Source organism: Ceratotherium simum, chromosome 7 (genome assembly GCF_057802395.1).
Source record: "Ceratotherium simum simum isolate JZ-2026a chromosome 7, ASM5780239v1, whole genome shotgun sequence".
Taxonomy (NCBI): Eukaryota; Metazoa; Chordata; class Mammalia; order Perissodactyla; family Rhinocerotidae; genus Ceratotherium; species Ceratotherium simum.
In genome coordinates, this window is record NC_141906.1 from 59,530,894 (window position 1) to 59,584,144 (window position 53,251).

The following is a 53,251-nucleotide window of genomic DNA, read 5'->3' on the forward strand; positions in this document are numbered from 1 at the left end:
CTCAGATTGGAGACGAATCTCTTTCTATCCTAATTGACACTGAAGCTACACTCTCAGTGTTCAACCCCACTACTATAAAGCGTCCTCTGCCTCAGAGTACTAGAATAGTTCAAATAGTGGGGATTTCTAATAAACCTCAAAAGGTTCCTGTCTCTGAACCTATTCCCTTTTGTTTAAGCTCTTTGAGAGACACACACCCTTTTCTCCTTCGTTCCTCCACCCACCCCTATTCATTTATTAGGCAGAGACTTCTTGGAAAAGTATCATGCCATAATTTCTGTCTCCCAAAAGAGGGAAATAATTCTAGAATTTGACAGTAGCCATAAAAACAGCCAACGAGGTGAATTAAATGACTCTTTGGCATCTTTTATTTGCTCCGTCTCTGATGGTACTAGAGCTGATTCTGGAAACACTCATTATTTGTGCCTATTGAGTCAGCTACTACCCTCCTTATGGGCAAAATCTCCAACTGATACTGGTAAAATTCACAGCACACTGCCCATTAAGATTCAAATAGATCCCTCAAAACATCTGTTTAGAATTAATCAATACCCCATAAGTAAAGAAGCCCTTCAAGGTATAAAGCCCATAATAGAAGATCACAAGGCTCAAGGCCTCATTATCCCTTGTACTAGTCCTGTAATACTCCTATTTTACTCCCACCCAGGGACCAAGGGTGGAGGTTTGCCCAGACCTCTGAGCAATAAACAACATTGTTATCCCTCAACACCATGTTGTTCCTAACCCTCATACGCTACTAACATCCATTCCCATTGGGAGCAAATTCTTTACAGTAATTGATTTATGGAGTGCATACTTCAGCATTCCAGCTGCTGAAGTTAGCCAATATTTTTTTGCCTTCACTTGGGAAGGAAAACAATTCACCTGGACAGTAATGCCTCAGGGTTTTACTGAAAGCCCTTCTTATTTCTAACAAATCCTAAAGGCTGATCTGGATGATATAAAGTTCCCTAGGAGTTCTAGTTAGTTGCAATATGTGGACAATTTGCTTCTTTGCTCTCCTCCCAAGTCTCCTCACAGGAAGACAGCATTCACTTCTTGAAGCTTTTAGCCTTAAAGGGACATAAGGTGACCAAGAAGAAATTGCAGTTTGCCCAAATCCAGGTTCAATATTTAGGGCATCTGATATCAGAACAAGGGCTACATCTAGATCCAGATAGGCTTAACGGTGTCCTAAGTTTCCCCAAACCCCAAACTAAGCACCAACTGCAAGGTTTTCTTGGGCTAGACGGTTATTGCTGAAATTGGATTCCAAATTTCTCTCTTATGGCCAAACCTCTGTATGTTTTACTAAAGAACAACAACCCCAACCCAGTTATATGGGAAGAAACAGACAGCATAGCCTTCAAAGCCTTAAAGGAGAGTTTGATAAACTCACTTGCCCTTGGATATCCCAATTATCAGATTCCTTTTTTTCTCTTTGTATATGAAAAGAAAGAGATTGTCTTTGGGTCATGTCACCCAAAACCACAGGGACTGCCATCGACCCCTGGGTATTACAGACAGCAACTGGACCTGTGGAACAGGGATACGCCCCCTCGCCTTAGAGCCATTACTGCCACTGCCCTTTTGGTTGAGGCCACTGAGAAAATCGCTGTGGGATCCTCTTTAACCATCTTTGTACCTCATGCAGTAGAAGCCCTCCTGAACTCTCATGACACTCAACGTGTTTCAGTTGGCTGCCTCCACCTCCTTTTGTTAACTGCTCCTCACATAACTCTTTTACATTGTAATAATCTTAACCCTGCTACTTTTCTCCCCTCTGTTACCGACAAAGTCCCTCACGACTGCTTAATGCTGATGAATCACCACCTAACTCCTCGTGGTGATCTGCAGGAAACTCCTTTGGGTAACAGCAACTTCTCATGGTTTACTGATGGTTCTTATTTAAAAGGTGACAATGGCAAACATTGTGCTGGGTCTGCCATTGCAACTCCTTTTGACATCATTAAGGCAGCAACTTTACCTGTGGCTATATCAGCCCAATAGGCTGAATTATATGCTCTTACATGGGCTTATACTTCAGCCAAGGGCAAAACTGCCAATATTTACACTGATAGTAGATATGCTTTTGGAGTAACTCATGATTTTGGAATGTTGTGGAAGCAACGTGGCTTCCTTATTTTCATCAGAAATAAAATTTAAAATGGCCCCTGTGTTTGGGAATTATTGGATGCTATACTTTTACCTGCTGCTTTAGCTATTACTAAGATCCCTGGGCTGGGCCGGCCCCGTGGCTTAGCGGTTAAGTGCGCGTGCTCCGCTGCTGGTGGCCCGAGTTCGGATCCCGGGCGCGCACCGACGCACCGCTTCTCTGGCCATGCTGAGGCTGTGTCCCACATACAGCAACTAGAAGGATGTGCAACTATGACATACAACTATCTACCGGGGCTTTGGGGGAAAAATAAATAAATAAAATTATTAAAAAAAAAAAAAAAAAGATCCTTGGGCATTCTAAACTTGACTCTCTGGAAGCTAAAGGAAATCACCTTGCTGATATTTCCACAAAGAATGCAGCCTTTAAAGGAAACAACAAAATCAAGCCTCTGATATGGTCCAGAGGAATATTTCCCCAAATGATAACTTAGAAAAACTGGCTACAGAAGACCAACAACTGGCCTCAGAAAAGAAAAAACAAGATTGGAAATTCAACGATTGTCAGTTTAGTGAAAAGAGAAGACTGTGGTTCAGACCAAATATTAACCCAGTCCTACCGGAGACTATAATTCTCACTTCTAACCACTGTACACACATTAAACCATTGGTCTACTGACAAAATGATAACATTTATGAATCAGTATTAGCAGGGAAATGTTAACAAACCTGCAAAAAGTGACTACCTCACTTGTCCCATTTGTCCGAAATACAATCCAGGGAAGCCTGTTCACACTGCTCCCAGACATTTTAAACTACCTAATGGACCATTCGAGGTTTAGCAAATGAAATTCATACAACTTCCCCCTTCTTATGGATATAAATATGTTTTAGGGAAAAAAAAGAAAAAAAAATAAATAAATATGTTTTAGTCATGGTTTGTATGTTTTCTCACTGGACTGAAGCCTGCCCTTGCAGAGAGGCTATTGCCTCTTCTGGGCAATAGTCCTTTTAGAAAGGATTATTCCCACCTAGGGAACTCCTCTTGAGCTTCATAGAGATCAACGAACTCATTTTACTGGTAAGGTACTTTGACAAGTCTGCACTGTTTGGCCAGTTTTATAACATTTCCACTGTGCTTACCACTCTCCATCCTCTGGTTTAGTCTAACGCACTAGTGGCGTTATTATTATTATTATTTATTTTTTGTGTGTGTGTGTGAGGAAGATCGGTCCTGAGCTAACACCCCTTGCCAATATTCCTCTTTTCACTGAGGAATATTAGCCCTGAGCTAACATCTGTACCAATCTTCCTCTATTTTGTATATGGGATGCTGCCACAGCATGGCTTGACAAACAGTGCGTAGGTCTGTGCCCAAGATCTGAACCCGCGAATCCCAGGCCGCTGGAGCGGGAGCATGCAAACTTAACCACTATGCCACCAGGCCAGCCCCACTAGTGGCATTATTAAGGCTCAATTGGCAAAATTTATAGAGACCCTCCAAATACCTTGGCCAAAAGCATTGCTATTGGTCCTTCTAAATCTCAGATACACCCTCTTTGGAACTCAAAAACTCTCATCCTTTGAGATAGTCACAGGATGCCCAATGCACTTGGCTCCTGCCTCTTTTAATCTACAGCTGATACAAAGAGATATACTCCAAAATTGCAAAGGCCTAATTGCTTCTATTAAAAATAACCATGTTTGGGGGGCCAGCATGGTGATGTAGTGGTTAAGTGCACGTGCTCTGCTTTGGCGACCCTGGGTTCATAGTTTCGAAGCCCGGACGTGGACCCAGGCACTGCTCATCAAGCCATGCTGCGGCAGCATCCCGCATACAAAGTAGAGGAAGATGGGCACAGATGTTAGCTCAGAGCCAATCTTCCTCAGCAAAAGAGGAAGATTGGCAATAGATGTTAACCAATCTCCTTCACCAAAATAAACCACCATGTTTGGTAGAGTAATCTTTTTACAGTGCACCCCAGGGAGACAAAGACCTTAACCATCACATCTTGCAGCCTGGAGATTTTGTCTATTGGAAACGACACCACCAGAAGGACTCTCTTCAACCTCACTGGAAAGGCCCCATCAGGTACTATTAACCAACCCTTGTGTTGCAAAACTCCAGGGATTAGACTCTTGGATTCATGTGACACACCTATAGAAAGCACCAAACCCTGACCGGACGTGCACATCATCTGGTGACCTGAAAGTAAAGATTTCCTGGAATTGAAGCAGATGACATCTGATGAGATAGCTTTCTCAAGATATCTGGACCAGATAAGGGGGAAGTTTGTCTACCAAACCTTTGATGATGACGTAATGCTTCAGATGATCTCCAATGCCTATGATCTCGACAACATATGGACCTTAGAAAGAAAAATGCCTGCAAGTTCTCCCTTCTACTCCTACTTATTACTCAAATGTGGCCTCAATAGGTTTCCAGTCTGCACAGTTTTCCTCCAGCATGGGACATGACACTGAGGAAAAGTCCTTCCTGGCATCAAGGGACAAGAAGCTGCTGAAATCAGAAAAACCTGACTCTTGATCAGCCATGCTTTCAGAGAAAGATCTTGATCAAAGGGGAAAATGCGGAAATTAATAAACAGAAACTTCATTAAGTTAGAGTCAGGAGGCTAAATCGGGGAGCTCTCACACCCTACATTCATACCAGAACCCAAGAGGAAGAAGAAAAACTTCCTCTTCTTGACCAGCAGGCAGCTTAGCTAATGAGAGGCTGTCACAACTCAGCCAATGAAAAGCCACTACACCTGAACTCTTTGTTTGCAATAGCCCTCCCAACTTCCTCTTCTCCTTTATAAAAGAGTTTCTCCTCCCTTGCTCCTCAGGGACTTGCACATGGCTTACCATGGTTGAGGACCACAAATCGCAATCCTTTGCTGATCCCGAATAAACCCATTTTTGCTGGAGAAATAACTGGCTGTCTATTTGTTTAAGCTCAACAGAGGCATTGGAATAGTCCAGGTAAAGATAATGAGAACCTGAGCTAAGGACGCAGAAGAGGGAACAGAATTTGAAGATATTTAGGAAGTAGAATCAACCAGGTTTAGTACTGGTTGGATGTCATAGGTAGAAGGGATGGAGGAGTCTAGGTAACTTCTGGCTTCTGACTAAGGCAACTGCATGAAAGTTTATTCCTCTTCAAGAATCTAGAGAGAGGAGTAGATCCAAAATGGAAAATAATGAATTTTACATTGGACTTTTTGTGTTTGGAGTGCTTCTAAGATATCCAGATGGAGACGTATAGCAAGATAGTAAAAAATATGTGTCTGTCACTCAGAAATGATTTCTTAATATCTAGTAATATCAAATTTATTTAGTTCTTCCAAATGTACAATATTCTTTTGTTAATTCAAAAAACATCCTTTTATATAGAGAGATACAAGGGTATAGATTCAATAACTTACACCAGTGAGCATAATCATACAACTAGTCAACAACAGATCCTGATGTGAATACCAGTCTGACTCCCAACCTTGAACTCTATCCACTAGGCTGTACTGCCTCCATGTGTATCCAAGTTGTAATAGCAGAAGGAAAGTTAAATCACCTGCAATGCTCCTATCCACGAGGGATACATTCCAAGACCCCCAGTGGATCCTGAAACCACAGATAGTACCAGACCCTATATATACTATATTTTTTCTATATATACATACCTATGGTGAAGTTTAATTTATAAATTAGGCACAGTAAGAGATTAACAACAATAATAGTAAAATAGAACAATTATAACAATATATTGTAATAAAAGTTATGCGAATGTGGTCTGTTTCTCTCAAGCTATCTTATTGTACTGTACGCACCCTTCTTGTGATGATGTGAGAGGATACAATGCCTACGTGATGAGATGAAGTGAGGTTAATGATGTAGACATAGTGTCATAGCGTTATGTTCGGATCCTAGTTGACCACGGGTAACTGAAACCAAAGGAAGTGAAATCGCAGGGAAGGGAGGACTACTACTGTACTTCATTGTTTTAGAAAACATTAAACATATTCAAACACTTGGAGGCCAAAAGTAATCCAGTGGGACAGACTCTTAGTCTATGTAACCTTTTGAGAAATCTTTTGAAAGCCCTGCTATAGTCTGGTATTCCCCAGAAAAAAAAACTCTAACAAAAATAATTTCTATATGGCCTAAAAAAATTATTCAGTAATCTGAAAGGACTTAATTCTTAGCTTTATTAAGTTACCTAGAAGCAATGGACCAATTAGAAATAAGGGCTAGGAGCTCAATGTAATTACTTGCTAAACTATCTTCCTATGGTCTTCAGCCCAAAAGCACTAAAGGTCTGAATTTCTGCCTAGTTTTATAAAAATAAAAGCATTGTTAAGCATTATAGTCTGTGTACTTTGAAGAGTTAGGGAAAAACACCAAGATAATAAAAAATGATTTTTCTAGCCTTAGGGGAGTAGACTCACACAAGTTCTACAAAATATAGTTAGCACTTACCCATGCAGACAGAGAAAGAAATACCTCCTTTCTTCAAAAACAGACACCATAGAACTCCAAAAGGAGAGAATGGTTATGAGAAGGGAAAAGGGAGAAATTGAGACCTGGGGCTCTAAAACCCAAATTCTCTTACCTTCTGAGATTTTTAAAAAGGAAGATGAAGTTGCACAGATTGTAAGTGAGGTAGCTGGTATTTGAACTCAAGTACCAAAACCTATCTCTGTCTTCACATTTCATGCTCTCAATCACCCTGTTTTCTGCCTTTTAATAAAGAACGCTAGATATTATCTTCCAAAACCCCAAGTCAAAGTGTCTGAAGGCCTCTCATCAGCCATCAACCTGGAGAACAGTTTATCTTTCCTAAAAGCATAAACCACAGTGAGGGGAAATCTAAGGTACAGGTCACCTATCTTTTCATTAATTTATTCAATAATTAAACACTGAGTTCTTATTCTGTGCCTGGCCCTGTTCTAGTATTGCATATATACAGCATGGAAATATGCGGTGGGGAAGCGATTTAATTAATTAATTAACAATACATAGGAAGAGTATCAGATAGATATAAGTGCTAATGGTAGGAGGGACGAAATGGGAAAATAGAAATTGGTAATAACCTTGAACCTGAAATCAAAAGAACTAAGTGCTAGCTTGGCTTCGCCACAGACTTGTGTTTGGTCCTTGCGCAAAGCACCTCACTCTTCTGGATCTTAGTTCCTCGCACATCACAGGAAAGTCATTTTAAAACATAATGTATTGAACATATATGTTTATCCTTGTTCCTTTCCAAAACCTCAGTGAGTGACAGAGTAACAGATTAACAACAACAAAAAAGACTTAAAACCACAAGGACAAAGAGAACAGAGGAAACGACAACAGCAGACTAGGGTGTCTGCTAAATTTTGAAAGATAAAAGTAGTTGAACAATGAGTACCTGACTTGGCAGAATTGAGGAAGCTGAAACCTCAGTGTGGAATGTCAGAGGCCAAAACAAACCACCAGGGAGAACAAAATGAAGTCAGAGGAAACAGACTAAGCAAAGACTTAAAAAAAAAGCTTTAAAAATAATAATCATCATCAGAGAAATAATATATGTATTACACGTAATTCATGTATCCATGAAACAAAAACAGTATACTGTAAAAAGAAAATAATCAGAGAGCAACAACAGCAACAAAAACCTCTTGGAAATTAAAATATGATAACAAAAATTAAAAATTGAACAGAAAGACTGAAAGATAAAGTTGAGGAAATCTACTTTATCTTCTATCTACTTTATATTCACTTTAAGAAGTGAAACCAAAATACAAAGAGATAGAAAAAGGGAGATAAACGGTAAGAAAGTCAGAAGATATATCCAAAAGATCTTGCATCCAACTTTTAGGCATTTCAGGAAGAGAACAAAGAAACGGAGAAAAGGAAATTCTCAAAGAAAAAATAAATTTAAAGAAAATCCTAGAATTGAAATTTAAGAATATCTAAAATGAAAGAGCCCACAGTGAAAGAAGGTCATATCATTGTAACATTTTACAAAACCAGACACAAAGTAAGGATCCAAAAAGTTTTCAGAGAGGAAAAAATCAAGTAGTTTCCACACAAAGATTTCCACACAAAGGAACGAAAATGGCATTACACTTTTCAACCACAACACTGGAATCTAGGAGACAAGGCAAAAATGTTTTCAAAATTCTGATGGAAAACGATTTCCAACCATAAAACACTATATCCAGGCAAACTATTGAGTAAATATGAGGGTAAAATAAAGACATTTTGAGACACGAAAGTTATCAAAAAAAATTCCTTGCTATGCAACCTTTTTTGGGAAGCTGTTGGAGAATGTCAAAACGTACATCAAGAAAGAAAGAGATGGTGTGGCAGATGCAAGGAATTGGCTCACTAAATAACTATTCTAACCTCCTCCTAGTGTGCCTCTCTGGTTGTGTAGAGACTGGAAAGCTAAAAACTACATTTACCCAATTCTCTCGAAGCTAAGACTTCAGTTTTGTTAATCAGGTGCATGCATGCTATACTCGAATTCAGAACTGAGTTAAGTGGAGAATGCATATATAACATGCATGGCATCTGTTTTTGCTGGTGTGGATACAGCAAGTGTGACTCGGCTCTGGAGCCCAGAGTTGCAGTGGCAGCATCCCGATTCCTGTATCAAAGCTAAGAGGGTATGTTCCCGTAGCGTGGCTTCCTGATTCCCCAGCATCTTGATTAGGGCAGATGGCAGCACTCCAGTAGCCAGTCTTGGTCTGTGAGTCATCCCTGGAGGCCCCACCTACAGCCTGCTCCTCCAGCCCTCTCGGCAATTATTTTCACCACTGAATTCCTATATTAAATCATTTTCTGCTTAAAATAGCTGCAGTGATTTCTGTTTCCTATCTGTACCCAAAAGGATTGTAGGCAATAGATATTCAAGGATAGGAATCTGGGATTACGTAACCTGGATTTATTTGAAAGTAGTGGGAATCTGTTACAATTAGAAGGTGGGATGCTGACAGTCCATGTCACCAGTGGCATGTTACTTACATTATCACCTGTGTGAACCGAAATTAAGGGCCTTTTGAAGGCACAGCTTTGGTGGAATGGGTAGCAAAAGCTATAGCACAATGTGATGTGCGTCAAGAACACAAGGACTGAGAGGTTCAGGTTATTTTTTGCTTCCCTGAGTCTCTTTAAATCCACTCTGTGGCACTAATTTCCCCCCACCTCTAGATAAAAACTCAGGCCAGTGCTTGGACTTTTCAGGCCATTCTTAGGTAACAGAAAGTCCTTTAGTCACCTCCGGTCACACAACACACAGTCAATTCAATAATAAGAATCTCCTGTCCCACAATTCAAAGTTGTGGCTTGTCCCTGACTCACTGTTGTAGTGAGAAGCCTGCAAATGGGGAAGAGGAGAAAGGCAGCATCTTCCCTCTGCCCCACCTCATGCTTCTCCTTCTCCTCCCTCATCTTGCCAACCCTGGTTTTTGGCAACTCTAGGGTACGAGTACATGGAAAAGGAAGAGAAAAGGGAAGCAGAAAAATTCATACGTAACTGGCACTGTCCTAGTGATGTGATATTATGCTTTCTGGTCTGAGAAGGTTTTAAACCAGCTCTTTTTTTTCCTGGGCACTTTGGTAGATTTTGTGGACTTTTAATAAATTCCACATCACTAGAAAGCATTCACTTGTAAGTCCCTTGCCATGGGTGCATGCATCTGTATTCTGGCTAGTTCTTTACTACTCCTTCTGCAGTCCACAGGCATCCAGTGGTACACCTCCAGGGAGTCCTCTCGGATGGGATCTGAGACACTTCCATGCTGGCTCTCTCACACGCATGATTTCCTTCTGGTCTATAGAAAACACTTACTCATCCCTTACCCCAGTGAAGTAGGGAAATGCAGGTTAGTCCCAAGATGTCAGCAACTTCTCCGTTGCTCCTACATTGGAATGGATAGCCAGCAAGGCCCTCACTCTTTAGATTTCTCAGGTGGAGTTAAACATATCCCCACGCTATTGGGGCACATATTGGACTCTCTGAGTGGTGCTGTTGAGGCTCTTTCCCTGCACTTGAGATGAGGGCCAGGCATCCTTGGGGAGGGGAGAAGGAACTCACAGAACACTACCAGCTCTCTCAAAAACTCTCCTCTCATCACCAGCAACCCAGGACTTTTTATATTCCTTATATACGTAGGGGTTTATGAGTTGAATGACCAGTTTTGGGCTGTCTCTTGAGATTTTTGTATCTTAGTTTGAAGACTTACTTTGGAATACATTCTCTGTTGTACAGAGGATTCCACTGAAACTACCATTATATTGTGTTACACTTCGGCAAAAATTAAAACTAAAATGATGGGCTGTCACTAGACTAGATAATTTTTAGTCTCTTCCAGCATTAAAACCTCTGGGGCTGGCCTGTTGGCATAGTGGTTATGTTCGTGTGCTCTGCTTTGACAGCCCAGGGTTCGTGAGTTTGGATCTCTGGCATGGACCTACACACCGCTCATCAAGCCACGCTGTGGTGGCATCCCACATACAAAATAGAGGAAGATGGGCACAGATGTTAGCTCAGCGACAATCTTCCTCAAGCAAAAAGAGGAGGATTGGCAACAGATGTTAGCTCAGGGCCAATCTTCCTCACCAAAAAAAATAAATAAATAACCAACCCTCTGTATTTATGTGGGTGGGGGGAGGTGTGTTTGAAGAGAAAACAAAATGCTAACAGTGATAGCACTGAGAAGGGCAGGAGAGGTGTGTGGTGTGATGTGGTCAGGGATGGGTGTAGCAGCCGGCCACACAGTGTTCACTGTTGACTCTGCCTGAAAGCCTTGGAGGATGAGGCTGAAAGCATGACCACACGAGGCTTCAAAGAAGTACTGGCCAGACACCATCATTTGGAGAGACTTGAAGAAGGTGGTTTAGAAAAAGAAAAACCTTTTTGCTTTTCCATTTCGAGATCTTGAGGATGTTAGGGAAATATCGTTCAATATATTTAACTCTAGGGAAGATCATAATAGTGATTGTTTTATAATATGCCAGATCTCTATGTTTTTAATAAAAATAAGTGGGCACTCTTTTGCAGCAACTCCGTGAATGCATTATTGAAGAATGCAGGCTACATTCAGGTTCCCTATTCCTAATGAAATGTTGCTTGATAGAAAGTGTAGTAAAAGCTAAATCATTTCTTAGGGAATAATCAGAGTCCAAGAATTTATCTCTATTGAGGTGAATAGGTCCTGAACACTCTTTGGTAGACTTCCAATTAGAAATATTTGACATCTGAGAAGGTTTAGAATTGGAAGAAAGCCGATTCTTTCTTTTTCCTCTTCCTCAATACTATTGATTTCTGAGCATCTTTGTAAAGCAAAATTTTCTAAATGTTTTAGGTTTGGGATTAGAGGAAAATTTGCTTCTACTTTCGCAGTTCAGAAATCCCGATAAGGACCAGCCCCGTGGCTTAGTGGTTAAGTCCGTGCGCTCCGCTGCTGGCGGCCCAGGTTCAGATCCCGGGTGTGCACCGTCGCACCGCTTGTCCAGCCATGCTGAGGCCGCATCCCACATACAGCAACTAGAAGGATGTGCAGCTATGACATACAACTATCTACTGGGGCTTTGGGGGTAAAAAATAAAATAAATAAGAAATCCCAATAAAATTTCTTTCTTTAATGATCTTGAAATTCATTGTGATGATTTATACCCTAACTTTTGAGTCATTTCATTTGCAGTGATGGGAAAAGTGAGATAAGGAAAAACTAGAGTGATCGATCATCAAGTTAGTCACCCTCAGCAAAACTGTCAATTTGATAGGTAAAAAATGCATATCATTGATTTAATTTGCATCTCTTTGATTACTAGTGAGGTTGGGCATTTTTTCAGTGCTTAATGGCCATTTATATTTCTTCGTTTGTGAATAACTTGTTCATTGGTAAAAATGGTCTCTTGATAAACCAGACAGCAATTTCCAGAGGAGAAAAGACAAACTATGTTCTGGCCCCTGTCTTTTTTAATTTGTACCTTACTAATACTGCTCTTGAATGAGTAGATTATCAGCCCCTACCCATAAAACAAAATAAAACAAACAAAAAAACTAGCCTTCATCTTAAAAGTGAATCACTTTTAAGTGTTTCTGCTATAACTCTTCTGCTCTCTATTTAGACAAGAAATGCTTCTAAAAAGTCAACTGTTCTAAAAATAAATTCTTACCCTTGAAAGACAGACACCAATGTTTAACTTGCTTATCAGTTATAAACTTATACAAGTTAACTCATTGGGTTACCTACATGTATTTTCACTTTGAATGGTTGAGATAGACACTTAGTTTCATCTGATTTAAAATTTTTCCAGGTTAAGTTCCTAAAGTCATGTTCCATTATATTGAACTTTTGGGTCTTGAAGATCCTTTCATCTATGTGCTAGAGTGAATTCCAAACTACTTCCTGAGGAGAACCTAGGCCCTACCCAAGAATATTCCCTTGGCCTACCTCCATGACCTTCCAAGACTTTTCTACCTTCAAAAGGGTTTGTCCAGATGTTAGCTGAGGGCTAATCTTCCTCAGCAAAAAAAAAAAAAAAAAAAGGATTGTCAATCCTATCTCCAGCCCACTTGACTATTAATATTTATGGCTCTACCTTTAACTACACTCCAGGTACCTGGCATTGAGAATAACACTGAATTCACAATACTTGTCCAAAGTGAGAAAAATAATACTTATGGAAGATTGACTGAATGGTCTATTCCCCTAGTTTATGCTAAGATCTACCCCTAGGAAGGATCAAACTTGAAGAGAGCTGAACCTCAGCTTCTCATCATCTGTTCTTGCTGAATTAAGCTCAGACATGATGCCATTGGCCTACACAGAGAGGCATTCACATGAAACAATCAAACTCAGTTCCTTGACCTCCTCATCTCCATGGACATTTTTCATCTACATTACCTGAGGTACTCACTTTCCAGAGTCACATCCTGGATGTCATCACCAGAAACTGTACCACTCCCAAAATCACAAATCTAACATCTCAACCTCTTTGCCATCCATCCAGCTTCCTTACTCAAGTAGCGCACTGCCACGTTCTTCTTCTCATTAAGAGCACCTCTCCACTGACACCCTCCCCCCACCACTTTCAATCTATCAAGGTTTTCTTGTCTTCGTTTTCTTCCTTATCCACCTTAGGTATCATGGCCTAAATTTATTATGACTCATGTAATTTAAAAATCAGAGAGTATGTCTTACGTTACCTATAGCTTGATGCCGGGGATCAGATGATGTCAAAAGAACTCAGTTTCTTTTCTGGGTTTAAAAGCTCTGCTTCCTCCAAGCTGGTTCCACTCTCAGGCAGACTCTCTCCTCATGATGACAAGGAGGCTGCACTCATTAGCCTCAAAACTCCAAATCCAACTGAAAGAGAGATTCTCTTTTTTAACAGCTTTCACTAAAATTCTGTGATTTACTAAGAATCACTAGGAGGATGCACACTTTACTCCTCCCTCTTCTGGCTTGCTAGAATGTGGATATGATGGCTGGTGCTTAAGCAGTGGTTTTGGAGGTGAAAGCCACATGTAGAGCATGGCAGAGCTGCAATAGAGACAGAGTCTGGGTCCTTCCCTTTGTAAAGCTGCCCTATTAGTCCTGGACAGCCCAACTTTATACTTCTTTTACATGAAAGAGAAATAAATTTCCATCTCATTTAAGCTATTGTTACTTTGTTATTTTTGTTTTTTCTGTCACTCATAGCCTAATCTAACGCTAACCAATGCAAAGTGTATGGTGTTGAGATAGACCATGGCATTTCAGGAGCCACATATAGTATAATAATGTAAGAGAAAATAGACAGAAGTAGAAAGTGAAGGAAAGTCCAATGGTGACCAAAGCATGTCTTTTATGCCATCTTAATAAATTTAAATTTTATTCTTTAAGCAGTGTGTGTATGTATATACAGGGAAATAGTTTGAGCTAGGCGTAATATGGTTAGATTATTTTATGTTAGAAGGATTCTTCAGTTGACGTGATGGAGCTTTTGAAGGTGGGCAAGACCAGAGGAATTGAGCTTGTAACAACTCTAGCAAGAGATGATGAGGGTCAAAATCAGGGCAGCAGTATTGGGGAAGGCAAAGAGGAAACAGATTTGAAAGACACATACAAGGAAAAATTGACCAGAATTTGGTCAACCTGAATGACTTCTGAAGCAATAGAAGCAGATAGGCACTATTGCAAGACTACAACAACTGATATAAAAAGTCCCAAACGAGCATTCCAGAGGGATGATGTGAAAAAAATGCAGCTACTCATGCTGTGGATTTTTCATTCACCACTCGTATATACAGTTCTCATGAAAGTCCTAAGATTCACATGCATGTTGTGTCTGAATGAATGTGCATAGTTTACCGGAGTGCAGGCATACTTAAATCGCTTTTACATGTCTAGTGTCATTTAGATCAGTTCTTCCTCTTTTAGCAGACAAGATATCGTCAATCTACTGCCTCAGGCATGCAAATGAACTGTAACTTTATCTTTCTACAACTCAACTTCATCTTTATTTTGAGCCTCCATTCCACCTAATGACCCAGTGTGGTTATTTAGGATATTTTTTCCCAGCCTTTGCAGGTTTAAACTCTGTCAATTTAGGATTTTTTCTCTCTCCCCAAATGTATTTAGGTCATTTAAACTTCTGGATGTTTACATGAGCTCATGGTATTGGAGGTGGGTAGTGGAATTGGATATTGGTCCAAGTGAGAAATGGCAAATCCTTCACTAAAGCGATGGCTGTAGAGTCTTATCTTTTAAGTACAGAGGAGTATATAGAGGAAATTCTACCACTCAGATGTCCCTCCTCGTAAATATAACAAAATAAAAATAATGCCCGCACAAATTAGAAAATTGTTACTACATTTTTAAGGTGTAAATTGACTTCTGATTCACTTTGAATGGACTATCCTATTCAGAAAAGAATTGTGAAGACACAGATCACAATTTTTTAAAGTTTTGAGAATGGCATGAACATACGTTCCAAGCTGACTTCTAATTTTATGCATTTATTTCAGTCCACACTATTCATAAACCCTGGAAAAACTCTATTTGTCTCAAACAGTCCTATTAGATGATTAAATGAGACGAGTAACCAGTTCAAATCAGAACTTTGGTTCTAGTTTAATCAGTCCCTGATTGTGAAGATCAGAGTTTTGAGGGTAGTGAGGATATTAATCACTTCGTATGGACCTCTCAATTGTCTATCTCACGACTCCCTGGTGGAACCACTAGGAAAATATCCAGTTGCAACATCAAATTCATGATCAAAATTAATCCTTGGTAGGAAAAGATTATGAAATGCTGAATTCATAAACACAAAATTGTAACTGATAACACCTTGTCTCTAGTCTCCATTCCCAGAAAGTTTTTTTCTTTAATTCCTATCCAAAGCCTTCAATTTTTATGTCTGAAATAAAATATCAGTATCTTTTCTATTTAAAGGTTCATTCATCAGTTATTCCAATTTTTGTCTTCTAGAGGGAATCTTCTCGAAAACTTAAATTTATTTAACAAATATTTATTGACTGTCTACTATAATCCAGGAACTGGGCTAGGCACTGTTTCACAGCTGTGAATGAAACAGACCAAAATAAAAGTCCCTACACTCATGGAGCTTACATTCTCTTGGGGGATGCTGACAATAAACAAAATAAATAAGTAAAATACATATTATGTTGTGTGGTGGTAAGTGCTATGGAGAAAAATAAAGCAGAGAAGTGGGAGGTGAGGTGCAGTTTTACATAGTAGAGAAGGAAAGCTTCATGGAGATATTTGAGTGAAGACTGAATGAGGTGAGAGAGCAAGCCGGGCAAAGATGAAGGGGAAGAGCTGTTCCAGAGGGAAGAGCACGTGCAAAGGCTCTGAGGTAGCAGCCTGCCTCTCGTGTCTGAGGAACATCAAGGAAGTCAGTTGGTTGTGGAGGCATTAGGGGGAAGGTAGAAGATGAGGCCCAAGAGGTAATGGAAGACCAAGGACTTTTTTTTTTTTTTTTTTTTTTTTAAAGATTTTATTTATTTATTTTTTCCCCCAAAAGCCCCAGTAGATAGTTGTATGTCATAGCTGCACATCCTTCTAGTTGCTGTATGTGGGACTCGGCCTCAGGATGGACGGAGAAGTGGTGCCTCGGTGCGCGCCCGGGATCCGAACCCGGGCCACCAGCATCAGAGCGCGCGCACTTAACCACCAAGCCACGGGGCCGGCCCAGACCAAGGACTTTGACTTTTGCTGTGAGATAAGAAGCCACGGGAGGTTTTTGAGCAAAGAAGTGACATGATCTGACTTACATTTTTACGGGATCATTGAGGCTGCAAGGTTGAAAATAGCAATGGTAATAGCGGGGCAAGGTCTAGTTAGAGACTATTACAATAATCCAGACTAGACATGATGGTAGCTTGGATCCTTGGGGTAGAGGTGGAGGTGTGAGAAATGGTTAGACTCTAGATATATTGTGAATATACAGCCTATAGAATTTGCTGATGAAATACTGGTGGGGGAAATGAGAAAGTGTGGAATCAAGGAGAAGATTTTTGGCCTAAGCAACTAAGAGAATGACACTTCTAGCGTCACTAAAAGAATTACGAAGATGATGAAGACTAGAAGGGGAGTAGATTCTTTTTGTTGTTTTCTCACTTGTAAATCATAACACGCATATTGAGTATATCAAGCACTTCTTAGTGTTTAATGTAGCAATCACAGAGTACTCGGAGAATTTCTGAGCATTTTAAGAGACTCTCAAAACCAGAAGATGCATTAAAGATCATCTAGTTCACTGGCTTTTGAAAATTTTTACTTTGATCCAAAAGAAATAAATTTTACATCTTGACCCAGCACACACACGTATACACACACACACACACACACTCACACATACGTACACATCACTGAAACAAAAGTTTCATGAAACAAGCACCCTTATTATGTATGATGTACTCTGGTGTTTTGCTCTGTTGTGAATTCTGGTAGTTACCCACCAAACTGAGTTTACAACCCCCAGCTTGAAAGACATCGATGTAGCTCAATCCCTTTAGTGTCCAGATGAGGAAACAGAGATCCAGAGAGTATAAGTGATTTACGAAAAGCCCCCCAAAATTAGTGGCAATGCTGGGACCTGAACACAGGTCTCTTGACTCAGTAAACAACAAAAGGAGGCTAGATCCTCCTTTCCAGCACTTCCCATATTTTCACTTTCTTCCAAAGAGAATATATTAAAGCAGAATATCCTGAGTAATAGCTTAAGTAGCTTCCTTAAATTAAATGTGTCCTACCTCACTGCTTTATTTTCTAAGCTTAAACTTCTATAAACACAAACAGGACAACATTTTTCATTAAAATATTAAATTATTTGTATACTGCATAATCCAAATATACTTGAAATTAAAGTTATTCATGGATTATTCAAAGGCAAATTTTAGTAACCATAAAATTAATCAATTTTAGTTCACCATGAAGCTCATCAGGTTGTGTGCCCACTGCACACATATAGAAGTACAGGTTCATAGAGAGTTATGATTAATAGTTCACTTCCACTCAGTGAGCATGTGTAGAGCACCACTATGTGCTATGTCTGTGTGCTGGGGAAATAAAAATGAATTAATAAATCTCTTTGGCCTTGAGGAACTTACAGTCTAGCAAGAGAGAGAGTCAAACCAATAGCCATAATTCAATATGAGATATAATATAGAAGATATAAGATATATCATAGAAGTACAGAGTACTCTTTGCTTAACTGCTGTAGGAACACAGATGAGAGAGAAATCGATTCTCTTTGGGCATATAAATGGTTTAGAAAGACTACAAAGGAGAGATAATATTTGTCCTTGGCCTTGAAAGATGAATAGGAATTTGCTACCAAATGATGGGTGAAAGGGGTATAAGGAGAGGAGAGAATAGCATGAAAAATATACATATAGCATGAATAGCATGTCTTGTAGAGGAATCACTGACTAGATCACCCATGTCATATTATGATTGGTCATGCATGACATGATTAGGTATTTAGACTTTTTCCTAGGGTGAATAAGTCATCAAAGGTGTTTAATAAAGTAATTCTGGAAGCAATATAGAAACTAAACGGGAGACTGTTATAGGTTGAATTGTACCCCCCAAAAAAGATATGTTGAAGTCCTAACCTTCAGTACTTCAGACTGTGCCTTATTTGGAAACTATATTTGCAGATGATCAAGTTAAGATGAGATCATTAAGGTGGGCCCTAATCCAGTATGACTGGTACAAAAGGGCAATTTGGACACAGACACAGACATATACAGAGGGAAGACTATGTGAAGAGACACAGGAAAAATGCCATGTGAAGGTGAAGGACTGCAGTGATACATCTACAATCCAAGGAACACCAAAGATTGCCAGCAGAAGCTAGGAGAGAGGCATGGAACACCAGAAGCTAGGAGACAGGCATGGAACAGATTCTCCCTCACAGCCATCAGAAAGAACCAACTCTGTCAACACCTTGATTTCGGACTTCCAGCCTCCAGAACTGCGAGACAATAAATTTCTGTTATTTTAAGCCACTCCATTTATGGTACTTTGTTACAGCAGCCCTAGGAAACTAATGCAGAGGCTATTGAGCAGTACAGTCTAAAGTGATAAGAGATTGAACAGACAATGACAGTGGGGAGTTCAGAAAATCATAAATCTGAAAGATATTGCTGAGGTAAAAGCAACAAGATTTAGTGATTGGCTGAGTATGCCAAAGGAGAGGGACAAGTCCAAGATGGACAAGGTTTTTATTCCATTTTAATCAACTAAATGTACTGTCTAAACTACCTTAGTATCCTCACCAGATCTCTTCTGAGACTAGGGACCTTATAAAAAGTCCCATGCCTTTTCCTCTGGCTAATGGTATCTAACCAAGCTATGCTTCTGACTTCCCATTCAAACCTTTCTTTGGGCTGGATTCCCCAATTTCTATTCTGTTGGCTCACAGCTATATTCTGCTCCTTCTACCCAGTCTCTTTAAGAGGCTTCAGTTGACCTACCTACTTTCCTTTCCATTTTAGTTCTGTCCTGGATGCTATCTCTCAGGTTATCCTTAGCTCTACATTCTGATGCCTTTAGACCAATTCTATCCCTCCTCCATACCCAGCACAAACTCCCAGCTTCCAGATCCAGCACCACAAGCTCTCACTTGTCTAGGGAGCTAGAATAGATACTAAAACCATTAACCAACCTGTAAAATATAGGACGAGAAAACAAGGCAAGAAAGCCATTGAGTTAATTTTTGGACATTATAGAGAATATATTTTTGACACAAAGGGAAGCCATTGACGCATCATTTCTCCAGGCCTGCTAATACCCCATATACCCCATCCAAAGGGATTGGCCTGCTGCAGGTTCCTGTCCCACAGACCATATCTCTTTGGTATGAACACCTGTTCCTACTGGGCCAACTAGATCGTCTCTACAGAGAAACGGACATCGGTCTCCATATGCGTCTAGATATCTAACACGGGATCTGCAGCAAATATAGTCTTCCGTACGGACTAAGCAGCAGAGAAAGCTGGTTTGCAGAGAGATAAAAATTAAGCAGATGTTAGAAGGAAGTAGATACGAAAAAGACAGAGACATATGCTGCCTGGGTTCCTTACAGCTTTCCCTTCCCTGGTTCCAATCCCTGTCTGATACCAGCTGTATTCCTGCCTATGAATTCTGTAAAATTTCTCCCTATATCCTTATGATAAGTGCACTCATCTTTTTATATCACCCTAACTGGAGTTTGTTTCAAAGAATCTTAACCAGCACAGATGTACTGAGTCTGAAATGTGTATCCAACATCTAAGAAGAGAGATAGTTGGAAATGTGGGTCTGAAGACAGAGCAGAGGTTGGGGAGAGGACACATGGTTTGGGTAAAGGAGTAACTGAAGTCACTGGAGTAGATGAGGTCACCAGAAACAGCTCCAAGTGAAGGAAAAAAAGGAGAAAGGGGAAAGAGGATAGATGGATCTCTTAGGAACTTCAGTGCTTAAGAAATGGATCACAGAAAGAGGAGTCGGTGAAGAAGGTTCAAAAGTACAGGAAACCAGGAGACAATGCTTTTGTAGAAGACAAGAAATAAGAGTATTCAGGTTGTATTTATAGAAAATCCAACCACCAGTCGCTTAAACAGGTATTGATTTGTTTCAAATAAGATGTTCAGAGCTAGTACAACAGATCAACAAGTCCATCAGGGACTCAGGCTCTTCCTTTCTCTCCTACCACCATCTTTAGCATCTATCCTTCATTTTTATGTCACAAGATGGTTGTTAACATCTTTCAGGTAGAAAGGAAAAGAAAAGGAGAAAGGGTGAAAGGCACTAGGAGTGCCAGTCCCTCATCAGAAAAGCAAAAGCTTTACCAGAAGCCCTGCTTCTGTCTCATTGGTCAGAACTCCCACACTTGCTCATCCATAGGTGGAGGAGGACTAGAAGAAAGAGGACTGTGGATAGGACTGTGATTGGGTCAGCCAATCAGCTTTCAGCAACAGAGTATATTCAACAAAATTACAGGGAGGTCAAGAAACATGCTAACTAAAGATAGATAATGGGGAACAGGGTGATGTTTAGAAATCCCTGGCAATGTCATCTAAAGCAATTTCAGGGGTATATTAGGCATGGAGAGGACTGTTGAAGACTAACTGATGGTTGAGAAATGAGAATAGGTGGTTCTTTCCAAACGTTTGAAAAGGAGAATAATGGAGGAAGCAAAAATCTAAAGAGGAGGCATAATAGAGAGATGTTTTGCTTGGTTTTAGGATTGTGGATACTTGAGCATGTTTACAGGCTGAGGAGTAGAAACAATTGGAGAGAGGAGATTTAAGATACAAATGGTATGAAATAAACATCAACGTTGGAAAAAAAGCTCAAAGAAGATGGGTGGCAGGGGATTAAAAACACCCTTCAAAGTGAAACCTCTTCCTCCAAAACAAGAAAGGAAGTAAGGATTAATAACGATAGCATAAGTTTGGATGTGGGCATGAAAAAAAGTGGAATTGTTGAAAATTCTATTTTGTCAAAAATACACTTTAAAAACTGTTTAAGTTTTAAAAGATAAATCTTGAATTCACTATTATCTAGTTTGAAGAAAGGCATTAGAAAGTAGTAAGATCTCACCAGAATTCAGGTGTGCTTTGTTTATTTAGATCCCTGACCAGACACAAGCTAAATAGAGACCACTTTAGGATTTTTCCGATTTATAGAACTGAGACAAGAAGAATGGGAGCTTTCATAAGCATCTCAATATTTCACTTTTTTTCTCCTTTCTCCAGGCTGGAGGGCGCCTGAGAGTACGGAGATGACTACTTGGCATTTTTCTCACTCTTCTGTGATACTGAAAGCACTGAGGAACAGCTGGTGGTGCCAGGAACAATGGCCAAAACCCTTGCTAGAAGCATCCAGAATTTGCTCTGCAAATTTTTTTTCCATCCTGCTCTCAACTCCACCTTAGAACGCCTCGAAGGTGGCGCTCAGCAAGGCTAGAGAGCAGGAAACGGCCAACTGGAATCTTCAGAAACGTAGAAGGTGACAGTAGTCACAAAGCTGATCAAACTGATGAAAGAAGCAAGAGCAGTGACCCACCTTATGGCCCCTGCGACTTCCAAAATCAGAGCCTGAATCTGACGAGCCCGCCCTGAAGCCTGTAAGGAAACGATTCTCACTTTTCATTGGCTGACCCTCCCAGAGGTGAGACCTTGCTTCATTTTCATTGGTTCTTGCTGCCGTCACGTCCTTTCACCACACCCGCTTTCCCGTCCACGCCCAGTGAGCTTTGAGGGAGAGTGATTTACAGAGGTCGGGGGCGGGAGTCTGTGCGCCGCGAGCCTGTTTCCCCCTCCCTCGCGCGGCGGCCCCGCCCCGCCCCCTGGCCCGAGGCCCCGCCCCCGCCCCGGCCGGGCCCCGCCTCTCCCTCCAGAGAGGGCGGGGACTAGGCGGCGGCCGCAGCCGCAGGAATATGCTGGAAGCCGACCGGCGGGCGCCCGGGAGGTGCTGAACGGACAGTTCCCGCCGCAGAACTTGCCCCGCGGTGGGAGGGCGGGTGGGGCAGCCAGCGAGTCGGCGGGGCACGTGAGCGATGGAGACCATCTGGATCTACCAGTTCCGCCTCATCGTGATCGGGGACTCCACCGTGGGCAAGTCGTGCCTCCTGCACCGCTTCACCCAGGGCCGCTTTCCCGGGCTGCGCTCCCCCGCCTGCGACCCCACCGTCGGCGTGGACTTCTTCTCCCGCCTGCTGGAGATCGAGCCGGGCAAGAGGATCAAGCTGCAGCTCTGGGACACGGCGGGACAGGAGCGGTTCAGGTAGGGCCGCCACCCCCGGGACCTCGGGCACCCCAGGGACCGCGTCGCCCCCTCCGTCCGCCCGGGCGCCCCTTCCCCAAGCGCCAGCCGCACCGGCCCTGGTCGGGAGAGGCTCCGGCCCTCCCCTCTCTAAAGTGCAGACACTCCATTCTCGCTTCCCCTTTGCCCCTCCTCTTCCAGGGACGACTTCCTCCTCCGCAATTTCTCACTTCTTTCTTTGGCGCCCATTTCCTGCGCCCCCTTTCCGTCTTTCCTTCCCGCCTGAGCCGGGGTCACCCTCGCCGGCCCCCTCTTCCCCAGCTCTCTCTGCCCCTGCTGGTATTTTGATCCCCAGCTCTTCGGCTCCCCTCTGCCTTCTCCCCAAACTCAGCGTCCCTCGATGCGCACCCCCTGACCTGGCCACCCACCTCCAAGCTCCCGTCTTCTTCCCCTAACCAAACGGCTTCCTACTATGCGGCCCGGGAGAACTTCAAAAGTAGCGTTTCCAGGTTCGTGATTGATCCCTTTAGCTTCACAGCAAGCAGTGCTCCAACCCAGGTTACTGCATGATCTCATTGGGCATGGTTCAGAGGGAGATGGATGCGGTAATGGTTTGAACACCTCATAGCACCGAATGTGGTCATCAGAAATACTGGGCCAGGACCCGTGGGAATGTGTCTTGTTCAGCAACTGGATGTAACATCAGGGTCACTGACACAGCTGAGGGTTTGTTTTGTTTTGTTTTCTAAGGGTTGTAGTGTCTTTAGAAGTTTGTCGTCATTGGTGCTTTGGTGGGGAAAAGAGAGATTATACTGAGATTTGTCAGGAACTTTTCCTTTATTTTATAATGGGTACTTAACGTTCCAGGGTGATAATAGATCAGAAAATACGTTTCTAAATAGAGAAGGAGGGATCCAAATGAACAGTTTCATTCTAAATGTTCATTGAGACCCTGAAGGAAAGATTTCACAAAGGCGACTCATGTTACATAAGTAAAAACTAAATGTAAATCTTATGCATTTCCTGGATATTTAAGATTGAACCAGATATAAAGCACAATTCCAATTTCTAGAATTCAAGGACACTTTTTTTTAGAGGAAGGTAGGGAATGGGATATATTGTACTCTTTGGAGGTTTTTTAAGATTGCATTATCATTTGGAATTCATTTAAGCAAGCATTTTGCAATCTTCAGCAAGTACTCTGCTTGTGAAATCCAGTACTCCATGACGGGACTTCCCAAACGTGGCTTCCCCTCACCCCAGCCAGCATCTGTTCCGAGTGAGATCAGCCTACTTCTGTGAGAATGTTCCAACATTTAAAGTTTAGGCTTCCATTCCCAGCTGTGACACCGATTCACAGAGATGATAAGTGAACTGCTTAGCTTGCTTTTACCTTAGTTTTCCTGTGTATGAAGTGGACATATGGTAAGGCCAGCCCTTCAGAGAGATGTTTAAGGTTATTGATTTGAATTGTACAATACCTAGAATTCTGAAGAATTTTTTTTCAAGAAGCCTCCTTTAATTAAAATAACTCTTCAAACTTCTGATTCCTCGTCTGTAAAATGGAGTCATCATCATCTCTAATATTTCTTGCAGTTTTACCATTCTGAAGTTGATGGCAAATTCCTTCACTTGTGATCTCAATCAGAGATGAACTTTAAGACATTCCATGGTCATAAAAAAGGCAGAAAAAAAGCATTTACTAATAGCTCTTGCTCTACCTTCTGACATAAATATAATAAAAACATGTTCTTTATGCCTTAAACTTCTAGCAGCTACTGTGAATTGCAACTACAAGAAATACAGGTAGTAAAATCTTATTGTATCTAATAATTCTTTCTTTAAAAGTAGCTCCTAAACTGATTGGCAAGAAAGTAAAGGATAATTAATTTGGTAGATTTTAAAGACCTTTCTGCTAAATAGATCATTGTTTTTTAATGCCTTTAAGAAGAATGTAAATAGTAATTCATTTTATATACATTATTAAAACCAGACAGTCATTCTCCCATAATAATGCAAGGACATTTAGGGAATGTTTACTGACAATGAGTCATACTTTATTTTGTTTGGCTCTTTACCAAAGAAGTATTCATAAATACATACATATTTCAGTAGCTACCTCCAAATATGTACTTGCTTTTCTCCCCTTTAGCAGAATGTGTTTTTCCATAAAATTGCATTTAAAACAATTACTGTTAAATCATTCTGTATCTTTCTCCAAGAAAATACAGATACTTATTTTGAATAATAGACATCCTTGCACATTTACGTCATAGAAAGGTACTATAGTTCATGAAGATATATTCCTGTCATTAGTTGTAATCATACCATTAGGAATTTGTTGGAAATATTATATTTGGAGGTTTCTTGGTGATAATATATAAACTAACAAAAAGGAACCTACTTTAGACAGCCCAAATTGTAGCCTGAAAGCATAAACAAATATGTTACAGAACAACAAAGTAGTGAACTGATAATTATGACCATAATTAGCCTTAGTTTTCTTTTTTCTCCAGCTATATTGAGGTGTAATTGACAAATAAAGACTTAGTTTTTGATCTTAGATTAACATGTGCTAGTAGACAATACTTGCAAAAAATAAAAAGGAACAAAATCAAAGTGAAGGTTTAGAAAAGTAATGTGTATGTGAGCATATTGTAGATTGTAATATAAAACTCAAATGTCAAGTTTTTATTATTAACACTATGTTTTAATGAAGTTAAATGTTAAATTGCTGTATTAAGGAGACTCAAAATTACAGTGCCTTCATTAAAGATAGAAGTTTGTTTCTCTCTTGTGTAACAGTCTCAAGGTCAGTGGTCCAAGTTGTTGGAGTGGCTCTGCTCCAGACCATCGTTCAGGTATCTTCCCTCTTATTTTTCTGCCATCCCTAGAACATTTTCATCATCTGCGTGGACAAACCTGGGTTGCAGGCACACTGTGTGCCAGCTCAAGGGAAGGGAAAAGAAAAAATCTAAATCAAGCAATGTTCCTTTTAAGCAAGTAAGGCCAATGTGGTGCAGATCACTTCTACTCGCAATTCATTGAGGAGAAATTAATTACAAGGCCATACTTAGACAGGGCCACCATGTGCCCAGGAAGAAAGGAAGAGGGATTTGGCATTGTGGGCATTGGGGGGAAACTAGCAATCACCCCTTTTAATTTTTAATCATCATAGTGGAAGAAGTTTAGCAGGAAAGGAAACAAGGATATTGTTTAATGCAATGTTAATAAGGATAAATATTGGAAGGGCTAGAAGTATGGAAAGCATCAAATGTAAGGATATAAATTTTGAACTTTTCCCATAAAAAGCATTTAAAACAATATGAAGGTAAAATGAGATAAAGAAATAGCAATGTTGGCTGAGGAGATAGGAAACCTCAAGGCTTCAAGGCAGATTTGGCCTTTTATTTCATGTTGTCTGGCCTTCGGGGTGTTGTAGTTACAGCCACTGGTTATAAAGCTCAGAGAATAATGTCCTCCTAGTGCAGTGCTTCTCAAAGCGTGCTCTGCAGAACACTCATCCCTTGTGATTCTTTTTAAAAGATGGGTTCTGTGATCAAATAAGTTTCGAAATCCCCGTATTCCATGTTGTAGTCTCTTAGAAATTCGTATCAAAGGCTCTAAGAAGTACTGCAGCAAAGAAATCTATTTAACTTTGATTAAACTAGCATTTTCCAAATTTATTTGAGGGACTATTTTTAAAATATGAAAATCTCTGATAGCTAATGTTCTAAGGGGTGTAATTTGGGGAAAGCTCCTTTGATGCGTTGCTTTAGTTCCATTCTTTGAGCAGAACCACTAGGCATTTGAGGTTGGGAGCAAATGGAAGACCCGTAGACTTTAGTTAACTGGCTAGTTAACTTAGCAAAGGGCTGTAAGCAATATATCCTACATAAGGGACAGCCCTCCCCTGCCCCCCAAAATCTGAGGGTGGCTACTAATACCACTAAATGTACTCAGCCTCTCCCCAACCCTCTGCGTGCCTCTTTATCTCTTTTCCTCCAACTCCTCTTTTGCTGTGTATCTTTCTCTTCTCCATGTGTCTTATCCTTCCTTCAGCTTATTTTTATTTTTCCTTTATCCCTTTCATCTGTCTGTCCCTACTCATAGTTTCCTCCCACCCTCCATCTTTTTCTCTCCTTCCTTTTTATTTTAATGTGTCTCTTACTTTCTCATTTCTTTTTGGTTTATCTCTCCTTATTTATCCCTCTCGCTCCCTTATGCCTCTGTTTTCTCCTCTGCCCCTTCAAAATAGTTATATAAAGTTAATCTTTAAAAGTGGTTTAATTTATATTGCCTGTCCTTAATTTTGAAAGCAAGCAACATGCACATTTTATATTTCTCCTTAAGAGATCTTTTAAGATCCCTAAACTAAACAGGTTTTTTTTTTAAGGGCCTTATTTGATCCCCACCCTCCTTACTATGGTTCATGGTCTTCAATAGAAAAGGATTTTCTGAGCATGGATTGGCACAATTCAGTGCCATAATCAATGCAGTCAACTGTAGTTCCAAGTTTTTGGAAACAATAGAAAGCTAGGCTATATTTGTATTGAGTAATCAGATAATATAATATCGTCATTAAAATTATTTATGTTGTAAGTAACAGAAACATAGCCAAGTTAGTTTAGATAATAGGGGATAAATTATAAATGATACAGATCTCTTGAAAGATAAAAGCTCAGTGAACATATAGGTGTCCAGAAGTATGCAAACTCCAATAATGAGGGTTTGTGGATTTTCCCTCTCATCTATTTTCATTCTCCAACTCTGTCGGCTCCCAACTCTCTCAGTCTCTGAGCTTCTTATTCAAATTCTTGAAAGAAGAAATCTCATTGGCCATTTGCCTGGCCAGTGAATCAGCTCCCCCCCCCCCAGTCAGGTTATTAAGATATGTTTACAAATATACTAATACAAATACAAATATACTAGATGTGTATTATGCGTCATACAATGCAAATGTATCTGTAAGGGTGTACTTTTTGGGAAAGAGAAATTCTGGAAGGGTCTACATTTTGGGAAAGAAGAAAATGAGCAGTCACCCCAAAAAGTATCTATTTTATGATGTTTCAGAGTAAAATGTATGTAAGAATGAGCCAGCATCATTTCTAACAATTGTAACAGAATGTGAAGAGATGACCTGTGTAGCCAAACATGTGTTTATACTCTAAAGATTGTTTTCCCTGTCCACTCAGGACATTCAGACCATTTTGAGTGATTCCATAATCAGTACAGTCACGAAACTAGCCAGTAATTTGAAAAGCCTCTGATTGTTTTTCTTAATTTTTTTCTTCAATAAATCAATTGATTTAACATATGTAGCCACAACTTCAATGCTGCATTGGTATATGAAGGTGATTATACATCCTGAAGTAGACTAGATGTTGTACACCAAATGTCTAAGGGGCTTGGGCCAGCAGCAGGCAAAATTGCGAAGTACGTAAAGCTCATTCTGGGAGTCTTTGGGGCTTTCCCACTTTTCTTTCCTTCTGTTTTTGGATAGTGAGAACTTGACCTGTTCTTCCCTTCTATTATCTTCACATCCCAATCAAAAATTCGCCCCTTAATACTCCATCTTAGCTTCAGAGAGTGAAGTCTCTGGGAAACCAAGACACACAAAATTATTGATGTTTGAAAACCACTTAATAAGGGTCCTGCCAGGAGTGGTTATATTTACATTTACATTTACATCTAAAAGAGGGTGACCACCCAGGGAGGTAATACCTCATCTTGATGTTTCCCTGTTAGCAGAGTTATAGATACTAGGCTGATGGTGTTGGAATTTCCTCTCATCGTGCTACAGTGATAACCACCTATTCTGACACATTGGCCCCACATTTAGCTTTCAAAGCAAGGGCTAGAAAAAGGTTAGAGATGATGTTGTGAGTACACGGATCACTACAGTAAAGTTTTCACATGGAGAAAAGTGCTTTGCTCAGTCCGAGAGAAAGACAGAAGAAATTTCCAGCCATTGTCAGTCAGTTTGGCTAGCATACAAAGATTTCTTAACAACTTACCTTCCTTACCATGCCACTTAAAAGTTTAAAGAGGAATGTCCTTGGAATGATCTGAGAAATTTTGATTTATTAAGAGCCTGTTATTCTTATCCTAGCTGAGTTAGAGAGAATCTGCTTTCTTCCAAGTTGCTCTGTCTGTCAAGCAGTGGAAAAGAAAGGTGAGCCACTCAAGTGATACTGAGGTACACATACACACACACACACACACACACACGCACGCACAAATATATATACCAGGGAACATCAGATATTGCTTTAATAAGATATTTGCATTCTTTCTGGAGCGAAATACCTACAAAGCCAATGCTTTATGATTTTAGTAAATCTGCCTCTAAATTTTAGTAATTTTTAATCAATTCTGATAATATATAATTCAGGGAAGTTCACTTTAAAAATTGCCACCCCACACAATCTACCTGGCTTATCATGAAACCTCTATTATGGTAAAAACCATTGTTTTCTGAAAGGAATCACTTAAAAAATAAAGTATTTTTCTGACCCATAGGAGTTCCAGAAAAATGTAAAAGAGAGGTGAAAGTATGTTTTAAATTTAAAAGTATATTTTAGTTTAAGCTGTCAGAGTCTTTCAAAATACAGATAGTAGCTCTGTACATAAGCATGACTGAGTAAATGTTGATAGCTAGCTGGCATATTATTTTAGTTTAGTTTAAAACCTTAACAGCATTCTCTTAAACACGCCTGGAATGTAGTGAAGTTTTCTCTATTTTCCTTCCTGTGATAATGATTCATTTGTAATTTAGGAACACCTTGCTAAATCAAATTATTATATTACTGGGCATAAGTCTTTAAGACCATCCACTGATATCAGTAGCTAGGATATAAAGAAGCTGTCAAAAATAACTCAGTGCCAAAAGAATACTGAGGTAAGGGAACAGAGATTTTAGGCTTGTTTCTGCTTCACTAATATGATGAGTGCATCACATGTCACCTGAGAAAGCTCTTTATCAAGCCACGCCAAAAGGTCATCAGTGACTTTTCTGTGATTCCTCTTCTATGCCTATTCTTTTTTCTACTTTTTGTATGCTTGGTCATAATCTCTTTTAAAATTATCTTCCTGTACTAGAAGTGTTAAAAGTGTTTTTTCTTCTGATTCTTTAGCCTTTCCAAACTTATTTCCTTTTCATAAGACTTAGAGTGGTATGACCTCAAACAGATAAGGCTGAGGATAGCCTTAATAACAGACTTCTGCTTCAGAAATACAAAAGAACAGTGTTTGCCCCAAACTGTACCCTCTTCTCTGAGAAGAGATGAAGAGAGAATACTGCAAATGGGAGTTAGGTGATATTAAGAACTTCCTGGCTATAAGAGAAGACATTATGAAGAAAGGTTATAGATTCTGAAATTCTAGGCATTGCCTATCGTTTTTCTTCAGAGTAGCATTTTTCAAAGTGATAGTAATAGGTGTAATTTGAAAAGAGGGTTCCTTGATCAAATAGTTTTGGAAATACTGGATTGTTGCAGGATCTCAGAGCTTTATATGCTGGTATACTAATACACATTGTGAATCCCCAAGACAGATATGGTGTTTTCTAATCCAGAGTCCGTGTCCATACAGCATTTTAGGAACCAACAGATAGATCGAACACCAATCCTTCAAAGAAAAAGTGAAGGCAGTTCCTTAAATTTTAGGAATATGTTTGAGAACCTCTCACGGTTTCTTCTCTCATGATTCTCTGTGTCTCTTTTGCTGGCACTTCTGGATAATTTCTTCAGGTCTCCCTTTTAAAACACTTGATTACTATATTTTAGGGAGAGATCTAGTCTACAGACTCGGGAGAGTCTCTTGACTTTTGTCCTCTCATTCAAAATTAACAGGTTTATCTTCTTGCCTGACTTCTAGTCACTTGTCACAATTTTACACAAGTCATGCAATATCATTAGCACTTGTTTTAAGTACAAAATCTTCCAATTAGAATCACTAGGAAAACTGGAAGAACGATAAAGGAGCAAAAGGATGAAACTTCATAATTTAAGATTTCTTAGATATAAAAGGGCTACCAAAAGGCTATAGGATTAGGAAAACAAAAGTTTATGAAGCAAATATTAGGTGAAATTTAGGACTGAGATTTGATAGAATAGATGGATAGACTCTAAAAACAGAATTAAAGGTGGAAGAGAAGATGTAATTGATTGTACAGCAGAGGACTATTGGAGGTGAGGAAAATTAGTGAGAGATGAATTGAAACCAAAATCCAAGAAAATGAGGGGAAAAGACACATGAAAGAAGTTGCAGAGGTCAACCACACTGTGGCCAACATTCTGGCCATTTTGGTAGGTGAGTAACTACAGCCATAGGACTGAGAAAGAACAGACAGATGATCTGATACAACAGTCTCATTTTTAAAATAATACAAATTAATGTCCAGAGAGGCTTTGCCTTGCCCCAGTCCTTGTCGTTAGTGGTTCACATAAGAGCCCAGTTCTCATAACACTCTGTCTGGTGCTCTTTCTGCTGCACCAGGCCTCCTGTCATGGTTGAAAAGAATTTTATTGGCACAGTGTATAGTTTCTGTCGTGAAAAGTATTCTGTTTGCACACAACCCCACCCCTACTCTCATCTCCGTAGACCCAAGTTAATTACTAGGTCCACCCAAACCATTATTTTACTGCTATATTCAGAAGCAAAGGGGCCGGCTCCGTGGCTTAGCGGTTAAGTGCACGCGCTCTGATGCTGGCGGCACGGGTTCGGATCCCGGGCACGCCCCAAGGCACCACTTCTCCGTCCACCGCGAGGCCGAGTCCCACGTACAGCAACTAGAAGGATGTGAACCTATGACATACAACTATCTCCTAGGGCTTTGGGGGGAAAAAAAATGAATAAATAAAATCTTTACAGAAGCAAAAAGGGAAAAAGCTTTACACGGTAGAAGCGGTACTGATACCTGACAGAAGACACTGGTGGCTACAATGACAATCAGCCCTCCCGTCCCTGCAGTACTCAATGACTGCACTGCTACACTAAGAAAGAGGAATGAACCCTGGCACTGCAGTGGAGAAATTTATATGAACTCTTTTGCCTTGTTAGACAAGGGGTAGGTGTTGGGTGTTAGGCAAAGATACAAGCAAATACTGGCTATGGTGTCCTGAGGTTTCAAAAGTACTGTGAAGTAGCCTTCCAATCCTTAAATGCTGTCACATTTTTTTTCTGGAGAAGTTGAAATTAGCGAGGACAGTGATTTACTTGTGGAAATCCATGCATTTATTTAACTTAACTATATGTCAGGCAGTAGATATAAATATATATACATATATAAATACATGATGTGGTCTCACATTCAAGGTCCATACTGTCTCTACACGCGGTAGAGTACAGACTGTACTGCTGTAACAGAGAGACTGCCCATATATGGCAACTTAAATATTATAGAGCTTTGTTTCTCTCTCCTATAATAATAGTCCAGAATGAGCAGTTCTGGGCTCTCAGGGTGGCTCTGCCTCAACATCAGTTTCCAGGGTTCTCCAGTCATTGCTATTTCCTAACAAGCAGGAAGGAGAAAGAGGAAGCCAAGGGCAAATGTCTTCAAGTAGATGAACCTCAGACTGCACACATAAGTTACCGTGTCCCATTGATTCAAACTTAGTGACATGACCACAACTAACTGCAGGAGAGCTGAGGAAGATAGTTTCTATATGAGTTGCTATGTGACAGCTAAAACTTGTCAAGTTCTTTTACTAAAGGAAGACAGAATAGACACTTGGGAACTATTAGAGGTCTTTCTCTAGACTCATAGCAAAGACAGATAATGATCAAATAATTGCAGTAAAGGCTGGTAAGTGCTAAAATAAGTTCCAGTGGCAGAACACAGGGAGGAATTGTCATCCGTGCCTAGGGTGAGGGCTGGTTTCAGAGGATGTATCCCAAAGGAGGTGGTCCTTGATTCTGGGACATGAAGGGTATGTCAGTAGTGAGAGAAATAACAATAGGAAACAATAGAAAAAGAAGTGGCTTCCAGTAATGAAAGCAGATTGAACACCTGCAGCTATTTTAGCTTTTTTTCCTGAAACCTCACTAAAGTGACAATAGTTTTGTTTTTGTTTTTGTTTTGTTTTTCAACCATAAACCCTCAAACAAGGAGAACAGGTTAGGAGACAACAGCAAGAAAATTTTGGAAGCAGAAAAGCAGATCGAGGAAGAGTAAATGAATTAGTAGATTCAGGAAAACTAACTTCTAAGCTAGTGGTGGAGAAAGCTAAAAACCAACCCAATATATACCACTGAACCCCCTAAAGACTCAGGAAATGGTGGCAGCAGATACTTCTGGAAGTGGGAGTGCTAAAATAAGGATCATTGATGGTCAGTCTATTTAAGAAAGATTGGATCCTCATATCCCCTCCGCCATTCCACACCCCAGGTGACTTCCTCTCCCCTAACATTGGCAAAAAACTGGAAATTTATTCTTTGAGAAGAATTAAACATAGAGTCTCTGACTAGAAGCACCAGGCATAATTTAGATTGGGGTCTCTTATTAAAAGTAAGGCCTTTAAGTGAATGCATGCATGTTGTATCTAAGATTGTCTAGCCTTCTTCCCTGTCTTAGTCCTCAGCACACTGGCAATCAGGGCTTTGCCCTTCAAACAGGAAATTGTGAAATCACTTCTGAAGAATCTGTGCAGGCCAAGAGGAAAGACTTAAGACACCAACATTAGAGTTTCCTCAACTAAATGATCCAACCTGATCATCTTACAAGTAGGGCTTTTAGTCTCAATGAAATATTACAAGAAATATTAGGAAATTTGTAATACAAAACCTAGAGACCAAAACAAAGACCAAAAGCAACCAGAGAAACAAACTTAATAAGGGAAAAGGGAATGTTTAAAAAACAAATAAACCAAAACTGTCCTTAATTTCCTCAGAGGGGATAATAAGAAAATATTGCAATCATAAAAGAACAGGATACTATTTTTAAAAAAAAAGAATATTCTGAGAACAAAAGAGATTTTGGAAACACAGTAGAAAAAATAAAATATTCAATATAAAGTTGGGGAAATCTCTCAAAAAATAGGATAAAAGGGGGCTGGCCTGGTGGTGCAGTGGTTAAGTCTTCTCACTCCGCTTCGGAGGCCTGGGGTTCTTGGGTTCGGATCCTGGGCGTGGACCTACGCACTGCTTATAAAGCCGTGCTGTGGCAGGCATCCCACATGTAAAGTAGAGGGAGATGGGCATGGCTGTTAGCTCAGGGCCAATCTTCCTCAGGAAAAAAAGGAGGATTGGCGACGGATGTTAGCTCAGGGCTAATCTTCCTCACCAAAAAAATAAAATAATAAAATAAAAAGTAGGATAAAAGGAAAAAGACTTAGAAAATAGGAAAAAAAGATTTTTAAAAAAATTAAAAGGCTTAATACACAAGTAACAGGCATTCCAGAAAGATAGAACAGAAAAAACAGAGGAGAGGAATCATCAGTGAAACAATTTAAGAAAAATTTCCAAGATTTAGGGACCTGAGTTTTCAGATTGGAAGGGCCCAGCACAATAGATGAAAGTAGACACATTCTAAGGGACATCATCATGAAATTCTAGAACTCTAGGACAGCAGAGAAGTTCCTGCAAACTTCCAGAGGAAAAAAAAAATAGGTCACATAAAAAAGGATCATGAATCAGACTGGCTTCAGACTTCCCAAAAACAACAGTGGAAGTTAGAAGGCAATGGAGAGGCTGCAAAATTCTGAAAGAATTCAGTATTTGACCAAACTGTCATTCAACTGTGAAAGCAGAATAAATCAAACCTGTAAGATTTCAAAATATTAAATCATGCATCTTTTTTAGGAAGCTACTTGAGGATGTGCTCTACACACACACACCCCCAAACACACACAGGCACATAAAGGAGTAAACCAGGTGTGAAGAAGACATGGGATACACGGAACAGGAGATCTAACCCTGAAGAAAGGCAAAGGAAATGCCCAGGAAGATGATGAAGGGAGATCCTAGGATGATATCTTCTGCTGCAGACACCAGGGACAACCTGGCCAGATTGGATCAGGGCAGAAGGTTGTAGATGCAACCTCCTCAGGAAGGTGAAATTGACAGAAGAGTTAATGGGAATGAACTTCCTAGAAGGCAACTGGCAGAGAGTTTGGATTATTGAGAACTATGTGGAAAACTTAGCAAAAAGAAAAAGGAAAGAAGAAAAAGATATGGCAGAGACTTTAGTGCTCACTCATATGTGATGCTTCTTTTCTTCAGGACCCGTGGTAGGAATATATTTCCCTTCGCTCTTGCACTTAGACAGAATCATATGACTAATTCTGGCCAGTGGATTTGAGCAGAACTTGCATGTGGTGGTTTTAAAATACAGCCCAGATTCTTTAACATTCTTCCTACTGAGAGGTGGGTTGTTTGTTACTGCAGCATAAGCTGGCCTATCTTGACTAATATGCAAGATAATTATTAACTCTAAGGAAAAGAAGAAGTTGTGCAGGAAAGGAAAAGAAGTCATAGTTTACTCCAAGGCTCAGCACTGAAAAATATCTACATGGTCAGAATAACACAAATGCCAAGAAATGGTCTTTCTAAAATTATAGTGTAATGATATTGGCAAGTTAGGGGAATGGGAAAAGTAAGGATGTGTGGTTAAGTGCACAAGTAACTGATAAAAGCACAAGCTTAGAAAAAGAAAGGAGAAGGAAAAGAACAGTCTATTCAGATGACTTGAAAATAAAAGCTGCATAATTTCAGAGATAGAATGAAATGAGAAAAGGATAAACAACAATTATAAATTCCAACATGTGGAGAGAGATACCAAAGCACGTGAAACAAAGCAATAAAGAGAAAGTCATATGGAAACACAGTCAAAAAAATGGTGGGAGCATTATAACCCATGAAAAAGTGTTCTTTAATTATGTTAAATCACATAATGCACTGTTATATAGAAAATAAAATAATCATGAGAAGCTGGTCATCATTTCATTTTTCTTCTGCAAAAGGATGCCAGAAAGCACTGGAATGAGTGCTAAAGTCTTTTATCACTTTCTGGTACCATACCAAATAGAAAATAAGCATCCTTTCCTTATCACCTTGCAGACAATTAGTGAAGCTAGAAAAATTTCTCATTAATTTCCAAATAAACTATTCCGGTTTTCACACATAACTTGTTTTGCCTTCCAGAATCCACTGCAAAGTACAATTTGAATTACTACCAATTTAAATACAGTAGTTCTTTAGAAAATGTGGATGATTTCAGCTATATGCTTAGAGTATGTGCAATTATTCAGCCCATTGCTCCCCTTTTGACTTCATAAATCTCTACTATAAATATCGAAAGAGGAGATAAGCTTTTTGTATTTCTCTGTTATTCTCCCATTTGCTCAGCATTTTCATGCTACCTGGGCACAGTCTGACAGTATGAACTTATTAATTCAGTTGTTTATTCATTTACAAATATTGGTAATATGCATACTCACGCATGCCCAGTTCTGTTTTAGGCGCTAGGGATACAGCATCCAAAAAAACTGACAAAACTCCTTGCTCCCATGGAGTTTATCTTCTAATGGGAGGAGACAGGCTACAACCAAAAAAGCTGGAAAAACTATATAGGATGTCAGAATGTGTTAATTGCTACGAGGAAAATAGAGGAGAAAAGGTGAATAGAGCTTGCTGGGGGTGGTAAGAAGGCCTCACTCTCATAAAATGATGATCTGTCGTAAAAGGAAAATAAAAAGTGGTCATGGGTGAATTGATTTACATATTCAAAGAGAGAACATGGCCCATTAGATCTTGTCAGTATTATATATAGCTTCCATAACCACACACTTGATTTTTGATGGAAAGACCCTGGAATTGTACAAAGAAAAAGAATTTTAGTGTTTGTATGTCTGAAGAAAGATATCCTGAGTTATAAGCTCCAAGTTTCAGAATCTTAGGCAAGGGCAGGAAATTTTAGAGTCAGTGATAATAAAAGGAGGGAGGAGACTTGTGTTTTAGTCTCTTGAAAGCAGTCCTAAGGGCCTGGATTACAAGGCAAGTGAACCAGGTAAATAAGGCATCAACACAATGACTATTCCCAGAAGGGCTGTAGGAACGTAATGTCGTGGTAAAGAGAGGCACTCACAAGGCTAATGCACTCATAGGCTGCTTGTTGCCAGCAGCCTTTGGCATCAAAGTACTTCTACCTTCTAAATGCCTATTTTACAATTGGCAAAGCCACAAGAAAGGCATTTCCAGGACATCTGGTTCATCTTACCTAAGTCAGTCAGCAAGTGGTCTATATTTTGTTGCTTTTTTAAGAGGCCTGTGCACATCCAACAAAGTTCATAATAATAGCATATAAGATCTACATAATCTTGCCACTTTCAAATAAAATTTTATGTTTAAGTAACTATCTAGTATAAATAATCTTGAGCATTCCAGAGCCTGTGGACTTTTGTCCTTCATATGACAACAGCATCTTGTTTTCAGTGCCTTCCAGGAAACTAGATAACTGTTTAATTTGAGATATAATTTACATTTTTCAGAATCTCAGGAATCATGTCATTTGTGTCAAAAAAATTCCAAATTCTCCAAGGCGTATGATTTACACTTGATTGCACTGCTCATATATTAAGTAATTCTTTGCAAATATAAGCAAACTCCAGGGCTCTCAATGTCCCTTGTCTACATATTATTTCAGGAAAAAAATTAGGGGCCGGCCCAGTGGCATACCGGTTAAGTTTGCATACTCCCCTTTAGCAGCCTGGGGTTCACCAGTTCAGATCCTGGGTGCGGACCTACTCACTGGTCACCAAGGCATGCTGAGGCGGTGTCCCGCATAAAGGAACTAGAGGGACATACAGCTAGGACATACAACTATGCACTGGGGCTTTGGGGAGAAAAAAGGAAAAAAGGAGGAAGACTGGTAACAGATGTTAGCTCAGGGCCAATCTTCCTCAAAAAAATAAATATATAAATAAGTAAATGCTTAAAAAATTATAAAAAAATTAAAGAGGAAAATTAAGCAGTTAAAAATATTTAAATAAACCAGGCGACCATTTTTCATTTCTATTCTAAAGCAAATATACTTGCAAGAATAAGCTTTGCAGGGCCAGCCCCTGTGGCCAAGTGGTTAAAGTTCCACGCACTCCACTTCAGTGGCCTGGGTTTGTGGATTTGGATCCCAGACGCAGACCTATCCACTCACCAGCCATGTTGTGGTGGTGTCCCACATACAAAATAAAGGAAGGTAGGCAGGGATGTTAGCTTAGGGCAAATCTTCCTCAGCCAAAAAAAAAAAAAGAATAAACTTGGCAGATGAAAGGATAAAATATGGTATATACATACAATTGATTCAGCCATATAAAAGAAGGAAATTCTGTCATATGCTACAACATGGATGAATCTTGAAGACATTATACTAAGTGAAATAAACCAGTCACAGAAAGACAAATACTGCATGATTCCACTTATATAGATATCTACAGTAGTCAAACTCATAGAAGCAGGAAGTAGAATACTGGTTGCCAGGGGCTGGGAGGAGAAGGAAATGATGAGTTTCTGTTCAATGTGTATGGAGTTTCAGTCATGCAAAATGAAAAAGTTCTAGAGATTTGCTGTACAACATTGTGCTTATAGTTAATAATACTGTACTGTACACTTAAAATTTTATTAAGAGCGTAGATCTCAAGTTATGTGTTTTTTACCGCAATAAAAAAAAAATGAATTTTGGCCTAGTGAAACCTTGTTGAAAGTTATAAAATATTTGTGGCTTTATTTTGTATCATTCTTTTCTTTCAAAATATATGCAGCCTCTATCAATCAGGTCTTTGGTTACCAGCGACAAAATCAACTTGAAGACCTTAATCAAAAGCTAAAGTTACTGGAAGCATGTCTGAGGCACAGAGACTTGACGGGAAGCTGGAAGGAACCAGGCTTGGAATGGATCAAAAGATCTCAGGAGTTCCGGGCAGGAAGAACCACAGGAGGCCATTGTGGTCCCCATGATACTGTTGCCCCTTTTTTGCCTGTTTACCCACTGCTGTAAGAAGCCCCAAATGGACAGTTGGCTGTGTCAGCTACTAATTCGGTAGCAGCATCACGAGGTTCTCTGGAGCAAGCATTTCTCCCTTGGATACCAAAACCCTTATATCAGCAGAGTTCAGAGTCACAGGGATTAGAAGCAACAAAAAATTTTAGTGACTCATTAAGTGCAATTGTGAGAGGCACCATCACCCCCCTTTCACCCTTTGTTTTCCATACCACAGCATCTATTTATGGGCAAAAAACACCACCTAGTCTATTCCTTACTAGTTTAGAACATACACATCCTGAAGGATCATGCCAAAATCTTACAAGGTGTCCTCTCCTGGACGTGGGCATAACTGAATCTTAATAACCCATTCCACAGTTTTATAGGCCAGATGCCTCTAGGTGACAGTGACATGATAAGATCAATGAATCCCATAGCATCAGCCCATTTCCCTGTCTCTTCCTCTGTTAAGTGAAATCTCTGGTCTGTAGCAAAGTGTGTGATACCATGACTATGTATAAGGCATTCCATAAGTTCACGGATGGTGGTGCTAGCTTGGCTTGAGTCCAGATTAAATGTCTATTATAGTGAGGACATAGCCAGCCCTGGTGGTCTAGTGGTTAAGAACCACCATGGCCCGAGTTCATTTCCAGGTCAGGGAAGCAGACCACCTATTTGTCGGTTGTCATACTGTGGTGGCTGCATGTTGCTGTGATGCTGAAAGCTATGCTACCAATATTTCAAATACCCGCAGCATGGGTGACCACCCATGGTGGACAGGTTTCAGTGGAACTTACAAACTAGACAGACAAAGGACCTGGCCACCCACTTCCGGAAAATTGGCCATGAAAACCCTATGAATAGCAGTGGAGCATTGTCTGATATAGCGCTGGAAGGCGAGAGGATGGTGCAAAAGACCAGGCAGGGTTCCGCTTTGCTGTACACAGGGTCGCTAGGAGTCAAATTGACTCGACGGCACTAACAAGAAATAGGGAGGACACATCAGTGGCCCCTCCACGATGGTTCCCCTGGAGTAAGGTGCCATATCCAAAGTGCCAATAGCTGCTGGAAAATTGAGTATTAAGCAGTGACAGTCCAAGTAAGAGAAAGTCTCTGTGAGCCCAGTCACAGCTTCTCTGTCTCTACCATGACCACTTTGAGTTCAAACTGGGGTAAGAATACTGACTGATAACTATAGGACAGGACATTTTGTTTCACTGATTATTAGGAACTCCTCCACAGAAGGGGCTTTTGGTGAGTATTCACGTAGGATACAAGTATGCCCATACTCTAGACCCATCAACATACCTCTTCCCCAAACCTCCTTATTATCAGTCCTTTGATCTCGGTTTTTCCAACATGCCAAACCCTTAGCCTCTGCTCATGAATTAGTATAGATCCTTACCTATATCTCTCCATCTCTTCTTTGGAAAAAGTACCACTAGAAGTTTCACAAATGGGAGAGTTTCTCTTTTCCACTGACCTTCAAGTCCACTATTGAGTGGAGCTAACTGATGCCAGCATATTGTTTAGAGCCATCTGTAAGGCAGACTTGAATTTTTTTCCTGTTTCATTATAGGGAAATCCAGATAAGGCCATAGGTTGAGAGGATGCTGCAGGAGTAGGCATGCTGGGTGTGTAAGCCTTATTACTCTAGGTCCCCTTAGGTCCCATCCCTATTCCTGCCTATATATGTGACTTCTGCTTGATGGCGAAGTTTCAGCCTGGTGAATCAGAGAACACCTAGCTATTGATGAGCATTCAGATTGCACAGTCACTTGATGTTCCACAGCCAGGCATTTAGTCTCTATCAAAGCCAGGTTGTAAACCAAGAACTCTCTCTCAAAAGTGTAATAGCTCTTGACAAAGAGAGCATGCCTTTATTCCAAAATGTACTGTAATAGTCCAGTGGAACCTTCCCCAGGCTTGATAGAGCATCCCAGTCTGCTATAGGCATTTTAGGCAGGCACCATTAGATCTGATGGGCCACGTGGCAAAACCAGCTAAAGGGATTTCTCTTGCTTTCAGGCCTATTAAAACTGGTAGCTTTTGGGTCTCCCACTTTTAATGGGTCATAAAAGCATAAAAGGGTCCAAATATTATATGTTTCCTCCAAAATCCAAAAAAATCCACCAAGTATTATGCTTACTTTTTCTTGGTAGAGGGCATAAGATACCATAACTTGTCTTCTTTGGAGAAGTTTCATCAATATGCCCCTGCTTAAGAGATCGTCCTCCCCCAAAAAACTTTAGAGATTACTAGCTACTGTAATTTCGTGGGATATATCTTTAGGATGCATATAGGTATATTTAATTTATCCACCCTCCTCCAACACTGACATGCTCATAGTAACTCAGTGACCCCAGTATGAGAATGTAAGAACACACTACTAATAGATCTAATGTTGGCACCTTTCTTTTTTTGCACTGCTAGTATCTCTTTCCCTCAAAATTCCTCACTCTCTCTTCCATTTCTTCTATTTGCCCAACAGCTGTGTTCATGGATCCTGCCAAATCAGCCATTCACTCACCCACTAAGAATGTATTGAGTGCCCACCATGTGCCAGGCACTTGAAAACCGCAGGATATTCAGTGATGAGCATAGACCTGGCACCTGCCTACCTCTCACAATTATCAATCCAAGATAATGGATCCAGAAAGTGGAAAGGAGGGGGAAAGGATGCTGTGCAAGAGTACTAACCTTGAACACACAGTGATTCTGTCCACCAGTCTGAGAAACACTCTAACCGAACAGCAGTCATTTTTCCTTCTATGGAGAAATCTAGTAAGAGGGGTAAAATGTTCCTCCAGTTCTCTTTTGTAGGGAAAGGAAGGTTGAATGGAAATTCCATTTCTTTCTATGGTAGAGTCTAAATGTGAGAAAAAATGGAGAAGTGTTTCTTCTGATACCAGGAGTATTCCTTGGCAGTGTTGAGTGCCCACTTGGAATTGGTTATAATTAATTCACAGTGACACCAGCCTCCCTGGTTGAGCGATTTTCCCCAGAAACATACAGCTGGACTGATCCAGAGATAGAGTTTTCCCAGGCAAATAGGACAGAGGGAGAGGGGCTTGGGAATTGAGATATTTCCGAGAGAACAATTATGATGTCTCATAGAGCTAAGGTATGGAAGGAGGTAAAGATAGGAGGGTATTAATGGATAGAAAGTGATAGAGTTGGTCAGTGGATTACAAATCTTGATGAAATTAAAGAATTATCCCAGTAAAAATATGCTCATGGGCTGTGAGATTTTGATCAAAAAGTGGATCGTAAATTTGCAGTTTTGAAGGTAGTGAACATTTCTCATGATAAAACAGGAAGAGGACATGAAAAGCAGAATGGAGAGGAAAGTTCATTAGAGATGAGGAAGTGGAAAAACAGAGATGACAGCTCATCCAAATGGATGTTGAAATCAGTGAGTAAAATGACCCCCTGAGAATTTAGGAATTGAAACAGAAAGAAAAACAGCAAAATGCTCAAGTCTTCAGTATATGGAGAATGACCAAGTGATTGGCAGATGACAACAGATGATAGAGCCAGATGGCATCAGCCTCAGAGGAGCAGGAGATTTTTTTACAACAAGGGTTGGGAAAGAATAATTATCTGAAAGTGGCATTGGGGAAGCAGAAGCCACCTCCTCCTGATCTTAGAGAATGAACAGCATGAGCGTGCTGCAGGGGAAGCTGTGTTCTCAGGGACTAGCAGGTTTCAGTTAAGGCAAGGAGATGGAGAAAACAATCTGAAAGGAGACTATTCTTTGAAAATGAGATAGGAGTTGCTGATAGTATAGGTTTCAAGGAATAAAAGAACCAGCAGGTTTCTTTTATAATCAAAACCAGATCTTCCATTTGGGAGGGACAAGGGGCTGCTAAGAGCTTGTAACCCTGATCCCTGTTCTCCGTAATTCACCTTCCATCACACCACCATCACGCTGGATTTAGGGGGTGCTGTATCCCCTATACCAGCCTTGCCAGAGGGTAGTCTCATAACTCTTAATTCTCCCATAGCACACTTGAGACCAGATGGGACTCATTTATTTCTCTCTCCCTTCTCTTATTCCCTTCCTTGCATCTCCCTCTCCCCTAATTTTTTCTCTTTCTTTATCTCATCCATTCATTCAGTGAGACTTTCAAAGCCCAGAAGGAAATAGATATAAAATAACACTCAACAAGATGTTGTTCCTTATAAAGAAATGTTACTCGTCATCAATTCTTGAATTCTTTACAGGGAGACCTACCTATCTAGTTCTTTTAGGGTCTGTTCCCTACCTCCCACTAATACGTTCAAGAACTTCTAGAGACCTAAGTGGCCTGACCCAAGAGAGGAATGTCCAGAAAAAGAGAGATGCTCCCTCATCACCTCTGTAAGACCTGCGTCTCAAGTTCCAGTTTTCAGTCTGAAGGCCTGTCTTTTCACCTGAATGATTGGCAGCAGGGATGCCCAATTGCTTTAGGGAAAACCCTGCACCCTAGGACAACTATATGTGAATCTGAAGCCCAACCATATCAGAATTCTAGCGTCATATCCAGACTGACACATAGAAAATGGAGATCCGAGTTATTATATAGGAAATGGCAGGTGTCATATTGAAACCTTTTATTCTTACTGATTATTAGTAAGAGCTGTTTTATAGCATATATTTCATATACTTTGCTATAATTTTATTCTATAGCATGATTTGCCAACTGTATTCCAAATGTGTCTTCAAATTCAATACAAGATGCTAGAAAACATGGTATTTCCTAGTGTAAGACATGCCTCTGCCTAATGTACGAGCGTTTCAACGTTGAGTTTTTAACCACAAAAGCATGTTTTTTTAAGTTATATTAATGTTAAATTAAGTGGGGAGGAGTAACGCAGACCTGGTGCTGAGTAAATTGAAGCTTTCAGTCTAATAACAGCCTTAATTAGGTTTCTCTTAAGACACTGTGCCTCTGCCTAAATTCACACATACAAAGATGAGTAGCAAAACAATAACAAATCAATTATTCCTCAAAATTAACAAAAAAACAACAACAGCTTAAATGAACTGCATTATTCGTAGCCTGCCAGTGATAGTGGGAGATTTTTCTTACTGTCAATGGCTATACAGCACAGTAGTCCTTGAGAAAATTTTTTATAAAATAGTCACTTGAGAATATCTCCACTAGGTGTTCTGAAGAGAAACAAGGAATCAGGAGAAATGGAAAGAAAGAGGAGGTAAATAAAATACTTCCTTCACACTTCCATAACAAATGGTACTTGTGTACCATTCGGGTCACTGAACTGAGCTGTGATTTCAGCAATAAGCATAATGAAGGTGTGTAAAAGCTGGAGAGTGCCATATAACCCACTGGCCCTCCCACAAAGATCTTTGGTGTCTCAGGCAAGTAACAGATGAGTTTGCTTAAGGATGATCTCAATGCTCAAGATCATTGACAACCTGGAAACTGAGGCACAAGTGATCTCTGGCTCATACAACATTTAGCACTTTCCCTCTCTAATAAGATTAATTAATCCAATATCACAAACATTAAATAACATCCATCATTTGCCCAACAATATGATTGTTAGAAACATAGATGAAAAATATTTGACCCTCAAGGAGCTTTGAATTGAGTAGAAGACATACCAGCAAATCCAATCAACACATGAAAATTGATATAATCATAATGGCAGTGTGCCAAAGGTTCAATGGAATTATAAGAGGAGTGCCTACGAGAGGTGGAGGGGGAGAGGTCAATGACAAGGAAGACTTCTCATATGATATGATTTTTGAACTGACTCTTGAAAGAGAAATAGGAGTTTGCTAGGCAGAAAAGGGTAGCAGACATTCTAGTTAAAGAAAACAACATATGTAAAGGCAAGAAATATAGAGCCGTATGGCTTTGCCGCCTTGCCTCGTGATTCAGTCAGGAAACAAACGGCACGCTCGAAAGGTTAACTGAAAAGAATTTAATGAAGTGCCTATTCCAGAAAGGTGGGCAAAGTCAAGGACACCAACACAAGGTTGTGAAGTATTCAGAGATAGCAACAGTGGGAAGCCATTAACCACCTGGCCAGAGGAGGCAAGGAAAGAGGGTGAGGTTGCCAGAACCTGGTGAGAACCATAGCCGTGGGAGAGGGACTACCCAACAGGAGCCTTGACCAGAAGCAGAGGAACACAACCACTGCCACAGCCCGGCAGAGACAAAGGGAGGCGTAAAAACCCTGTGCTCTCTTTCCTCCAGTCTCCAGCAGGCGCCTCCCGTTGGCTGAACCCCACTGCAAGCCGGAGGACAAGGGAGTTGGGGAAAGCTTTCTGTAAAGGTCAGCTTCCTGAGGCCCAGGGAGCGGAGACTAGATCTGGAGAGGCAAACAATCATTAGCACACCTAAGATGCATATCCCGCATCCAAACAATTTCCTGTTTCTTGAATAGGTATAGCACAGGGCTATTCCTGTAACTACCATTATGAGGTTTGCCCTTGTTTCTTCTTCCTTAACTGATAGAGAGAGGGGCTTGTTGAATTAAATGAGAAGCAGAGATTCTTAAGATCTGGTTTGCTCTGCAACCTCTGCCCTTCACCAAATCTTTCTGTGTGCCTATTTTTAACCACAATGATGTAATGATATTCTATCAGATATTTAAAAATAAAAACAAATAATCCTAAGAGTTTGAGATGACATACCACGTAAATGCTTATTTGTCTATCTAAAAATAACTACGACTTTAATGTTGTCAGTGGAGGAAACTGGCTTGCATATTAGTCTCAGAATATTTTTGTTTCCCTTAGACACTTCGTATGTAATTTATAAATTCTGGTTAAATCACATTAAGGTATCTTCAAATTTTGTTATGGTGCTACATTGTTTGAAGGAGGGGAAAAAGAACAACTTGTCCTTTTACAACCATTTTTTCTATTTATTTTTCAGATCAATAACTCGATCTTATTATCGCAACTCAGTTGGTGGATTTTTAGTATTTGACATTACCAACCGACGATCTTTTGAACATGTGAAAGATTGGCTAGAAGAAGCAAAAATGTATGTACAGCCGTTTCGGATTGTATTTCTGCTAGTGGGACATAAATGTGATTTAGCTTCAAAACGCCAAGTTACAAGGGAAGAAGCTGAAAAACTGTCAGCAGACTGTGGTATGAGGTATATAGAAACCTCAGCAAAAGATGCTACGAATGTTGAGGAATCCTTCACGATCTTAACAAGAGACATATATGAGCTTATTAAAAGGGGAGAAATTTGTATTCAGGATGGCTGGGAAGGGGTTAAAAGTGGTTTTGTTCCAAATACTGTGCATTCTTCTGAGGAAGCAGTCAAGCCCAAGAAAGAGTGCTTCTGCTGACTTCAAACATGCCAAAGAACTAACAAAAACAGATTGGGTGTCATTTCAGGATAAATACCGACATTAACAGCAGAATGATGCAATGAAGGCATTAAAAAAAGTTATCAACCCATGCTAACACTGTTTTGTAACGTATTTGATTTGGAGCACTATGCTTACTTGTTACACTGTCAGATTGGATATTTTGCTAAATTATCAGACAAAGCAGACAACTTTTTCTTGAAACTGGAGTGTCTACATAATTATCTCCATTCTTTGTTCGCACATAGCTGACCTTAATATCCAAATATGTCAATGTTACTCATTTTTCTTGGCAGTTTGATACTGTCTTTTTTGTGCATATATAGTCTGATTGAAAAGAGTTTATCAGGAATTACATTCTCTTGAGTTAATTGATTAATATTGAATAGTAAAGTGGATTTAAAAGTACGTTGTTCACTTACAAGGTAAACCATCTCAGAGCTTTCAGCTAGGACTCAAATAGCAGTTCCTTGTTTAAGGTATCAGACTTGTAACCATTCTCTGAAGTATTTATCCTCCCTTAATTTGCATGAACTTTAGAAAATAAGTTTTATACTCATTTTTGTTCTATGATTTATAGGTCCTGAAAATGTTATGTTTTATAAAGATATCTAAGGATCCAAGCAAAATATTTTATTGCAAATATTTGTAAAAATAAAAACGAAGGACCACTCTCAACAAATGTTTTGATGCTATAGTCTACTGTCCTTATTCAGAGGAGAAAAACAAATTTATGTATATACTGACATTTTCAAAGAAAGTAAATGCAATTTACATTGAACTATTGTCAAAATTATCAATATAGGTAAATACAGAATGTTTTTAGTAATACTCCTTTTGTCCAAGAAAATTTCCACATTTCCCCATTTCCAATACAGAAAAATGTAGAAAAGACTTTTCTGGGCACGGAATTTTGGCTAGATGTTTGCTATATTTAGCATTCAAATTGTATTTTACAATCTCATCAGTAAAAGTAAAGATAGAATAATGAGTTAAGGCTATAAGATGATTTTTGAGTTTTCTAATTTTTAACTTATTTTTAACTTATATTTAAATTCCCCTCCTGGAAGGGGCATTTTGATCACAATGTCAAATATTTAATAATATACATTTCTATTCTGTTCTGTAAACCATTCTTGATCACAAAGAGACACCAAATGAAGCTGCCTTTTTGGAATCATAAGGTTTTTACTGTTAAACTATACTTGCTTCATTTTTGTGAAAACCAAAATGGTATAGTAGAAAGAATATTTATTTAACAAGAAATCAGAAAACTTCGGTTCTAAGCTTGCCTTTGCTCTACAATATTTGTACATGAGTAAGTCACTTAATCTCTCTAAGTATCAGTTTTCTCATCTGTAAAATGAGGCTAATAACTCCATTTATTGTGTTTCATGGAATTATTTTGAGAATCAAGTGAAGCCTGTAAAAAAGCTTTGTAAATCAAGAAAGCATTATACAAATGTGAGATTGCTATCAGCTGCTCATAGGCATCCTATTTACAGTGGATGAGAATTTTGTTTTCTCATGTTCTTTCCCTTTATTCCCATGCAGAGGGAGCAAAGGAGGCACATGTTTTCATGGACCTGGGGTAGTTGTTGGTTTGATGTATTCCCTCTGCCCTCTTACTCTGAACACTGGTCCTCCAAAGTGGAAATGATAGGGAAGGAAATCTCAGGAGACTTAATTCAATAAAAAGTCATGTTTGAATGCAGGTTTTGTGCATCCTTGAGGTAGATATTTAATTGTATTTTTAAATACTTGTACATTTTCTAGGTTCGTGAGTATTTTTAATAGTGCTTATGGAGAGAAGAATATAAATTATACCACCACTATAAAATTTTTGAATATTTATATTGTCAACATTTTCTTAATATCCTTACATTAATTTCACTTGAGTGAGTTCAAACTATAATTGGCCAGATGAGAAAATACCTGTACCCCAAAATGTGAAGTAGTCTATTTTTACTATTACAATTTTAAATCTTATATTACAATTTTCCATCAGTCAAAAATGGCATAAACTCAATTACTGAATATCTAACAACACTTTAAAGTACAGTCACCTGTGCCTCCTTGTAGAGTTAAACAGCTAAAATATAAAATGTGATTTAACTTTAAGTGGGTACCCTTTATACTTGGGGTAGGACTAATATCCAGGTAAAGGGTATGATGTGTTCCAAGATTTAGAATAGAAATAAGGAATCAGAAGAAACACATGGGAGGGTAGGGCCCCGAAAAGTTGATACTCACCAAGGGCACACATGAGCAGGAGCAAGCCTAGAACTCTGGTTCTCCTTGTACCTTGGTTGGGGTTCTTTCCAATACCATGCTGTGTTTTGTGTGTGTGTGTGTGTGTGTGTGTGTGTGTGTGTGTGTGTGTGTGTGTGGTGAAGAAAAGGGGAAATGTGGTCTAACTGAATTCACAAAATACTAATACTGGGCTAAATCATTTTGATGTTATAGAGGAGCTATTTGTGGTAAAACAGTATTAAAATGAACAGTGACTACAAAGATCTGAGTTCTTATACAAGATTGCCAAACATCTGTATAACTTTAGCTAGATATCTTTATCTATCTATATATATAAAATAGCTGACCTATTTTCTTACTCATCATCATAGAGAATATGGATAATAATGCCAAAATAGTAAAAATATCTGCTCCAGGCAAAAGATTTTGACTAAGTTTCTTAGAAATCAGATAGTATTGATTTTACCTTAAAATTGTGTAATTTAAAATGTATTTAATTTATACTTATCCCTAACAGAAATTGCTCATCTTGAGTTGCATTAATACTCTCCGTGCATGTAGTGTTGTGATGGTTCATTAAATGGTAAGCTTAAGCCAAAATGATTATGTAATCACAGTGCTTTTAAATGAGGCCTTCATATACATAATAGTAGCAAACTAGATTTCTTGAGCCTGGAAACTTGAAAGTTTACTCTAGGTTCCTAAAAGCCTCAAAGTACTCCGTGGTTTTTTTTTGTGGCAACCAAAGCAGTCTTTTCTGTTATTAAGATAACTTTACCAGTCTTTTTATCCAACTGTACATCATTACAAAACGGAATCTGTGGATTAATAAAATCATTTTAAGAGTGATTTTGTCAGATTTTATATTGCTCTTGGTTCAGTTAAGTACAAAGCTTCCATAGACTTCAAAGAGTGCACTACATTTGAGTAATTTCCTTAGGCTTGACATAGTGAGAAGGATTCGTAGACTGAAGACCCGTTTGATAAACTAACTCATCTGTTCCCCAGTAGCTGCCTGGAGAGATGTAGTTGGAAATGCAAAGGAAACATGTATTCTTTAAGGAAAAAAAAAAAGAAAGACAATAAAGGCTTAAAAGTTTGATCCTTTGTATTTTAAAATAGTAGAATACATTCCCAAGAGCAGCTAACTCTTGGAAATTCCACAGCTGATAAATAGCCATCTCTGCTTCAGAATCTTTCTAAATCCCAAAGTTTTCACTCAACTTTCCTGCGCAACACACCTTCACCTGATGTTAAAATAACTAACAAAATATTCTCCTGACCTGAATGAACTGCTGCATGACTTGGTATTTCTAAAACCTTAATAACTGATGCAAGTAGAAACAAGTGATGAGCTGTGACAATCTATATCAATCATTACACAATCTAGTTCACTTACTACATGATATAATCATGGTATAGATTAAATGAAAAGAAATTTTTTTAAGCTATAAAAAAATTAATGTTCCTTGTTATCTCTAGGTAAATTTTTTGTCTTTTTTTAAATAGTGCCTAAAACATTGTATCATCCATGTGACATTCAGTGACTACTAACTGATGGTTATTATGTTGAATTAATCCTATTAAATGTGGGTTCCATACTCTTGGTTTTAATTTATACATTCCATGAAAGAAAAAACATGTTTTGCTACAATCATCTCTTGTCATTTTTTTTAGAGTGACAGCCAATGGAAGAAAGATATGGTATAAACTTTTTGAAGTATGTTATTAAGTGTTATTTGATTTTAAATAATGAATAAAAAGAATGAAAATGAGAACTATGATTGTCCCAGGATTGTTACATTATCCATCTTTAGCAAACCATCTTCAGTGGTGCTTTTAAAACAGAAACAACTGTTTAACTGCAATTAAATGCATGTGTGTGTGTATTCATAAATGAAGTGCTAATAAGAATCAGAGATCTGAAATCCCTTGTATATTACCTAATACATAATGGAGTGTGGGGCAGAACCCCATAATCAAACATTAATATATACGCAGTAAAATGTATGAATATTCACACTAAAAAAGGCAGTCTATAAATAACCTGTCATCAGTTCAGGTCAGATTTTTGCAGCCAAATGAGATGTCAAGAATTTTAGATTTTCAGCGTTTTTTGGGTTTCAGAATTGCAGAAAAGGGATCATGGCCATGTACTGTGCCTTAACAGATATTTCAGAATTTGTGACTTTTTCCTATTTGGTTCATCTTTGTCCTGCTTCAGCCTTACACATAGTGGGAGCTTATTAAATTTTGAATTGAACTGTTAAATCACATGCAAAAAATTTTCATAACTTCTGCACACATAACCAGTTACACATGTAAAATATTTACAAGAGTGCTTAGAACATAGTAAGCACTTGATAAATGTCATCTTTTATTTTTGTTTTATTTTTAGTATTATTCTTATAACCACTGAGTTGTGAAGAAGGCAGTTTTAATCTCCATTTGTGCCAGAAACTGTTGATAATGGCTGTCTTACAATAGTGCATTGTAAATGGTCATGACTGAAATGGTCTGATTCTTAGGGTCAGGGAAGAATGCTCTAATAGGGCAAACAGAAGATGATGCAAATCTTGGGGACTGCTGGTGATCACCAACGGCATCTGATCAGAGGGACAGGTGATCTAATGAGTGTGGGCCATCACGTCTTGACAGCAGTGCTGGAAACAGTTATCCCCAGGAACAGTTATGGCTGTGCACAGTGTGGTAAGGACTGAGGGTCAAAGGATTGGGCTTCATAGTCAGTTATATATAAAATGATTAGCAGTAGCATAATTTTTTTAAAGATTTTTTGGCAACAGCTTTATTGACGTGTAATTTACATACCACGTAATTCACCCATTTAAGTTGTACAATTAAATGGTTTTTTGTATACCTGGAGTTGTGCAACCATCACCACAATCAGTTTTAGAACATTTTTGTCACCTCAAAAAGAAATCTTCATACCCTTTAGCTGTCATTCCCAACACCCCTCCCCACCCCATGCCACCTGGGTCCTAAACAGCCACTAATCTATTTTCTGTGTCTCTGTATTTGCTTATACTGGACATTTCATATAAATGGAATCATGTAATATGTGATCTTTTGTGACTGGCTTCTTTCCATTAGCATAATGTTTTTAAGGTAGTTTATCATTTTAATAAAAGTATTCCCATTATGTAATAAATTCTAGCTCATTGTACAAAATTTTGGAAAATATAGAAAAATAGAAAGATGAGGGAAAAATCACCAGTAGACCAATTACCTGAAAACGGCTATTCCAATATTTAATGTATTTCCTCCTAGTAATAACACAGCCATGTTGTAAAAAGAAAAAATCGAATAACAGAGATATAAAGTAGAAAGTGAAAGCCTCCTTTTACTCTACCCCAATTCCATTCCCCTCTGAGAGAAAGTCACTGTCCACAATTTTATGTGTGTCCTTCATCTCTTTTTCCTGTATATTTACACTTACAATACATGTATATTAATGGAGGAGAGACTACATAAATGAGATCAGTTTATAGTGTTCTGTAACTTGCTTTTTGCACATAATAGGGTCTAGGCAACCTCTTTCATATTGATATGTTTTGATTTTCTTTTTGACAGTTTCATAGAGTTCCATAATATGGAGGGAAATATCATTTATTTAACCACTTTCAATAATAGACATTTAGATTGTTTCCAATTTTTTACTACTATAAACAATGTTACAATGAACATATTAGTGAACATATTTTTGGACAAATGCGTGAGTAATTTTATGTGATGTATTCCTAGAAGTGTGCTTGCTGGGTCAAAGGACCTTGTAAATTTTTTAGTAGCTATTGCGAAATTTTCTTTAAAAAGAGTAGGCCAAGGATATTCTCAAACAGAATTTATAAGAGCATTCGTTTCCTTCTGATTCTCATTAATACTAAATAATGGCAAAATTTTGACATATTGACAAATGATGGGCAAAAATATTCTCATTTTTATTTGCATTTTTCTGTTCTTGTGAGGCTGAGCAGCTTTCATAAATTTATTGATCATTTGTATTTCTTTGGTGAATTGCCTATTTATATCCTTTTCAATTTTCAATTGGATTGTTAGAATTTTTCTTATTGATTTTTTAGAAACACTTTCTATAGTATGGACAGAAACACTTTGTTTGGTGTCTTGAAATTATTTTCTTCCAGCCTGTTATAACTTGTTCTGTTATCTTTTGTTTGTAAAGTTTTCATTTTCCTTTGTGTCTTCTAGAATTTTTGTCTTGATTAGGAACTTCTTCCCTATCCAAAACTTATAAAACTCTCCTACACTTTGCTTTTTATATTTATACTTTTATATATCAGAACTTATTTATACATGGTATGACATAGGGATTTTTTCCTGAATAAATAGTCCATTGTTCCAATGTCATTTATTGCTTTCTCCAAACATTTAAATTGCCATCTTTATCAAATAAGGTTTACATGCCTATATTTTAGCTCTATCTGTATCTATACAGAATCTGTTTCCAGACTTAAGTTCCGTAAATTATTAGTCTATTGTTGAACTAATCCCACACTTTCACTTACTGAAGTTTTAAAGTATGTTGTCATAATGACTAACCCACTGGCTATAAGCCCCTCCCACACCCACCAGCGCCCAGACTGTGGTCTCTAAATGCTGTTTCCCACTAAGAGGTACCAAGGCTCTTTGGTGCAATGCCTGATTCTTGGTCTGGGGCAAGAAATGAACAAAATGAGCCTGGACATCTTGTCACACTGGAAAGTGAGGAAGCTATCAAAAATTACTATGGACATAGCAAAAGGACTTAGAAGCAAACTTGAAGAGGCCAAAGCTGGGACAATATGAACATCAAAATGAATAATAGTGGAGTAAAATCACAAATATTTTTAAATCTATGAGTTCAAAATGACGGTAAGAAAAACTCAATGTATAATGAAAGGAGGCACTCATACATCTGTATCATGATTCCCAGACCCATGTATTCAGGCTGTAGGGGAGACTATAGCATATAATGGTCTCTGATTCAAAGTATATGCTGAATCCTGTAATACAGAACCCCATCCTTTCAGAACCTTTCTAAATGGCTCTGTAACTGAGTCCTTAGTAAGCCATTTTACCTTTCAACTAGGCCAGTGGCTTCTGGGTGATGAGGTATGTGGTAAGACCAAATAACTCTATAAGCTTGAGCCCTCTGCTGTACTTCCTTTGCTGTGAAATGAGTTTCTTGATCAGACACAATGCTATGGGGGACGCCATCTCCCAGTTAAGGCATCCTGCGAGTTCAAGGAAGTGCGGCCAGAAGCATAGCAGACAGAGAAGATAAAACTATATCCAG

At 39.2% G+C, this 53,251-nt stretch overlaps 1 protein-coding gene across 1 annotated transcript; it reads left to right on the forward strand.

The window, feature by feature from the left end:
- The first annotated feature begins 22,141 nt into the window (after window positions 1-22,141).
- RAB39A (RAB39A, member RAS oncogene family) lies at window positions 22,142-50,428 on the forward strand. The gene is made up of 2 exons (XM_004427369.3): window positions 22,142-22,391; window positions 45,240-50,428. Exons 1-2 carry the CDS (start codon window positions 22,165-22,167, stop codon window positions 45,664-45,666), a joined length of 654 nt encoding a protein of 217 aa, XP_004427426.1. The 5' UTR covers window positions 22,142-22,164; the 3' UTR covers window positions 45,667-50,428.
- Window positions 50,429-53,251: the final 2,823 nt, after the last annotated feature.

Bases quoted from the DNA above. Each gene is read 5' to 3' on its own strand.
- RAB39A (XM_004427369.3), top strand. From the start codon at position 22,165: ATGGAGACCATCTGGATCTACCAGTTCCGCCTCATCGTGATCGGGGAC. The intron at 22,392-45,239 runs GTAGGGCCGCCA...TTTATTTTTCAG, and splicing joins GCGGGACAGGAGCGGTTCAG to ATCAATAACTCGATCTTATT.